Here is a 66411-nt window from a genome sequence, read left to right as displayed (position 1 = left end):
TATCAAAATCTGACAAGATCATTTATAGTCTTTATTAATTCCACTTACCATACATGTTTGCAGTGGAAATTTTTTTTTTTTTTTGAGGAAGATTAGCCCTGAACTAACTGCTGCCAATCCTCCTGTTTTTGCTGAGGAAGACTGGCCCTGAGCTAACATCCGTGCCCATCTTCCTCTACTTTATATGTGGGACGCCCACCACAGCATGGCTTGCCAAACAGTGCCATGTGCGCACCCGGGATCCGAACCGGTGAACTCCGGGCCACCAAGAATCGGAACGTGCACACTTAACCGTTGCACCACCAGGCCAGCCCCTGCAGTGGAAATGTTAATGTGTTTGATTATGGGGTGCTGCCTTAGATCCTATTAGGGTGTTTCATAATATCTGGAACATACACTGAATTGCCTTTAGATGTACATGCACACATATGTGTAAAATCTGAATCCTAAAAGAAGTCTGATCCCAGTGGTTTGGCTAAGAGACTGGACCTGGAAAAGCAAAGGTTCAGAAGCAATCTCAATGTCCATTAGTTGGGGTTGATTAGCAGAGCACGGTTGCACTTGTGATGGGGATCCCCCCATAGAGAACTGTGAGGCTCTGCGGTGAAGAAGGTGGCCCTTCATATACACTTGTGGATGGGTCTCCAAGACTAAGACTAAGTACAAGAGCCGTGTGTGGCATGCGGGCCTGTTTAGATGCGTTCGAGGTCTCCGGTGGCTCTGGGGAGGAGAGCCGGGGGACGGGAGACCTTGCTGTAGTGAACTTGCCTGTCTTTTGCATTTTGGACTCTGGGTTCACTAGGTGGGAATCTTTCACCTAGGCAATATAAACAATTTCTGTCCCCGGGCAGGCTCCTGGCCCTGCGTGGAATCAGAGGGAAAAGGGTCAAGGTTCCAAAGTCCTGCTCTCCTTCCGAGAAGACCCGTGGGACGCAGCTCTGACATCCTGGAACCTGTGTTCTCCTGTTCCCCACCATGGCCTCCCTGGGACCCGCTTTCCTCTGACGAGGATGCCAGGGGGCTCTAGTGCCTGATTCACCAGGCTTCAGTGGGGCCCCCACATGCTTTCACCCTCCTCCTTGTTTGAAAATGTCAAAGGCAAGTCGTATTTGTAACAAAAAGGCAAATGCTAAAAGCATTTGTAAAAGTAAAAGATGAAAGCCGCCCATGCACAAATCTGACCATTTAGAGGTGACCCCTGGGAACGGCTTGGTGTGTACCATTTCTGGCCGCCTTCTTCTTTTTTTTTTTTTTTCCTGCCTTTTCTCCCCAAATCCTGCCAGTACATAGTTGTATATATTAGTTGTGGGTCCTTCTAGTTGTGGCATGTGGGACGCCACCTCAGCGTGGCCTGATGAGTGGTGCCATGTTGGCGCCCAGGATCCGAACCGGCAAAACCCTGGGCCGCCAAGGCGGAGCTGAGAACTTAAGCGCTCAGCCATGGGGCCGGCCCCGGCCTTCTTCTTTATGTTTATAATAATAGCACTCTCTCTATATATATATATTTCTTATAAACAGAGGAGCTTATCATTATCTACTATTCTGAAACGTGATTTTTATGCCCAACAAATGTGTCTTAAAACACAGACCTTCCTCGTTTTTATTATATTCATAGAATTGTGCAACCATCACCATGATCAATTTTAGTACCTTCTCATCACCCCAAAAAGAAACTCCATACCCATGAGCAGTCGCTCCCACTTACCCACCCCCTCCCGCCCCAGGCAATCACTAATCTACTTTCTGTTTCTAGACAGATTTGCCTATTTTGGACATTTCCTGTGATTGGAATCATATGATCTGTGGCTCTTTGTGACTGCTTTCTTTCACTTAGCATGTTTTCCAGGTTCATCCATTTTGTAATATTTATCAGTATTTCATTCCTTTTTATGGCTGAATAGTAATCCACTGTGTGCAAAGGCCAGATTTTGTTTATCTATTCATCAGTTGATGGACTTTGGTTTGTTGCTGCTTTTTGGCTATTATGAATAATGCTGTTATGAACATCTTTACAAGTGTTTGTGTGGACATATGCTTTGATTTCTCTTGGGTATATACCTAGAAGTGGAATTGCTGGGTCATGTGGTAACTCTATGTTTAACATTTTGAGATATTACCAAACTTTTCCACAGTGGCTACACCGTTTTACATTCCCACCAGTAATGTATGAGCATCCTCACGTTCTTTTTTTTTTTTAAGATTTTTTATTTTTCCTTTTTCTCCCCAAAGTCCCCCGGTACAAAGCTGTATATTCTTAGCTGTGGGTCCTTCTAGTTGTGGCATGTGGGATGCCACCTCAGCATGGCTTGATGAGCGGTGTCATGTCTGTGCCGAGGATCCAAACCGGCGACACTCTGGGCCACTGAAGCAGAGTGCACGAACTTAACCACTTGGCCATGAGGCTGGCCCCTCACGTTCTTTTTAATGGCGACTTAGTCCATGGCATGAGTGTTCCATAATCTATTTAACCACCTCCACACTGATACCCACCATTACCAGCACCATCATCACTCAAATCACAGATAGCCTCCTCCCAAACTAGGCTCTGATGACATAATGATTAACAAGAGAGACAAGATTCCTGCTCTCAGGGAACTTAGACATCTTCGTCATGACTACCACCACCACCATTATGACTATTATCATCATCACCATTATCACACTCCCACTGTGACCACTCCCACTACCACCATCACCACCCTTATCACTGTCATCACCACCACCATCATCACCATCTCTATCACCATCCTCACCATTACTACCACCATCAGTATCATCTACCACATAATCCTCATCACTACCACTGCTGTCATAACCACATCACTATTACCTCAATCTCTAGCCCCATACCCCTCATCCCTCCAATTACCCCAATTCCCATCACTTTTACCATCAGTTTTCCCACCTCCATCATTATTACACTATCGCAACACCATACTTACCACTGCAGTTGATTCTGTCATTACCAGCATCATCAATGTAGGAAATGATTTCATGGGTTGTAGCAATGGCTAATGGTCAGTGAAGCCCCAACTAAGATGGGGAGGTCACTCAATGCAGAGAGGGGCAAAAGAGTAAGAAGTCCTAGGGGCTGGCCCCGTGGCCGAGTGGTTAAGTTCGCGCGCTCCGCTGCAGGCGGCCCAGTGTTTCGTTGGTTCGAATCCTGGGCGAGGACATGGCACTGCTCATCAGACCACGCTGAGGCACCGTCCCACATGCCACAACTAGAAGGACCCACAACAAAGAATATACAACTATGTACCGGGGGGCTTTGGGGAGAAAAAGGGAAAAAATAAAATCTTAAAAAAAAAAAAAAAAAGAGTAAGAAGTCCTAAAGTGTGAGAAGTCCTAAATTGTGAGAAGTCCCCATTGCAAGGGAGTTATTTATCCTAGGAACTTATTCTTCCCCAAATCCTCCAATATGTCTAGCAATAATTTCAACTAAGGAGTTGTTAGTTCTCCAGTGCACAAGACTCCTTCCCGTCTAGTCTTGTATAAATGAAGGTCTCTTCCATCTTGGCCTCTGAGCTCAGGTTTGGATTCCCAGGTTGGAAGGGGATGGGGATGGTTAAAAATTCAATCAAAACCAGCTCTTAACTGGGATTCAGAGCTGATCTGCCCTCTGGTTAGACTCTTGGCATTTCATACCTTCCCTGTCCAGCTCCATCATCTGCCTCCAAACATCATGGTCATTATTGCCACCACTCCTTGATGACATCAAAGAGGAGAGCCGCCATATGGGGTGGAGCCAGGGAATAAGATGAAGCTAGGGGTACAGTCAAGGCCAAATTACTCTCTGTAGAAAGAGGCTGCAGATTTAGATCTGAGTTTCCTAGGAGCCAATGCAAAGAGGGAGAGGTGACCACTATATGACTGTCAGCTATTTCTCATGTTAAGGCAGGACAAAAATTCGCATTATGAAAACAAAGGTACTACAAGCCGATGCCAGGGGTTGGCCTCATTGGGTGTTCTTTCTGGCTGTAGAAAAACCTCAGAGTCTTTCCCCGTGGAGCTGCTGGATGGACCATGGAGATGAGATGGCTGCAAAGGGTTATGGTATTTTATATTTTTATGTACTAATATGATTACATAGTACTAAATGAGGGAGGAACCAACAGCGTGGGGGTGACACGTGGGTGAGGGCAAGGGGGACAGGAGTTGTCTCACCCTTAAGCTGATCTCCAGGGCAGCTTGGGCATCCACCAGGTGAATAAGAGGGAGCTTAGTGCTGCCCCAGGGACTGCACGGACATATGAGGTGTCAACAGGCTGGTGTGTTTAGGGAACTGAGGGAAGGGGGCATGGTGAGATGGGGCTGGGGTCAGGCTGTGGGAGAGGAGCCAAGCTAGGGAGCTGGACTTCCACCCTCTAGCGGTGGTCACTGGTAAAGGGTTTTCGACAGAGACATTACCCTGTCAGATTTGAGTTTTAAAATGCTCACTGTGGTGGTGTGTGGAGAGTGGGTGACAGCGGAGAGAAGGAAGGCAGGAAGGTTTTGTGTGACTTGTTCTTACCGTCCTGTTAGACTGTACGCTCACTGCGGGCAGGGACTTTGTACCCTACAGAATGCTTAGGTTGCACTAGAGATTCAACGAATATCTCTTATATTATCACCTCCTGTCACCACCAGCAAATCACTGCCCTCACTCTCACGCCTATTAGCACCACCATTAACACACACCATGTCCCTGATTCAGCTCCTTGTCCAGAGCTTTCTCAGGGAGCCCAGCCTCATGCAGACTGGAACATCTCCAGCTCTGCAGCTTGGGTCAAAGCCCTGGGCTGTTAAGTCAGGGGTCCTGGGCCTGTCTTCAGCTCGCTCCTGAGTCCCTGGGTGCCCCAGCTAGACATGCCCTTCCTTCCACCACTTCCTTCTCTGTTCAAAACAAAAGCTAGATTAAATTAGTTGTTTTTAAAACTATTTTTTTAGTCTGGGCCCTTTAGATGCCTATTTGCTTAGAAATCGGGAGCCCTTGGAACACAATTTGGCAACCTCCCAGCTCCGCCACCCGAGCGTTTGCAGAATCAGATCAGAATAAACTTGACATTGCTGGCTTCCACTGTGCTTTGGCTGCACGGGCCATGAATGAGAATGGAGTGGGGAAGGTCAAACAAATCCTGAGTCTTAGGCATTGTAGGTACCTAAAGCAGGAATTGGCAAACCCCTTCCTTCCCCAGTCCCCACCAGGGGTAATCTGTGAAGCTCCTGAAAACAGGGGCAGGGTGCAGGCAGGAGGGACTTTGCGAATGGGAAGGTCCCTGAGTGCACAAGTGGGAGGGTGATGGGTCTGGGATCCCTCGATTGGCCAGGCTGCCCAGTGCGGATCCAGGTGTGTCTCAGGCCAGGAAATAAGCTCCAGGTGGGGGCCTAGGGTTACAGGGAGGCCTCGTGGCTCAGTAGAAAGAACCCTTCACCTGGTGAGGGCCTGGCCCTCAGTCTTGAATTCTGGGCTGCCGGCCAGGCTGTGGCTGCAAATAGGCTGACCTAGGACTTCACAGGACAAAGGGCATCCAAGGGGAGCTGGCACCAGGCCCTGGGTATTCCACCTCTTAGGAACCCTTGGAGGTCTGCTGATCAAAAGGCTAGGACTCACCTCCTTCACACCCAGCTACCCCACATGGCAGCCTGAGGCTACCCGACTTGGTCCCTGAGCACATGATGTAAGTCCCAGAATGACAGAGTCAGTGACCTTTGAATGGATGGCAGCCCCTCCCCCCAGGTACTGGGCCAGACAGACAGGGATCTCTGGAGACCTGGGTAGCTGGGGATGGCCCAGTCCTGGGCCAGCCCCTGAGGGCTGGATTCTGGCTGTAGGCTCTCCACTCATCAGTCTATCCACTCCCACCTCCAGAGTCCAAGGGTCCAAGCGGTGGGTGGGCTGAGCTGTGCTGGGCACTACAGAGGGAGTCCGTGCTGGGGACCTTTGGTGGGTGGGCAGCATGGGATTCGAGGAGCTGCTAGAAGAGGTGGGCGGCTTTGGGCCCTTCCAGCTGCGGAATGTGGCACTGCTGGCCCTACCCCGCATGCTGCTGCCCCTGCACTTCCTCCTGCCCATCTTCCTGGCTGCTGTGCCTGCCCACCGCTGTGCCCTGCCTGGCGCCCCTGCCAACTTCAGCCACCAGGACTTGTGGCTGGAGGCTCACCTGCCCCGGGAACCTGATGGCACACTCAGCTCCTGCCTCCGCTTCACCCACCCCCAGGCCCTCCCCAACACCACGTTGGAGGGAGAGGGGCAGAGCGCTGGGGAGCTGGAGGGTGAGCCCTCCACAGTGCCCTGCCCTCAGGGCTGGGAGTACGACCGCTCAGAGTTCTCCTCCACCATTGCAACAGAGGTACCCTGGGAGGTTGGGGGACACGTAAGTGGGACAGGCCTGCCACTGCCTTGGGTGGTTACTATGTGGGCACTAGACATGTTACTTTAACTCTTAGAGTCTCGGTTTACCCATCTGTAGATGGAGTCTATGAATTTAGAGCACTGAGCTTAGCTCCTGGCTTTAAGTAAGGATTCCATTCAGGGAGCTGCCACCATCAATTGGGAGGTGATTACGGCGGGGGAGGGCTAAGGTGGCTCCAGGGATTTGGGGCAGAGAGAAAAGAAGGGTATTTCTGCAGTAAGAGGTGGAGAAACGATAAAGGCCTCCTTCTCTTCCTCCTTCTTTTCGGCTGAGATCGGGGATTTCCATAATCCATCTGGAGGTGAGTGCAGGTGGGGGCAGAGTATCTGGGGAGGATCAGGACCCCTGTTGTCACAGTCAACATCTTCTATGGGAAGAAGCTGAGGCTGCAGCTTGACGAGGGGCAAAGTCCCCCCCGCCCCAGGCTGGGGTGAATAGTTGGGGGTTTATTGTCTGACATAGAAGTACCAGGATGGCACAGTTGACCTCAGGAGGCCCCAGGGCCTGGAGAGGAGGGGTTGCTGCCAGCTGGAGAGGGGCCTGTGCCCATGGGAGGCCCCTCCCTGCCTGTCCTTGCAGTGGGACCTGGTGTGTGAGCAGAAAGGCCTGAACAGAGCCGCTTCCACCTTCTTCTTCGCTGGTGTGCTGGTGGGGGCCGTGGCCTTCGGATACCTGTCCGACAGGTGGGGTGAGGTGGGGGGCCAATAAGGGAGTGAGGTGGGGAATCCTCTCCAACTAGCTGGGGTATGGGCCTAGTCTACCTGTCTTGGGATCTCCCCTCTACAGGGAGCTGACCTTGCATGACCCCTCTGCAGGTTTGGGAGGCGCCGTCTGCTGCTGGTGGCCTATGTGAGTGTCCTGGTGCTGGGCCTGGCATCTGCAGCCTCGGTCAGCTACATCATGTTTGCCATCACCCGCACCCTCACTGGTGTAGCCTTGGCTGGCTTCACTATCATCGTGATGCCACTTGGTGAGGCAGGCGGATGGGCGGAGCCTAGAGGATGGAGGGAGGCTGTTGTCAAGGGTGAGGCTAAACCCATCTGGCCCTTGCTAACTGTCTTCCTCTCTCTGGCCTCTGCCCTGGGCCCAGAGTTGGAGTGGCTGGACGTCAGACACCGCACTGTGGCAGGTGTCCTGAGCAGCACCTTCTGGACAGGGGGCATGATGCTGCTAGCACTGGTCGGGTACCTGATACGGGACTGGCGATGGCTTCTGCTGGCTGTCACCCTGCCTTGTGCCCTAGGCATCATCAGCCTCTGGTGAGGCCCGTGGGCAGCTGCGGAGTGGGAGATACAGCAAGCCAGAGACAGAATTAATCAGAGGCTGAGATTTAAAGACAGAGAGACTGAGAGACAAAGAGAAAGAGAAACAGTCAATGACCAAGAGATGGCAAGAGACAGAGAGAGAAAGATAGAGACAGAGATCAATACAAAAAAGATGGCGCTGGACACGAGAAGTAGAGAAACAGAGAACAAAATACAGAGAGACAGAGATGGAGAGACAGAGCCAAGCACAAACTGAGGCCTACACCCTGGAGGGGTGGGGACAGGGGCAGGGCCCCACGGGGTAGGAGTCCAAGCAGAGAATGGGAGGCCAGGCAGGGTGGGCATTTCACTGCTTCCCCAAAATGAACTGGCTTTGGATCATCCCTCTGGGTATGTCTGTATGTCTGTCCCTCCTCATCCTATGCCTTCCTGTCACCTGTGGGGGAAGTGGGGGACTGGTGCTGGGGACTGAAGTCTTACAGGTGAGACCAATTCAGCTGAGCAGAGAAGGGACTCCTAGGCTGTGGGAGCCTAGGCCTGGGCAAGGAAGTGTGGGAAGAGGTGGCTTTTAAATTGGGCCTTAAAAGATGAATGAAAGTTCATCAGGTGAGGAGGGCTTAGGAAGGAGAAGACATTCTAGGCTGAGGGGACTGCAAGAGCAAGAGCCTGGAGGTTGACAGCCTGTGCTGTGCCCAGGAAGGAGATGTGGCTTAGGGTGCTGACTCTGACTGAAGGACCTCCTGCTGTCCCCCAGGTGGGTGCCTGAGTCTGCACGCTGGCTTCTGACCCAAGGCCGTGTGGCGGAGGCCCACGTGTACCTGGTCCGATGTGCCAGGCTCAATGGGCGGCCCCTGAGTGAGGACGGCCTGAGCCAGGAGGTGAGGGTGAATGTGTGCATGTGTGCATGTGTGTGTGTGGCCTGTGTCAAGTGTCCCCTTCCTGGGCCCACTGTGTGTGCAGGAAAAGCTCCCGGCCCCCAGTGGAGGGTTCCAAACTCTTCAGGATGTCCTACTTGGCTCTGGTGGGGTGCACCTTTGACTCAGGGCCCACCCTACTCAAGCTCCCATGTGCATCCCCACCCCCGCTACTGCAGAAGGGAGGAATAAAGACCCAGAGAAAGCAATGTGCCTTTGCTAAGGCCTCACAGGCAACACCAATGTCACAAACTCTCTTCCTCCTTGACCAGGCCCTGAGCAAAGTGGCCGCTGGGGAGCGGGGGGTCCGAAGACCCTCGTACCTAGACCTGTTCCGGACACCACGGCTCCGATACATCTCACTGTGCTGCATGGTGATGTGGTGAGGAGGGGGTTGGCCTGGGCCTGGCCGGGTGAGGGTGGGCAGAGGGAGGGGCAGACTCCAGGACCATGCTGCGTGTGAGAGGATGAGGGACAGTGACTGTAACTGTGGAGGGCCAAGGATCAGCCTCTGGGGAGATGGGGCTCTGGAAGGTCAGCGGATGGAGCAGGCATCAGAGACGCGTGGGTTAGAATTCAGGCTCTGCCACTTCCTTAGTGTGAGACGTTGGCCAGGGCACTTAACACTGAGCCTCAGTGCCCCTTCTGTAAAGCGGAACGCTGCTAGTTCCTCTCTCACAGGGTTGCTGTGAAGATTAGGTAAAGGCGTTCTGGCCACTGGCACGAGCTGCACATGCGCAGGGGACGATGGGGACAGGGAAGGTCGTGGGCAGCGGGCTCTGAAGCGGGGGGAGGTGGTCCGTCTAAAAGGCCAAGGCTCCCTGAGAAGAGAGGACGAGGAGGGGTGGGAAGGAGAGCCCCTGAGTGGCATCGTGATCCCCCTCAGGTTTGGAGTGAACTTCTCCTATTACGGCCTGAGCCTGGATGTGTCCGGGCTGGGGCTGAACGTGTACCACACGCAGTTGCTGTTCGGAGTCGTGGAGCTGCCCGCCAAGCTGCTAGTCTACGTGTTGGTGCGCCACGTGGGACGCCGCCTCACGCAGGCCGGGATGCTGCTGGGCTCCGCGCTCGCCTTGGGCCTCGGACTGCTCGTGTCCTCGGGTGAGCCCCGGAGGCCCCGCCCACTCCACGAGGCCCCGCCTCCTGGCCAAGAGCCCCGCCCTCTCCCGGAAGCCCCTACTCGGGGGCCAGCTAAGTTCTGCCCTCTCCGGAGGCTCCACCTTCTATCCCGGGAGCCCGCCCTCTCCTCCGGGGCTGCTGACTGCTTCAACCCCTTTTTCTCCAGAGGTGGGGTCCTGGGGCGTCGCCCTGGCGGTGATGGGGAAAGGTTTTTCTGAAGGTGCCTTCACCACTGCCTACCTGTTCACGTCGGAGTTGTACCCTACTGTGCTCAGGTGAGGGGAGCCTGGGTCTCAGGCAACCCACCTTGGGGGAGCGCTTGTTAGTCACATCTCTCACCAACACCCCCACATACACAGGCTGCACCCGAGTCCCTCTCACCCGTTCCTTGCGCCGCACCCGGAATACAGAGCTAATCAGCTGTCTGTGTTTACCTAAGTCTGGGAGAAGGCGGGGCATTTTATATTTGCTTACTAAGTGACCCTGAACGAGGTCAGACAACCTTTCTGGGCCTCCTGTAAAAGAAAACAGTCACAAAAAGCCACATCTGCCCATCTCATCCCATTCGCCACCGCCCAGGCAGAGCTGCCCTTTGGGGTCGTCTCTGAAAATAAGGCCCGGGACCCTTTCAGCTAGCTGTTGGCAGGTGGGGAGGAGACTTTTAGGCAGCTGGGTATGTTAGAAAGCCTTGAGCCTCCTCTAAAAACACGCTAGGGGCTGTATGAGCTGCTGACCCTCTTCCTTCCACACTGCTCTGTCCCCTTTCTGGTGACTTTTCTTTTCCTTCAGTGGTAGTTAACTGGTACTCTATCAGATTGGGGGTCCCATCCTCTGGTGGGTGCTGGCTCGGGGGCCCCTGGCCTGCAGTGGATGGGAAACCCCATGAAAGAAGTCCCAGCTTTCTTGGCCATCTGGGGAGAAGGGGGTACCAGAGTCGGCCAGCCCAGGAGGGGAACCCTGTGAGGCAGGACCCCAGGTAGTTGTGAGCACCAACCCTCTCCCCCATCCTCTCTCTCTGAACAGACAGACAGGGTTGGGGCTGACTGCACTGGTGGGCCGGCTGGGGGGCTCTCTGGCCCCACTGGCAGCCTTGCTGGACGAAGTATGGCTGCCACTGCCCAAGCTTGCTTATGGGGGCATCGCCCTGCTGGCTGCCTGCACTGCCCTCTTGCTGCCAGAGACAAGGCAGGCACAGCTGCCAGAGACCATCCAGGACGTGGAGAGGAAGAGGTGTGTGCACAGGACTGTGTCTGTGTCAGTATGAGCACATGCATGTGGGTATGGGTGCTCAGATACCTGACACATTAGGTAGGATTCAGAGAGGAAGAAATGTCTGTGTGTGTATCTGGTCCATGTAAGCAAGTGTGCATGACCAGAGGTATGTAAACTGCATGTATAAAAGTGTACATGAGCCCGTGAGTGTGTGCGTGTACACAGGTGCCCAAGACTGTCCAGGAGAAGGTGGACGTATGCACACTCAGGTATGCTTCCACATCAGGGATGTGCACAGGCATGCATGGGAGTCACTTGTGGGAGTGCACATGTTTGCATACCAGGAGTTGGGGAGACCTCTAGGCCAGCCCTGATATGGCAGGCTGGGGTGGTAGGCTCAGGGGCTAAAGCCCACCATTGCTCATGACTCCTTCCTCCCCAGTGCCGTCCAGCCTTCAGGAGGAAGAGATGTCCAGGAAACAGGTCCAGGACTGAGTGCTCTCAGGGGCAGGCCCTCCACAGAAGTTCTGCAGCAGGGGCTGGGAGAGCAGAAGGGCAGGCCTGCCCAGAGCTGGAGTTGCCACCAGTGCCGCCTCTCTGTGCTCATCCAGCCTTGACTATTTGGCCTCTAGCAAGAGGGTGACTTCCCAGGATGCAGTGGGCTGCTGGAGAATTCTGGCACCCCTCTCATGGCTGGGGGCATTCTGTAAATAAAGGTGCCCCTTGGGTTGGGGCAGCAGTGAGGAGCTGTGGGATGAGCCCTTGATGGGAAGCCACTGAGTTTGGTCCTGGGTTCTGATCCTAGCTTTCCCACTGATTTGCTGTGTAACCTTGGGCATGTGGCTTTCCCTTTCTGGGTCTCAGTCTGTTCATCTCTCAAATGGATAACGAAGCCTCTTAGCAGACCTCACCACACGATCTATCTGTTGTTATGCTCAAATGAGATGCTAAATAAGGTGCTTCTTCTAGACATGGTGCTAAAGAAGAGACTCTTCTCTGATGACTTCTGGTACCAACAGGGCTGGTGGGCATGCTGTCTACTGTGTGGTGCTGGGGGCTGGCCAGGGCCAGGGGACCAGGAGAACAGAGCTCTTTGTTCCATGGCTGGCCCTCCTACCTCCCAGGCACTTTGCAGGATAATGCATTCCCCACCCCCACACTCCCCACCCCCAACATACTGTTTAGGCCTCATGCCCAAAGAAGAGTTGAAGGCATGGAAGCCAACATTTTATTGAAGAAGCCAGAATAAACACAAGTTTTATGAGTACCTTGAAGTTAGAGAATTTGCTGGGGAAAGGGACTGGGAAGGCCAGGAGGCCACCCTTCAAAATGGGGTCGGCTATGTCCCCTGACCAGATAGAAATGGGAAAGGGAGGAGTCGAGAAAGTCTAGACTCCCTGCTCTACGATGGAACCCAGGCCCAGGCCACCAGAACCCCACCTTCCCCCACCCCCATGGGACCGGAGAATTCTGTAGCTCTCATTGGACCATGGAGGGGAGGGTGGGAGGCCTGAGTTGGGGGACATCTCCTGTGAGCATCTCATTTGGATTTTATCTCCACGGGATCATAGATGTAGCAGCCCACATCACCAATGTTCACACCTGGGGGAGAGAACCCTGTCACCAAGGGCCTGGCGGCTGGGGGGTGCTGGGATGAGGGCTGGAGGGAATTGGGAGGGGCCTGGGCTGTGTCTGACCACAGGGGAAGTTGTCCACACATCCCCACAGACCCACACGCCGTACTTTAGGCCCAGTGTCTGGGGTGGGGCTGCCCACCTTTGGGGCCAAACAGGTAGCCGTAGCAGGGGATGTGGCAGTAGGGGACGCCATCATGCTGGGACACAGAGAGAAAGAGAACTGTCTCAGCTCGGCTCTCTTCCCATCTCCAGCCTCCCTCCTCCCAACATAACCACCCATGCCTGCCACAGCTCACCTCTGCATGACTCCCAGCAGTCAGGGTCTTCCGGCAGCGCTGGCACCTCAGACAGGGTCGGTGCCAATTTCTGCCCAAAGACATCACCTTCTCGGCTGGTGGTGGAGAAAGGTGGTAGTTCTGGGGGCAGGGCAGGGAGACCCCCCTGCCTTATACCACCTCCCTGCCTGATGCCCATCCTGTGCCCCCCCCCACTCCAGGCTTTCTGTTGTCACTTACCAAAATAGACAGGTTCCTCACAGCCAGGGCACAGTGAGGTCTCCCCAGTGAAGGTCTTCATGTGGGGAGGGCCTTTAAGGGGAAGAGGCCCTGGCTAGGGCTGAAGTGTGGACCAGGCCTAAGCAGAGCCCACCGGCACCGGCCTGCATAGGGCACTGTCCTCTTCCAAAAGCCATGTTCATCCCCATCCCAAAGCCTCTCACTCAGGTGGCCTTGAGTCTGCCTTCCTGGGGCAGAGCTCAGTCCCCTCTGACCCTACCTCCTGCTCTATCTGTAGGAGGGACCACCCGCTTCCTTGCCCACCAGCCCGACCCCGTCAGCAACTCAATCCTCAGGAAACCTGAGCTGATATAGGAGCTGGCTGGGGCAGGGGTATCAGGTGTTGGGGAGCATGGTGTCATTGCCCACTCCAGGGGATGGGAGGGAGGAACAGGGAGTGGGGGGAAGTGGAGGAATGTGAGGGACTGGCCCCATCTCAATGACCCCTCACTTGTAGGTCATTCCTTCCATGGCCCTGGCCTGGTAGAGGCCTGAGTTCTAGGCTAGCTTTGCCTCTGACTAGCTGCATGACAGCACAAAGTCACTTGCCCTAGCTGGGCCTCAGTTTCCACACCTGTAAAATGGGGGTGATAATACCATCAGCAGCTGACATGAGGGAACATAAAAAAAGGAGCCAAGGATGAGAGAAAACTTTGCCATGAACAAAATTGTATGAATGTGAAGCGGAAGACTGGGTGGGAGACTACCACCTGGTCCCACCCGCTGTTCCATCTGGGAAAGGGTCAGGAGGAGGAGTAGCTGGGGCCCAGCCACACTTACTTTTCTTGCCCTGGGGGAGGCCAGTCCTGGGCCTCGGGGGGCTGAAGCTGCTGGGGCTGAGAGGAGTGGTGCTGGCAGGGGTGGGTGTGGGGGAGTTGTAGAGGTAGGAGCCCACACCGCCAATGTTCACCCCTGCAGAGAGAAGAGGGGAGGTCAGGCTTGAGCCTTCCTCTCCCAGCCACAGAGAGGGTTCTCCTGCCCCTTTGTCCCTCCCAGGCTGGTACTTACCCCTGGGTCCGAAGAGAGTCCCATAACATGGCTTGTGGCAATACGGCCTCCCATTGTGCTAGGCACAAGCAAAGGGAAGGGGGTTGCCCAGGGCCAAGGAGGGCCTCTCCTGTGTCCCACAGGCCTTTCCCCAAGATGGGCTGCTGGGTGTGTCCGTCCGCTGTCCTGTGCTGGTTGGGCTGGGAGAGGTGGAGGGGTGGGCTAGCATGCTGGAATTGCCAGTGTGGGCAGGGAGAAAGGGCAAGAGCAGGTGGGGGAGCAGTGCTGCTGTCCTCCCTGCCCCCCCAAAAGGCATGGGGTCCACTGGCACAACTCAGGCTCAGTGGTCTTGGAAGTTGGCTGCTGAGGTTGCCTTTGGTGGGCATCCAGGGCTGAAACTGGGGGCTGGTGCCTGGGGGACAGTGACAGACACAGGGCTGTGTGCCCTGGCCAGGCCTCACCTCTGCGTGCCCTCCTGGGGACAGGACGCTGTGGCAGCGCTCACATTTCAGGCAGAAGCGGTGCCAGTTCTTGCCCAGGGAGCTCACTTTCTCTGCTGTGGGGGACAGGAGGAACCGGGCTGCGGGGAGCCACGCGCAGCAGCGGGCGCCCTCCTTTTCCCCCTCAGCCCCTCCCGCCCTGCTTCCTAGAGACGATGGGGAGTGTCTCCGGGAGGCCAGCTCCATCCCGCTCGAGTGCCAAGCGCCCCACAGGTGGAAAACGGTCTGGGACCACACCGTCGCCAGTTCCTGCGTCCTCACGGAACCCGGCGGTTCACACTCGCCCCATCTTCTCCCCCTCCTCAGCCGGGGCCTCACCGAAGAACACGGGCTGCTGGCAACGCGGGCAGGTCCAGCTCATGGCTCCGCTCAGGGCCACCGGCGCCGCACACAGGAGGCACAGCTGGCACAGCTGCCGGGGCACCGTTCCCGCCCCTCCGCTGGCTCCGCCCACGGCTCAGCTTCCAGTCTCACCGGGCTGAAGCCGCTGCTCCTCGGCGCCCATTGGCCGCCAGAAATTTAGAACCAATCCACCCGGGGGACGCAGGGGACTTCGCAGTTACTTCCAAACACTAAAAGCCTCTGACCGTTGGGGAGGAGAGAGGGTCCTGAAACCGCATTGGGAGGGGAAGGGAGCGTTGAAGACGCCTGGAAGGGTGGTACTAGTTTCTGGCTTGGTACGGCGAGGAAAAATGTCCAGAGTGTCGACGCCATGAAAACTATTATTTCCCCAAAGCGAGGAGTTAGGCATTCTTTGAAATCATTTAATTCCACTTTAGCAGTTAAGACAACGGAATCTGGAGCCCACCTCGGCTACTTTTTGGCTTTAGGCAAATTACTTAACCTCCCCCTGCCTCCGTTTTTCATCTGTACACTGAGTATGATGATGATAAGTCTCCACCTCATAGAATTATTGTGAGAATTAGATGATACATGCAAATTGCCCAAACAGTGCTCGGCACATAAATGCTGTAAAAGCGATAGCTATCATTATGATGAATCTCACAATGAACTCAAGACTCTTAGTTTGAAGCCTCAAAATGTGGTCTGCATACAATGGTTTCCTCATAAAATTATAATACTTATTAAATTTAAAAGTATAATTTAGACGCCATTTACATATTCCTAATTTAGTTTAAGATGTTTTAATATTTGTTAAAAGTAGCTTAGCAGTGCTTCAAAGGACACTTCAAGAAATTTAAACCCACAGACTAGGAGAAAATATTTGCAAACATTTATCTGATAAGGGTCTAGTAACCAGAATATATAAAGGACTCTTACAACTCAACAATAAAAAGACAACCCAATTAAAAAATGGGCAAAGAATTTGAATAGACATTTTTCCAAAGAAGAGAGAGAAACGGCCATCAAGCATGAAACATTACTCATTAGGGAAATGAAAATCAGGACCATGATGAGATGCCATTTTACTGTAATACTGCCATTTTACTGGCGGTAATAAAAAAGATGAGTAACAACAAGTGTCAGTGAGGATGTGGCAAAATTGGATCCCTCATACAAAACTGGATCTCGTTGATGAGAATGTATAGTACAGCCCTTTGAAAAGCAATCTGGAAATTCTTCAAAGGTTAAACCTTTGACCCAGAGTTACCATATGACCCAGCCATTGCACTCCTCAGTACATACCAAAGAGAAATGAAATCATATGTCCACACAAAACCTTGAATACATGAAGGTTCATAGTACTGCTATTCACAATAGCCAAAAGGTGGAATCAACCCAAAGTCAATCAACTGATAAAAGGATAAACAAAATGTGGTATATCTATGACAGAATATTATTCAACCTATCATAAAAAGGAATGAAGTACTGATGCATAATACAACATGGATAAACCATGAAAACATTAAGTGAAAGAAGCCAGACACAAAATACCACATATTGTATGATTCCATTTATATGAAATGTGCAGAATAGGGAAATCCATAAAGACGGAAAGTAGATTAGTGGTTACCAGGAGTTTGGGGGAGGAGCAATTGGGAGTATCTGCTAATGGGTACAAGGTCTCTTTATGGGGAGATGAAAGTGATTTGGAATCAGTGGTGATGGTTGCACAACCTTATGAACATACTAAAAATCAATGAACTGTACATCCTAAAATGGTGAATTTTATGGTATATGAATAATGTCTCAATAATAGTACTGCCTGAAGGGAACTACTTTTTTTTAAAAAGGTAGCTCAGCAAGTGAGGGGGAGGAGACATTGCTGATTGCCTCGTGCCAGTGCCCCAGCAGAGGAGACAATCCCCCGATGAAGTATTGTGGTGAAATGAAGAGTTTTCTGGAGTAAGTTCCTCTGTTTTGTCAAGTCAGTTCAGAAAGGGCTGGAGTGGGTCTGTGTGCTGAACATCACTGGGCTGCAGTGCTGTGCTCTGCTGAGTGAAAGGAGTCCTATTTGTGTCTTGGGAGTTCAAGACCCTCTCTGGACTTCAGTCCCCTCAACAGGGTGATGGGGATGGGACTGGTGTCTATGAACTTCCACTCAACACTCCTGTTTCCTCACTTGTCTCCATCAATACTTTTTGCTTACCAACACTTGTTTTATCTTCCTTGTTGACTTCTTAAGATGGAAGGCTTGCACACTGTGAAACAAACTTTTCTACACTTTCTCACTTTTTTTTTTTCCTGAGGAAGATTCACCCTAAGCTAACATCTGTTGCCAATCTTCCTCATTTTTTTGCTTGAGGACGATTAGCCCTGAGATAACATCCATGCCAATCTTCCTCTGTTTTGTATGTGGATTGCTGTCACGGCATGGCTGACGAGTGGTGTAGGTCCACGCCTGGGATCCAAACCTGTGAACTTGGGCTGCCAAAGTGGCGAACACAGAACTTTAACCAATATTCTTTGGGGCCAGTCCCTCATCATTTGTTCCCGTTTTGGGGAATATTTCAAGATCCGTAGTTTTATAACTGTTTCTTGAAGGGCTTCTTTAACAAACTTGAAAAATATTAATTTTAGTCTCCACTGATATTTAACTCTTGTGTTCCTGCCTCTCTCATTTGTTTCTTCTTGAAGAAGGCAGCTCCAGGTTCACTGCCTTCTCCTCTCTTATGACTCTCATGGAGAAGGTCCCACTTCAGGAGGCTGCAAGGACTTCATTGTTGTTATTCTTGGACATGCTGCCTCCTTTAGGAAGGCTGGCTTCATCTGCCCAAGGATCTCTCCTCAGAATTCCCAGGGCACATCAAATAGTCCTTTTCCAAGGCTTCCTAGCGCTTTCTCCATTGGATCACATTGTACTCCTCAACTCAGCCTCTTAGATGGGTCATCTTTACCTTAGCATCCAGCACAGGGCCCACCATGAAGAAACAAGCATCAAAGTGTGAGTAGCACGCTGCTTTCACACAACTTGCAATGATTCAGTGGGGCAAACGCTTTACTGTCCCGTCTTCTGTGGCCTTCCTGTATTGTATGGCCATGACAAAGACAGTATGCCTCATCTCTTCTATTTCAGTGCTTAGGAAAGACTAGCTGAGGCTCCTCCTTTCCCAATATTTGCCATCCATTTGCAGGTACAGCAAATTACATATTCCACTCTTCTTCCTTGCTTGGTTTCCATTATTCTGACTCTAAAAGGGGCTTTGCAAAGAATGCTAAGAGGGAAAATTAACATTTCTTGTAGGAATTCATCTGCAGTTGCTGACAGTGGCTGTTTTAAATACTTTGTGTGACTAAAGTCCCTAAAATGATATTTTAACAAATACCACCAATGGATAAGTCCAGTTGAGTGTAGGTATTATCAATTGTCAGGGTGCAGTTTGTGTCATCTCTTATGAGGCAAACCTTTCTTTCATAAAGATGACAATTCTCTTGGTGCCCTCCCCACCCCGCCTGCTTTTTCCTGCACAGACCTCTGTCACAGTATCTGTAATGCTGTGTTACACTTCACTTGTGTGACTTTCTTCAATTGACAGGATTGATTGAAACTGACTTATCTGTGTATCTACAGCACCAAGTATAGTGTGGGTGCTCACTAAATGTTACTAATATTATTATTAAAATCTCCTACTAACACATTTTTTTTTAAGGATTGGCACCTGAGTTAATATCTGTTGCCAATTGTCTTTTTCTTCTTCTTCTTCTCCCCAAAGACCCCCAGTACATAGTTGTATTTTCTAGTTGTAGGTCTTTCTGGTTGTGCTATGTGGGACGCCGTCTCAGCGTGGCCTGATGAGTGGTGCCACGTCCACGCCCAGGATCCAAACCTGCGAAACCGTGGTCCACCAAAGTGGAGCACATGAACTTAACCACTTGGCCATGGGGCCGGCCCCCCACTAACACTTTTTACTTCATGTTTTTAAGCTCAATTGTTAGGTACATATAGGCTTTAGGATTGTGTTTTCTTGATGAAGTGACCTCTTATTGTTGTTGTTAGGCTGAAGAAACAAGGTTTTCAACTCTAGATGAGTGGTGGTATAGATCATGACCTCAAACACCTGGAGGAATGTCACATGGAAGAGGCATCGGGACACTACTGAGACCCCTGGATAGAGGTCACAGGGAAGCATATTTGATTCAGTCCAAGGGAAGAACCTTCTAACAGAGCCCGAACATGGAGTGGCTGCTTCAGACAGTACTGAGCTTCCTCTCTCTGGATGTTATGAGTAACTCTGGATAACAAACCAACTGATCATCAGTGTTGCAGAAGGGACTCAAGCCTCACATACAGACAGACCTTTAAGATTTCTCTACAATTTGATGATATATGATTCTGTGATTCCATTCCCAAAGAGGAGTTTGAAATCTGTGTCAGTAACAGAGTATTGCTAACATAGTGACAGTGACCACCTATGGAGTGCCAGTCATAGGCACTGTACTTGTTATTTCTGACCCTACAACAACCTGTTGAGGAGTGTAAATGTTACATTATCAACTGTACAGAAAAGAAAGTGGTGTGGAGAGGTTGAGAAACGTGTTCAAAATAATATAGACCCAAGCATTCTGCCGCTCAAGCTCATGCTCTTTCCAATTCTATGGTCGTAAGCATGGTTTCTGCTCAGCTGCCTGTGTGTTTCAGTCTGAAAGGTTATTACACAGCACCTCTGTACCTGAAGACAAGAGGGTCTATCCAGGAAAATAATGGATTGAGATGCAAGAGGCAGGGAAATGTCATTAAATCTTTTCCATAGCTTCTCAGTGCCCTAAAGATAAAATTTTTAACTTGGCTCTAGGACCTTCCATCTTTCCAGTCTTCTAGCTGTTTCTCCTGTTGCATCAACCCCTCCAACCAAACTAATGAGCTTGTTAAACCTGACAAACTCTTTCCTGCCTCAGGGCCTTTGCAAATGCTCTCTCTTTTCTTTTCTTTTTTTTTTTTTTAACTTTTTTTATTTTTTGAGGAAGACTGGCCCTGAGCTAACATCCATGCCCATCTTCCTCTACTTTATACGTGGGATGCCTACCACTGCATGGCTTTTGCCAAGCGGTGCCATGTCTGCACCCGAGATCCGAGCCAGCAAACCCTGGGCTGCCGAGAAGCAGAACGTGCGAACTTAACCGCTGCGCCACTGGGCCAGCCCCACTCTCTCTTTTCTGGGAACTTGCTTCCCTAATATCTTCACCTCACTAATCCATGCCTAACCTCAGCTCCCTCTCACCTCCTCAATGCCAGGCTATTGATCCCAGGTACTCTCTCCTATCACATCCTGTGCTGGAGGATAGAGGGGGTACAATCCATGACAGCTGTGTTTTCCTTGTCTGGGTGCTCAACCAAATGAGGGAAAACAGGCAAACAGAGACCCACCATAAAGGTTAGATTTGTAGCTTAGTAGGAGAGTAAAATAGGTCTGCCCACTCCCCCACCCTAATGTAGGCTTTGTCTACCTCATTAGTCGGTGAGCTCCTTGAGGGCAGGCACCAGGACTGCTCTGCCAAGCACCGTGTATGCTTCCAATGCCTTGTTCAATCTCTGGCACAGAGTGCTCAATAAATATTTGTTGGTGAGTGAATGTTAAATGTTATATACAAGTCTCCCTCAAGTGTGAGTAGATGAGTGCTAGTGGGAGAGATGTAGGATTAGGAGGGGACTGGAAGGGGGTGACAGTTTTGTTACAACAAAAGCCCTGGAGCAAGGGAAGCTCAGCTGTCCAGAAATAAGGACTCAGGAATTTGTTTCTTAATATACAAGAGAATAAGTGTGTAATGTGCAAAACAGAATATGACTTAAACTGATCCTGATTATAAATACTAAGTAACTGATAAAGTAAAAAAGAACTGAAAATCTGCTTTGGCAGCAAACCAATCCCACTAATTATAGTCATTCACAAGAACTTGCTAATTAAGCTTAATTAGCATGTAGCACAATTACAGTATGTCTATCATTAAATATATGGCAAATGAGAGAATGTGGGAAAGTGTTATGTAAACTGTAAAGCACCTTACAAATATGGCTGCTGTTATATGTCAGGTTAACACTACAGTGAGTTTTGATTACAACTATAAACTCCACTCATTTTCTATCTTTGCAGACTTGTTCAAGTGCATGGCCATATGCTTGTGACTTTTAAGGCACTATCAAAAACTGTTCCTAGATGAGTCTTTGGAAAGGTTTCACTCAGTTCTGGTATGTTAATGAAAAATCAGTCTTACCTCTTTATCATTGTTTCTTAACCTTTATTAGCCATAACCCTTGTGTTTTCTCAAGCTTTACTTTTTGTGGTTTATATTACTAAAAAACCCCCAAAAGTAAAAATAGAACATACACACAAAATAAAAACAGACTGAAATGCATTCTTAAAAACACACTAATCTTCTCACCTGTAGAGAACTGCTGCTGTGTAATCACACATTATTTATGGCTCTTGCAAGAGTCTATTTGGTTTTTTCCCTTGTTTTCCAGCATCAACTCGCCATCACATGAACCTGGTGAGAGCACTCTGTATATGGCTGCTTGGGGCTATTGAGTGGGCTACCATTTTGTGATTCAGTGGTATCGGCTGGACTAATTCAGAGTCAAGACTGCCGGAGGAGACCCCCTGACCCTTCGCCATGGCTGCCTTCAACCTATGAGAAATCAACAACAGCTTTAAATGATGGTTTTCCTTGCAAAGATGGATTTGACTTCTCCAGTATCACTTGGAAATGCGTATTTCATCTTAAAATATATAAAAGTAACTACCTCAAGATAATCTGCAGCATGAAAAATGTATCCATAAGCTGGAAATTGAGAAGAAAAAGAGAGGAGTGAAACTTGGTGGGCAGCTTGCTTGTAAATCTGATAGCTGGTGACAATGTTCCCTGGTGAAAACTACCAGTAACTTCCTCATCTTCTTACTAAGGTCTGGGGGGTAATTTTTTACAATATATGAGAATAGTCCTTCCAGGTCATAAGACTATGTTAATGAGACTAAAACAGCTTAATCTTATGAATTCAGATAAATGCAAATACTTACCTTCCTATAGAAGAGTCTTTCAGTTCCTCTATGAAGCTCAAGGTCACAGAATCAGGAGTCAAGTTCCAGCCTCTTTCCAACTCCAAAATGACTGGCCTTTCTCTCTTCTTCCTCCAAGCTTTTGGAACAGACAGAGCTATAAAATCTTTATTTCTAATCTCTTACTAGCCCCCTACCACCAAAAAAGGGGCAGGAAAAAAAGCAGTATCTTAGTAGGGACAAGAACTTGAGCATCCATTTCTTGATAAAAAACCACAAAGAAAGCCTAAAAATAAAACAGGCACTGAACCTTTGCAGCTCTATAGGGGACATTTTATTTTCTACTTAGAAGCATTTCCTTTGGAGAACCTCATCTCCCCCCATTCCATATTAATTCAACTTAGTCCTGATTGTTCATTATGGTCGTATGACCAGGGCCTGGTCTGAGTACCTCATCTACCTGGCAACAGTAATTGTTCAGGGATATAAATGTGGCCCAAGTCACACTAATCAACATCCTCCCTGAGACTTTTTGGTGTTATAAGGAAAGATACACTCTCATTTTCTAGATAGAAGCCTATAAGGACCACGGCAGCTTGCGGCTGCAGGGGCTATGTTGCCCCTGAGTGGAGAGAAAATAAGGCCAAGTAGAGCCGAGGGAATGGGTAAGACAGAGTCCTAATGACATCTTTACTTCCTGGATCTAACTCTGCCCCAGTTTCCCAGTTATCAAGCTATAAGTTACCCGCCCCCATTCATTTTTTCTTAAGCTTGTTTGAGTTAGGTTTCTGTGTTACTTACAACCAAGAGAGTCCTGATTAATACAAAATGCACCTTTATACAGGTAGAAGAGCATCTTCTTGTATTTAAGAATTACATCATGTTGTGTAAAGTTCTGACACTGCAGATAGCTTTATATACATATTATCTTTTTTTTAAAGTTTGGCACCTGAGCTAACATCTGTTGCCAATCTTCTTTTTTTTTCCTTCTTCTTCTTCTCCCCAGAGCCCCCCAGTACATAGTTATATATTCTAGTTGTGAGTGCCTCTGATTGTGCTATGTAGGACGCCGCCTCAGCATGACTTGATGAGTAGTGCCATGTCCGTGCCCAGGATCTGAACTGGTGAAACCCTGGGCCTACAAAGTGGAACACGTGAACTTAACCACTTGGCCAGGGGGCTGGCCCCTATACATATTTTCTTAATGCATGATTTTCAGGATAACCTTGTAAGAAAAAAGGTTAGAAAATAATATATAAGAAATGGATCTTAGACAAGTAATCCAAATAAAAAATGGGCAAAGGATTTGGATAGTTTTCCACAGAAGATATGCAAACAGCCAATAAGCACATGAAAAGATGCTCAACATCATTAGTCATTAAAAAGAAATGCAAATCAAAATCATAAGGAGATATCACTTCACACTTACTAGGATAGCTATAATAAAAAAATGAAAAACAGAGGGTAAGTGTTGGAAAATATGTGGAGAAAATGAAACCCTCACACTTCTGTAGGAATGTAAAGTGGTGCAGCTTCTGTGGAAAACAGTTTGATAGTTTCTCAAAAAGTTAAACACAGAGTGATGTCACAGAAATGTCAGAGCAGAGAGCTCCAAAAATGAGACCCTCCACTGAAGCTATCATTAAGCTGGTGAAAACTGATAGACTCAACTTTTTCAGAACTCTGGAATCTAATAAAAAACTTACAGTGGAGTCCAACCAGTGGTGTGTCTAATGAAAAAAGAAGCTGCTAAATTTCAGTAACAAAGAGTTGTGGTTTTTTCCCCCATTCCCCAGCTTGGTGGTGGCCATGGGGACAGTCGCCCATATTCCTGGTGTGGCTTGATAGTGCCAGGGGAAGGCAATATGCACACTGTTCTCAAAAGATTGTGGCTGTGAATTTTTCCCTATCTGGTAGTTCCCTGAGGGACCCATGCTGAGGCTGACTTTTGTTTTGCCCCCCTCAGGCTGGAGCAGTTTTCCACGTAGCATCTATTGAAAGCATTTAAAGACATGGACTGCCAGAGGCTGCTTGGAAGGCAGTGGGGACAGCGAATGGAATAAGCAGTAGACAGATCAAAAAGCCTGGAAAGGAAGAGACTGAGGAGGAAGCTACATGGGGAAATAAGGACTCTGAAGGGCTAACATATGATAGGGAGATCCAGTCTTCCATGTTCATGCCCAGGAAAAGAGGCATGTTCAGAAAAGACCTGAGAGGACCCTATGCTAGCATTTTTGGCTGGTCTTTGGGCTCCACGCCACCAGGAGGTGAAGGCTAAGGCAGAGTTTTAGACAAATCGGCTTAGTACTGAAGTAGTGCCCAAGCTCAGGGCCAATCTGCCAAGACCAGGAGAGGTATTTGTTTGTTTGTCTGTTTTCCACTCTACGCATTTAAGGAAATCTCTGTCACATAACTGACTGACTGCTGAGATTATGGAACAGAGATTTCAGTGACCACACACAAGAAATACAGTCTTAGCAAAAATAGTTTGGAAGAGCAATAAACAAATGGATGACTATAGCCTTCAATAATCAACAACAACAAACCCTGGGAGGATGATCTGATTCCCAGATTGATACATTATAATATTCAAAATGTCCAGTTTCAAACAACAAAAAAAAATCACAAGGTGTAAAAAGAATAAATAAAGTATGGTTCATTCATAGAAAAAATAAGTTTATAGAAGCCATCACCAAGGAAGCCCAGATACTGGACTTACTAGACAAATATTACAAATCAACTGTCTTAAAATATGCTCAAGGAGCTAAACAAAACAATGCACAAAAAACTAGTGGAAACCAGGAAAATGAACAAATAAAGAATATCAATAAAGAGATATAAATTATAAAAAGAACCAAATAAAAAATTCTAGAGCTGAAGGTTACAGTAGCTGAATGAAAAACTTACTATAGGGGTTCAATAGGAGATTCAGGCTAGCAGAAGAAACAATGAGTAAACTTGAAGATAGAACTATTGAAATTATTCTGTTTGAGTATCAGAAAGAAAAAAGAATGAAGAAAAATGAACAGAGCCTAAGGGACCCATACAACACCACCAAGCAGACCAACATATGCATTATGGAAGTTCCAGAAGCAGGAAAGAGAAAGAGGCAGAAAGAATATTTGAAGAAATAAATAATGGCTAAAAACTCCCCAAATTCAATGAAATACATAGATCTACACATACAAGAAGTACAACAAACTGCAAGCAGGCCAAACTCAAAGAGATCCACATCAAGACACATTATAATCATACTGTCAAAAGACAAAGACAGAGAGAGAATCTTGAAAGCAGCACAAGAGAAGCAACTCATCATGTACAAAGGATTATTATTCAATAATATTCTTCAATAAGAATAGCAGCTGATTTCTCATCAAAAGCCATGGAGGCCAGAAGGCAATGGGGTGGCAATTTAAAGTGCTAAAAGAGAAAACTCAATCAAGAATTCTATATCCAACAAAATTATTCTTCAAAACAAAGGGGGAAATTAAGACCTTCCCAGAGAAACAAAGGCTGAGGAAGTTCATTGCTAGTAGACCTCCCCTACAAGAAATGGTAAGGAGAGTCCTTTAGGCTGAAATGAAAGGACACTAGACAAGAACTCAAAGCTATACAAAGAAATAAAGAAATCTGGTAAAGGTAACCACACAGGTAAATATAAAAGCCAGTATTATGTATATTTGGTTTGTAACTCCTCTTTTTGTTTCCTATATGATTTAAAAGACAAATGCATAAAACAATAAATATACGTTAATTAGCACACAATGTATAAAGATGTAATTTGTGACAAAAACGACATAAGGAGGGGGATGAAGCTATATAAGAGCAGAATTTTTGTATACCATCAAAGCTAAGTTGGTATCAATTCAAACTAGATTGTTATAAATTTAGAATGTTAATTATAATCCATATAGTAACCACTAAGGAAATAAATAAAAATATAGAGAGAAAAGGAAATGAGGACAGAATCAAAATGGTACATTGGAAAAAATTTAACCAAACAAAAGAAGACAATATTGGAGGAGCTGAGGAACAAAAAAGAAATAAGACAAGACATAAGAAAGCAAATAACAAAATGCCAGAAGCCCTTTCTTACCAGTAATCACTTTAAATGTAAATTGATTAAACTCCCCACTAAAAGAATCTGGCAGAATACATTTTTAAAAAAGACATGATCCAACTATATGTTGTCTACAAGAAACTCATTTTAGATCCAGACACACATAAGTTGAAAGTGAAAGGATGGAAAAAGATATTCCAAGCGAATAGTAACCAAAAGAGAGTTGAGGGGGCTATGCTAACATCAGACAAAATAGACTTTAAATAAAAAATTGTTACAAGGGACAAAGAACTCATTATATACTGATAAAAGGGTCAACTCATTAAGAAGATATACCAACTATAAACATATACATACCAAACAGAAGCTCAAAATATATGAAGCAAACACTGACGGAACTGAAGGGAAAAATAGACAGTTCTACAATAATAGTTGGAGATTCCAATACACCACTTCAATAATGAACAGAACATCTAGACACAAGTTCAATAAGGAAATAGAAGACTTGAACAACACAAAACTAACCAGACCTAACAGACATTCACAGAATACATCATCCACAAACAGCAGAATACACATTCTTCTCAAGTGCACATAAAACATTTTCCAGGATAGATCATAGGCCACAAAACAAATCTCAATACATTTAAAAAGAGTGAAATCATACAAAGTATCTTCCCCAACCACAATGGAATGAAGCTAAATTAATAACACAAGGAAAACTGGAAAATTCACAAAATGTGGAAATTAAACAACAGATTCTTAAGTAATCAATGGGTCAAAGAAGAACTCACAATACAAATTATAAAATACTTTGAGATGAATGAAAATAAAAACACAACATATCAAAATTTATGGGACACAGTGAAAACAGTGGCAAGAGGGAAATTATAGCTGTAAACATTTTTAAAAAGAAGATCTCAAACGAACAACCTAAGTTTACATCTCAAGGAACTAGGAAAAACAGAGCCAACTAAATCAAAAGATTGTAGGAGGAAGGAAATAATAAAGTTAGATAAATGAGACAGGGAGTAGAAAAACAATAGAGAATCAATGCAACCAAGAGTTGGTACTTTTAAAAGACTGACAAAACTGGCAAAACTTTAGCTAAATTGGCTCAGAAAAAAAGAGAGAAGATGCAAATAACTAAAATCAGAAATGAAACTGGGACATCACTACTGACCTTACAGGGGAAAAAAGATCATAAGATAATACTACAAATAATTGTATGCCAACAAATTAAATAATCTAGATAAAATGGAAAAATTCCTAGAAACATATAAATTGCCAAAACAGACTCAAGAAGAAATAAAGAATCTGAACAGACCTATAATAAGTAAAGAGATTGAATCAGTAATCAAAAACTTCTCAACAAAGAAAAGTCTAGGACCAGATGGCTTCTCCGGTGAATTCTACCAAATATTTAAATAATTAACACCAGTCTTATTCAAACTCTTCCAAAAGACAGAAGATGAGGGAACACTTCCTAACTCATCTATGCAGCCTGAGACCAAAGCCAGACAAAGACACCACAAGAAAAGAAAACTACGAATCAACATCCCTAATGAATATAGATGCAAGAGTCTTCAACAAAATAGTAGCAGACCAAATCCAACAGCATTTTAAAAGGATGATATACTATGAGTAGGGAGGATTTATCCCATGAATGTAAGGGTGGTAAAACATAAGAAAATCAATTAATGTAATACACAACATTAACAGAATGAAAGAAAAAACCCACACATGATCATCTCAACATAGAAAAAGTATTTGACAAAATCCAACACCCTTTCATGATAAAAACTCTCAGGACACTAGGAATAGAAGGGAACTCCTTCAATATGATTAAGGGCATTTACGAAAATCCTACAGCTAACATCATAATGGTAAAAGACTGAAAGTTTTCTCCCTAAGATCAGGAACAAGACAAGGATGCCACTTTCACCACTGCTTTTCACCAGCGTACTGGAAGTTCTAGCTAGAACAATTAGGCAACAAAAAGAAATAAAAGGTATCCAAATTGGAAAGGAAGAAGTAAATTATCTCTATTCTCAGATGTCGTGATCCTGTGTATTTAAAAATTCCCAAAGAATTCACAAAAAACCATTAGAACAAATTAACAAATTCAACAAAGTTGCAGGGCATAAGATCAACACATAAGTCAGTTGTACTTTGAATAAAGCACCTGCAATGAATAATCCTAAAGAAAATTAAGAAAAAATTCCATTTACAATAGCAAACAAAAGAATAAAATATAAAGAAATAACTTTAAGCAAGGAGGTGAAAGACGTGCAAAAACTACAAAATACTGCTGAAAGATACTAAAGAAGACCCAAATAAAGGGGAAGGCATCCAATGTTCATGACTGGAAGACTTAATATTGTTAAAATGGCAATACTATCCAAAGTATCTACAGATTCAATGCAATCCCTATCAAAACTCCAATGACTCTTTTTGCCAAAATGGAAAGGCCAATCTTCAAATTCATATGAGACTGCAAGGGGGCCCAAATGGCAAAACAATCTTGAAAAAGAAGAACAAAGTTGGAAGACTCACACTTCTCAATTTCAAAACTTATTACAAAGCTACAGTTATCAAAACAGAGTGGTACTGGCATAAGGACAGACATATAAGCCAAAGGAATAGAATTGAGAGTTCAGAAATAAACTCATCCATCTACAGCCAACTGATTTCCAACAAGGGTGCCAAGACCATTCAATGGGGAAAAAAGTCTTGAACAAATGATGCTGGAACAACTGGATATTCACATGCAAAAGAATGCAGTTGGACCCCTACCTCACACTAGATACAAAAAGGAACCAAAAATGGATCAACAACCTAAATCTAAGAGCTAAAACTATAAAACTCTTAGAAGAAAACACAGGGGTAAATCTTCATGACCTTGATTTTGGCAATGGATTCTTAGATATTACACCAAAACCACGAGTAATAAAAGAAAGAAATAGATAAAATGGACTTCATCAAAATTAAAATCTTTTGCGCATCAAAGGACATTATCAAGAAAGTGAAAAGACAACCTACAGAATGGGAGAAAATATTTGTAAACCATACATCTGACAAAGGTCTAGGATCCAGAATATATAAAGAATCTCTACAATTGTATAGCAAAAAGACAACCCAATTAAAAAATGGGCAAACAATCTGACTAGACATTTCTCCAAAGAAGATATATAAATCATCAATGAGCACACAAAATGATGCTCAACATCACTGGTCATCATACCTTACAGGGAAATATAAGTCAAAACCACAATGAACTACTAGGATGGCTATAATATATTTTAAAAAGGAAATTAACATATGTTATGGATATAGAGAAATTGGAGCCATTCACTGTTGGAAGGGATGTAAAATTATTTGGGTACTATGGAAAACAGTTTGGCAGTTCCTCAAAAAGTTGAACATAGAATAACCATATAACCCAGCAATTCCACTTCTAGCTATAAATGTAAAAAAACTGAAAACACGTACTTAAACTAATACTTATGCATGACTGTTCAAAGCAGCATTATTCACAAAAACAGCCAAAAGGTGGAAACAACCCAAATGTCCATCAACGAATGAATGAATAAACAAATTGTGGTACACACACACAATGGAATATTATTCAGCCATAAAAAGTAATGAAATACTGCTACATGCTATAACATGGATGAACCTGAAAACCATTACGCTAAGTGAAAAAAACCAAACAGAAAAGGACACATATTATATGACTCCATTTATATGAAATATCCAGAATACTTAAATCCACAGAGAGGGAAAGCACATGGGTGACTGCCAGGGGCTGTGGGGAGGTAGGAATGAGAACTGACTGCTTAATGGACACAGGGTTTTATTTTGGGGTGATGAAAATTTTTTGGAACTAGACAGAGGTAATGGTTGCACAACATTGTAATGTACTAAATGCTACTGAATTGTTCACTTTAAAGTGGTTAATTTTATGTTATGTGAATTTTACCTCCTTAAAAAAAGACTAAAATCTGAGATAGCAGTCAAAATAGTGGTTACATTTTGGGAAAGTAGTGACTGGAAGAGTACATGAGATGGGTTTCAGGGGTGTCGGTCATGTTTTGATTTGGGTGTTGGTTACCCAGGTGTGTTCACTTTGTGAAAAGTGTTGAGCTTAACATTTGTGATGTGTCCTTTGGTTTTTTTTATATGCACCTTATACTTTAATACAAGATTTTACTTTAAAAAAAGTTAGAATTACCATATGACCTAGTATATACCCAAGAGAATTGAAAAACATCTGTCCACACAAATACTTATACACAAATGTTAACAGAAGTATTATTCACAATAGCTAAAAAGGGGAAAATAACCCAAATGTCCATCAACTAATGGATAAACAAAATGTGTTTATCCATACAATGGAATATTATTCAACTATAAAATACAATGAAGTACTGATACACGGTACAACATAGATGAACCTTGAAAACATTAAGTGAAAGAAGCCAGACACAACAGACCACATATTCTATGACTCCATTTATATGAATTGTCCTGAATAGGTAAATGGAGACAGAAAGCAGACTGGTGACTGCCAATGGCTTTGGGGTAGGGAATAACTGGGAGTGTCTGCTAACGGGTATGTGGTTTTTTAGAGAGATGATGGAAATGTTCTGGAATTAGTTAGTGGTGATGGCTGCATGACCTTGAAGATATTAAAAACCACTGGATTGTACACTTTAAAATGGTGAATGCTATGTGAAATTTAATGTTATATGAATATTTCAATAAAAAAGGAGATCTTAAATATTTTATCATTCATAAAATATGTGAACTCTAGCATATCAAATAAAAGAAGTCCAAAGGGAAAAACTTATTCTAAAAAATCTTCCCTTTCCCCCTGCTCATCCCCCAGATAAGCACATCTCAGAGGTGGACCTCAGACACCACTGAAGAATGGAGGTCTAAGCAGCAAACGGGGGGCTGGTAGGTAGGTGAGTCGCAGTTAGGAATGAAAGTTGTGACCAACACTCTTAATTGTCCCCAAGCAGAGGAATGTGGTAGCTGATGAGAAACAGATCTTGGGCTGCAGCAAGGGAGAGAAAGTGGTGGTGACAAAGTGTTGGCAGCCCTGGCACCAAGCTGCTTTCCACTGCTTCATCAACAGGGTCATGCCTTAGGAATGAGTAGTCCTTAACTGACAGACGCTCAGCAGCAAGAGGCCCTGAGATACTTCTTACCCCTTACTTCTTATTCTATTGGTGCCTTTGGTGGAATATTATGCAGTTCTTTATATTTGTAGTGTTATGAGTAGTCCCAAAAGTTACCCAAACTATAGATTTATTTGGGCAGTAAATTAGACCTCTAGGACTCTAAAAGTGCCTGGATTATAAATCAGGAACAAAACTAGGCTAATAGTTTTAAGGGTAAATCTTGGGCTGGGGTAGCCCTGATTTAAATAAATCTCAGAGTTTAAAGGACTTGTTAAGGCCAGCTAAATTTAATTTGGTTCTGATTCTCATCCTTACTGTGTTTCTGAGCCCACAGGCCCAAAGTATAAAAGGGAGTAAAAGAAGCACCTATTGGCATTTTAGATGGACAGAGAATAAAGTGTTTCCTTGAGATTTTGAAATGATGCTTCCCTGCTTCTGTGTACCAGATGTTTCAGTGTGTGTAAGAGAGGCAGTAAGACTGAATAGAAGCTGGTAGACAGCTATCCTGAAGTCTGAAATCCCAGGATTTTTCAAACACCCCCTTTTGTGATTGTTTCCCCTTCCTTGAGCCTCCTTTGTCTATTCATATCCCTCTCCTCTAAGGACGTACCCAGTTTTTACCTTGATTCTTGTGTGGACCAGTAAGGAAGGCTGAAATCAAGATACGAGATGTTATACTTGTGGATGTTCTACATTTGGGCCCAGGGCCCAGCAAAGAAGAGAAGATCTGAACTTCAGTTTTAACATAAGTATCGTGGCACAAAATGAGAAATGGAACTTAGGAGATAATTTGAGATGAGGAGTAGCAAGCTTAAAATAGATACCTTCTATGCCTATCCTCATCTTGTTCCTCCTCTACTGGTACAAATATACTGATATACCTAACATATTTGCTCACCCAACTCACCATTTCCTGGCAGGTAAAATGACAGGGCCTTCTCTACAACCCATTTCTGCCCCAGCAGCCATACCCACCTTCTGGAACTCAGACCCTAGAGGTGACTGTCTAATGGCCCCTGGCCTCTGTGGCTTCTATCCTGCCTCCCTGGGGCAGAGATGTCTTCTGTAGTTCTTCCTTCTGGAAATCTGAAGACTTCTGAAACCACTCCTGAAAATAAAGGAAGATGGGTGGGTGAGAGTCAGTAATGTCATCATAATCGTCCTTATAAAGGTCAGCTATAGGAGGGCTGGATAGAACTTTAGCAGGGGCAGAGCATCAGAGAGAAGATGAAAGAAGATAATAGCTCAATATGGTTGATTTTCTCTCTTGGCTATCTTTCTCTACATCCTCTACCATTATGTAACTCTGCCTCTATTTTCACCCTGCTCATTCACTTTCCTTAAACATGCTCATTTCCCTTATTTTCTAAAAAATTCCTCTCTTGCCTGATCCTCCACAAATGGAAGGAACAAAAGCCTACAAAGCTTTCAATCAATACATCTAGGTATGAGTTATCTTCTTTTTGCATACAACAAAGACTTTGCGATATCTTTTGTATACCTGCATTACAGTAAGCTTTGTGAAAATAGGTATCTTGACTTATATAACTTAATGTCCAAATGCTTGTACAGCATGAATGGAAATGCATTATCAGCTCAACAGAAGTAGGGCCAAGAGAAAGGGAAGAGGAAGAAAAGAACGGTATTCTTCAAGAATCTCTATTCTCGAAGAATGTATGTTGCCCAGCTTTGAATGGGAGAAGAGGAATTTAGGGAGTCTTGACGGAAAGCCGCAGGAAAAGTATGATTTGTAATGATGGAAACTGATGAGAAGAGTCAAGACAGGGATGCACTGAGTGGGAGAGAGACATCTTTAGAAAAACCACTATTTCTTAATACACAAAAGTATACAGAAGGGAAAAAAACCACCTGGTCTATAACTCTACAGCACCAGATAACCCTTACTAACATAAAAATTAAACACTTTCTATATTTGTGTGTATATATTTTTTATATGTATATAAAATATATTTTATATGTATATAAATATTTATATTTTATATAAAATGCATTTTCATGGTCAGAATGTTAGAACAAAAAAAATACAAAATAAAAAGTGAAAGCATCCCTCCTCCCTCTTTCAAAGGCAACCTTTTTTGGTTAAGTTTTTTGTTTCCTTCCAGGCAGCTTGATTTAGTTTTGATGAGGTGACAAGATGCTGAGCCACGAAGGGTTGAATTACTCCCTTCAGTCAAATTAGAGGAATCTGGGGGTTGACTGACTTGAACATGCCTATGAAATCTGGCTGGAAGGAGAAAGGGAGCCATCTGAAAATCAGTCCCCAAAGCCTTTTATTGCTACCTTTAAGGTCAATTTACCCCCCTTCCCAACCTCAGTTTTTCTCCTAGGAGCTTTGAGGGCAGTGTGGCCCCTCCTGGCCTGGCACCACTATTCCAGAATGCTGTTGAAATAAGTGGCCACTGGCAGCCTTGATATGGACTCACTGCCGTAGATAGCGCTTTGTATACAAAGATCCAGGACAGAAGCAAGAAAACAATGGCTTCTGGAGTGCTAAGCATCCAGCAAATACAATCAGCAATTTACAGCTTTTACCCACTTATAAATTGATAAGTATTAACAATCAGTTAATAAAAAATAGCTACTATTACCACATTGATTCTTTTAACGAATTTTTATTGAGCACTCTAGGTGCCAGGCAACTGTGCACTGTGAATACAATGATGAAAAAACAGTAAGTAAAGACAGACTTCCTGCTTTGGAGAGTTTATAATCTAGTTCTGGGGGAGGGAGGCATATATTAATCAAAGAAACATAAAAATGTAAAATTACAACCACACTAAGTGCTATACAACGAAAATGCACATGATCCTTTGAAAGTGTATAAGGGTTGAGGGCAAATCAGGTTGGTAGTGAATTTTTTTAAGGGTAGAAGATTTTCATTATAAATTCAACTGCATGGCTTACCAATGAATATTGTTATTGTATACATAATTTTTTGTTAAAAATCACATAAACATTATTGAAAAATTAAAGTCTAAAAAAAGAAGAAATGTGCTCACAATCCCAAACTATTTTCACTTGTCCATGTTCTCACAAAACTGTTAATAAATGAAGACCTTGCTTAGGTTTTACTCCTGGGCTTCGCAGGTAAACTTCATTAAGGTGAGACCCAAGGTTTAGGAGTGTGTATTTTTTAGAAAATTCCACCTCATTTACTTCCGTTATAGGCCGTCTCCTCTCAGAATCTGCATCTACCCTTTTTTTGGTAATACACTTAATATCCCTATTGGATGCTTATATACCGTATGTCCAAACCACACCCCCCTCCCCAATTCTTCCTCATTCTCTGGACCTGGCAGTCTGATAAATGGACATATGTTCTGGCATGCTTTGCTACCAAAACATTAGCTAACCTTTGACATTTTGACTTTTCTAGAGAGATGGAGTGGCATAGGGTAAAGTGGGAATACTTAGCAGAAAAGTTATTAAGAATACTGTGCCCTGAAGCTAGCTGTGAACAGGAGAAAGATGACTTATAAAACAATAGGCCTCCATTCACAAAGCCAAGAGGAATTTTTAGGGGGTTATTTACACAACTTAGGTAAAATTAGGTGTTTGCCCAAATTTAAACCTAAATGCTGATCATTTGTTCTTACAGTTGAGGGAGTCCAATAAAAGCTGTTTCTGATGTTGGCAAAAATTTAAAACAGAGTTATGACATGTAAACCATATGTAAAGATTAGGGCCTATTCTTTTCATGTGCCTTTGTCTCCTAGGGTGACAATTTATTCAGTACTATTACAGTACTGAATAAAAAGAAAGAGGCCCTACCTTTAGGTGCTAGCGACTACGTTAGAGTCCTACCCTTCCTTTCACATGGATTTTCTGAATGGTCTTCAAAGCTAGATCCCACTGATCAAAGAGGAAAGCAGCAACACTTCCTGCCCAGACTACATCCTAAAAGCTCTCCCTCGACTGGTTCAAGACAAATATGAAGAATGCTGTTGTTTCAACTCTTAGAAGCGGGCATTGTTCTAGAAAAAGCCTGAGATTGTCAGATGCCTTTGCTATAAAGCCTGAAGTTATCAAGAGAGTACAAGAGGAGCTGCTCCAGCCCCAGCTACATGAATTAGTTCTGCCCTTCCTTGATTGTGCCTCTCATCCCTTTGCTACCATTCTCAAGCAGCCCCCTCCTAACCTAAAGAATAAGATTCTCATTCTCTCTGAGATGGGATGAGGTTAGGAGTGGGATCTGGATAGGATTAGCCCCTCCCAACTCTTTGCTAAACCCACCCATCTCTCCCCAAAGGGAGGTGGAACTAAGTGAACAGGCCTGAAAATCAGTAACAACTGGCATTTTAAACCCTTATGTTCTATGAATTCCTGTAGATAGGCTCCTAGAATGGGGAGGGAAGTCTTCTGGAAAAACAAATATATCTCTGAAGTTCACCTGGGTTTACATTCTTCTAAAGGGCATCTTCTGAGTCAGTCTATGGTTTCCAGGCCAGAAAAGTGCATTGAATTCAGGCTTCAGCTGAAAAAGCAGGCCTAGGAAGACTACTCAGGATGGCTTGACCCTGTATGCATTTGATGCTGCGATGGAGATATTGATCCTCATCTTAAGGAAAAAAAAAATCCCTGTGGCACAGTGAGGTGAAGTAACTTGTCCAAAATCACAAGGCAAATAACTAGGGAACATTCAAGGACCAAACTCTTCCAAATCTATGCCCTTTGCACAACGTGATGGAGAAGAGAGGCCAGGAAACGTCTAAGTAGTCATTAGCCAAGGCTCTAGAAAAACTAAATAGCCTCCCCAAATTCAACATAGGGATTCTGCTGCTTGCACACAAGGAAACAGGCAAAAAGAATTCTTAGGGGAAAAAATCAGCAACTTTGCATTATTTTTGAGGAGTGGGTAGAAGAACAAGACTCTGAAGCCTCTATTGAGGCAGGTTATAAATGGCTGACATCAGCGATGTTGAGAGGAAACTGGAACAGAGATTAGAAAACCTGAGGACCAAGCTCCCTGATCCCTAAGAGCGAACTCGGCAAGCACATGAGTGCTCGTGGGGGAACTCAGTTCCCAGAGGGGCATAGGGAGAGCCAACATAAGGGTAATAAAAAGCTTCACAATAGGGAGATGCCAAAACCAGACCACTGTCTGCCAACTCACTGCCTATCCAGGCAGCACTGGGGCACAGACTATATAACCTAACAATCTGACATGAAAGAAGCCCTGACAAGTGAGGAACAGTTGGGAGGGGGGATAGACAATAGGGCAGTAGGGGTTCACTATTCTAGTTTTCCTGTGGAGTTCAAATGTGTATGGTTTCAAAACAAAAATCCAGAAAGAAACATGAGATTAATGCATTTATTCCAAGTAATTAACACATTAAAAATAAAGTTAAACTTGTCCAAGCCAACTCATTCTTTAATCTTTTGAACAAAATGTACAACCCAAAACATCACACTATAGTGGAAATAACTTGGGAAAGGGAGAGGTAGAGGAAGGAATACATATGGGTTGAGGAACAGAGAATCAGTCCAATCCCAAAACAAGTTTCAGGTCGTCTACCTCTTCTAAACAGAAACAGCTGCTAAACAATTTAACACAAAGTGTTACTGGATCACAATACAATGAACAAAGGCCATTTTGAAAATAAAAGTGACCCAAAAAACATATCTGCTCCTGGCACTGAGCCATGAATAAGCCTTACCGATTTGTCGTCTTCCAAAAGTGAGCCTGCTACATTTTCTTCCATGTTTACTGAGGCCATTTCCAAACAGCTTTGTGGATTAGCAGAACCATCTCAAGCAAAGGCAACAGAATGAGGGAAGTATGGGGATTGACATGCCACGAGGAGGTAAACAGTAAACAAAAGAGCTACTCACGCTGCGTTTCAAACAATGTTAAGGCAGGCCCATCCAAATAGAAGCCTAAGAGACGAACAAGCCTTCCTTCATCAGTAGTTTTCCATTTCAGCAGGTTTTTTGGTGTCTCTCCCAGAGATCCAACAGCTGCCCAGGAAATTAGGTGGGAATACACACAGCAATTGGAGAAGTCAACTCTCCGTTTCCCTCCTCCCCCACATTCCAGAAATGGCAGAGTCAAAGCCAAAATACAATCAAAGCACACTATGTGGTGAGCCAGATAGACATCTGATTTTAATGACAAAGTAGGAGAAAATAAATTCGCAAAAAAAAAAAATTAACAGAAAATACTTTTTTACAGATATGTATAGAAGTTATGATTGATTTGTCTGGTATCTTAAGGAGAAAGAAAAAAAGGAAAGGAGGTAAATTTTTTAGCTTCCATGAACATTTACTGTAAGATGCTGACAGCATCTCTTGGTGTAGGTTCCAGACAAGATAGCCATTAGTCCTGGATCATCTGGGCACCTGATTTCTAGAAGCCAATCTGATTCATCCACAAGTAGCTCTGGATACATACTCAGTCTCGAACACTGGATCCTGTGTGGTCCTGGATAGCATCAACTGCAGCTTCCTGTGCAGATATTTCCTGAGGGACCACATTGCCTCCATTGACCTGCTCCCTTGTAGGGGACCCTGAAGCCAGAGATTTTACCAAATTCAGAGGGTTGTCAGTGTCCTCATCTACTTGAGGAATTACTACCTCTGTGGTGGATGCATTCGGTATTTCCAGCTGTAGTGGTCCCATCTCCAGGGAACTACACCCAGGAGGGTCACCTGGCTCAGGGAGAGGAGAACATAACTTTTCTTTTTGAACTCCTGATGTCCGTGTGACAAAATCAACAAGGTCTGGAAGGGAATGAGATGGCCCAAGGCCTGCAGGGTTAATTGTTTCCGATTCTGATCTGAGTGAATCTTGTTTCTCTAATGAAGTTTCTTCTACTTCCTCAGGCATCATTCCTCCTGCTAACAGGTCAAGGGCCTGGTGTGTTCCCTCTAGGGTCCCTAAACCAAGGTCAACATTTTCTATAGGAAGTCCACTTTTCAAAATGTTAGGAGTGACTCTCCCACTTCTGGGATTAGATGAGTTTTGTTCACCCTCTGCTCCAAAGTTAAGCACCAGGGTTTTGGGAGACTCTAATGGAAACTCAGAAAAGGATGTGACTGGTTCAAAGTCAGTGAGAGTGGAGGAATTACATCCTATAGGTGACAGAGAATTTTCTTCACATACTTTCTGAGACAGAGCAGTTGGGGATCTACGTGCTGGGTCTACCCGAGTATTGGAGAAGTCAATACCCATATCCCCTAGGGTCCCCAGGGCAGCCAGCTCTTCTACTTTTAAGTTGGTGACTTCAAAGTCTTCTAAGGCTTTGCTTTCTATCGTCACTGTTAATTCTGGATGGACATCTCTTGGCTCCAGGGCTTCTGCTTCTGTTTTCTCTGGGGTCTCACAGGTCTCTGGCTTCTTCTCGTTCTCATCCCAAATAGCCAGTTCACAGATCATTTTACCATGAAAGTCTTTTGATCTTTCTCTCTTGAGTTTGAGGCTTCTGTACCTAGAAGTTCTGGAAGCTGATTCTGGAGCTGAATTTTCTAGCCACTCTTCACTACCAGTTGAAACTCCTTGCTCCTGTGTACTATCTTTTAAACACATATCTGATCTGGCTGGGGACTGAAGAAGCAATTCGGAGGCAGAAACTTTCACAGGTGTATCTTGTGGGTTCTGGCATAAAGATGTAACTTCTGCTGGAAGTGAGCCTATTTTTGCCTTTGTGGACGAGAGAGCCGGTGCACTCAATTCGATCACTACTTTACTCTGAGTATCACTTCCTGTCATCAATTTCTTAGACTGTTCAGCCGTTTTGTCCGTCATTTGCAACTTGGGCTGTTCTACTTCTCCCTCCCACATGTATCTGCTCCCATGGTTGAAATTAGAATCCTCTCTGCTACTAGGCCCAACGTTGATACCTGTTCCCTCTCCTATCATCCTCTCAGAGAGCTGTGCTCCCCTTTCTTTTAGTTCAGTGTTTGTCTCTATGTCACTTTCTCCACAATCCTTAGATTGGTGGTACTCTTGGCTTTCTTCAACCTGGTCACCAGTTTCTATAACATGAGTTTCGACCAACTTCTGAGATTCCATGGTATGACAATGTATATCTGACAGCTGTGGGGCTGGCTCTACACCTGGTGGCTCTGGCTCTCTCCCTGGTGGCCCTGGCTCTCCCAGGTCAAGCTCAATTTTTCCTTCTGAAGACATATCCCTATTAGCATCGCTCTGGAAGGAGCTAGAAGTCCATACAGCCAAAGTGTCTGTCTTTGGGGTAACGGCTTCATAAGGCCTGCTTTGGCACAACCTTGTCAGAGGCTGTAGGAAGCCATAGCTGCTGCCTCTGCTTTTTGAGTCTATGTGTTCTACAACTGACCACTTCCCTAGAGACACCAGAGGTTTTGCAATGGGCTTTTCGGGGTTGCTGACTAAAGGAGCAGAGACCAAACTTCTATCTGGAGGCAACTCCTCTTGGGATGCACTGCTGTTCAAAGTAGAAGAGGTATCTGAACTTTCGACTCTAGAGAGGTTGCTATTTTCCCCGTTGGCCAATGGACCACCACTCAGCTTAGTCTCAGGGGCTCCCTTTCCACCACTACTGTAGAATATGTCATACAGGTCCTTAGCATTGGCTGTGGCTAAGCATGAATTTCGCTTTTCCAATTTTTTGGCTTGTTCACTGAACACGCTTGAGAGGGGAGGTGGTGGACGTACTAACACAGAGAAAAGGGTCTGGTCCCGGTCACTCTCACTCACCCCAGGAGCTGTCTCATCAGAAGGAATGGCAGCTGGCTGTGCTGAGGCCATGATGGCTACCGGCAACACTGGGTTCAAAATGTTAGGACCCAGGAAACCAGGGCTGAGAGCATGAGCAACAGTCAGGTTTGATTTCACTGGAGTCAAGATAGCATTTGCTTGACCAGGAGATGGGGCAGCTGGATGAGGAATAACTGGGGGTGGTGGAGGAGGTGGTGGAGGGGGTGGTGGAGGAGGGGGCAGCATTTGTTCAGGTATATGGGATGGCTCATTCTTTTCAGTCAGCACCATTTTTTCCTCTGGAGACCCTTTCAGAATCACCTCTTCCCCTCCAAATGCTTTGGAGATGATGTCGGGAGGCAAGAGGAGATCAGCTGAAGACTCTTTAACCACTGGCAGAGGCTTAGCAGTGGTTCCAGAGGACTTGATAGATAGAAAGGTGTTAAGAGGAGCTGGCTTGCTCACTGTGGCTGAACCTGACTTGCGGAGTACTGTGGATGGGATAGGCAGGTTGGGTCGGATCTTGGTCTGGGTTGAAGTTGTCACAACAGGCATCCATGGGCTAGTATGTGCAACCACAGTTTTCCCAGAGAGCTTGATTTTGATGGGCTTTGCCTTCCCAGCTTCAGCTCTGCCATCCTCTTTGTCCTTACTGCTTTCCACAATCTCTTCCTTGGGAATACTTGGGGCCACTGAACTTTTCTCCTCCTCTTTTTCTGGCTTCTTCCAGCTGAACTTCCCAAAAGAGGAAGATGCTGGTGATTCTTTCTTTACCTCTTCTTTTAATTGGAGCTTGATGCTAGCCTTCCTTTTATTTTCAGCCTTTTCAGGGGAGTTCCCACCCTCAGAGAGTTGGTCCTCTAATTCCTCAGAGGCCCTGTCATCCTCCTTTACTTCTTTCATAATCTTTGTCTTTTTTTCTTTCTTCTCTTCCTTTGGTTTCTCACTAAGTTTGCGCTTCAGCTCGCTCTGCCGTCGCCGTTCTGTCTCTAGGACCACAGCCAAGCCAGCCTGGCGGTCCAGATTCCGCCGCTCCTCATACAATGGGTTTTCAACCACATATTTCTGGGAAGAGAAAAGATAAAGGCTCAACAACTGATCAAAATACTATAAGAGAGAAAATCTTGGCCCTGCCACTGTTAGAATTCATGTAGTAGAAAGTCCTAGAAGAGTCATCTTCCTCAAGGATATATCCTTCCTCAAGGATGTTAGTCAGCATCTCTCACTAGGACTGAGGAGAACTTCCTAGTGATTATATGGAATTTGAAGTATTAATGACTTTTTCTGACTCTGAAGTTGCTCGACAAAGTCAAAAGGATTACTGTAGAAAGTGGGAAATTCCACAGGCTACTACTAAGACCAACCTTGTATTTCTCATTGTGCTGGTGACCCTTCACATGTTGCTCTCCAGAAATTGGATCCCCCAAAAATTCCTCACAGAGCTGGCAGTAATATCCAGTGATGGGAATCAGAAACTCAGAGCCTGGAAGAAGTAGAACAAAGTCAAGAAAGTAAGTCATTTCCACCCAGAATGACAGCAACCAAAGGAAATCCCACTTCCCTTTTGCAGTAAAATGGTTAATGGTTTAGAGGACCTTACCCACTTTCAAGACAGAAGTAACATTTAGATGAATCCCAATGGCGTAATCTTCCCAACTTAAAAGCTTGTACTTAGGACCTCTACGACTTCTACTTCTTGGGAACACTAACTGGTTGATTCAGGAGCTTCCTGTGCCAGACTAATTTTGGTTGCTGATTCTCCTCAAACTCCAACTAGCACTAAGCATCTCAGGAGATTTAAAAATTATACTCCCAAAGAGTTAGCCCAGTACCATTTGTATGAGGATCTCTCATGGTAGTAATTACTTGGGACTCTTATCTTCTACAGACCTAAAGCATGTAGCAGCATTGGCTACTTACAAAGTAAGAAACTGAGAAGGTTAAAAACAAACTTTCTGCTTCTCAACTTACCTCCTAATAACAACTATTCAAAAATATTTTGTAGTTCTGAGTTGAAAGGCAGTTAAATTACTGTACCTCTTTACTGTTTCTTTTTTTACCTGGATTTCAAATAAGTAAGATTTTGGTGCACAAGCCAGTGACAAAGAAAGTTGTATTTTAAAGTGGTATGTATATGTCTAACATCTGTTAGATTTTTGGCCATATGGGTAGAGATCATTCTTGTCTTGCAGATCTCTTTATTTCTTCAGGACCTAGTACACTGCTTTGCACACACAAGGCATTTTTACAGCTTTGTAAATGGGCAGTTATGTCTCACCCTATCCTGCACCTTAGTTCAGGGACACCTCTGTCTTGGCTGAATGTAAGGAAACCACAAAGGAGGCATGGAGGAAACCTACCTTTTGCAGGAACAGTTATCTTGTCAGTGCGCTTTAAAGCCTCTTGCTTGGCTTCACTCTGGGTCTTTGAAGCCCAAGGTCTGTTGTAGGGATCCAGTGTCTATTTGCAAGAGGCAGAGGTGCTCACACAACAGCACTAAAAACTCAATGACCCACTTTTATCTCTTTTTTCCCCCATACCTGGGGAAACCAGAAGCCCCCAGCTACCCACCCCCACCCACTCTGCCAACTGTTTAAAGGGAAATCACCTGTGGAAAAGGTAAACACATGTTAGAACAAGTACTAGCAATGGATAAAGCGAAACAAATAATCAGGTACTCAAGGAATCAAGAGGCAGAAGCCTCACTTACACTTGTCATGGTGTTTAGTTACACGCAGGTCCCCTGGACTGAGCCCTGGGGATGGTGTCTCCTTTGTTGGTATCTCTTGGCTCTTCAGATTGGGGCTCCTGCCCATATGAGAATGTTTCCTTTTCCAGCTTTGTAATGCAGACGTGGGTACAGAAGTTTGAGGGGAAAGAGGGCAAGAGTGAAAATAACAGAGGGCAGGATACCTACCTGTGTGTGTTTCTTATTGTGCATATGGGTGAAGAAGTCAAACATGGTCCCACAGATGGTGTTGCAGTCCTTGCACCAGTGATTGCCAGCATCATAATACTCATAGGCAGCAATGGGCTGATCAGATTGCTTAACAGCTGGCTGGGGGCTCTCGGCAGGCTTGGGGCTTTTAGTACGGGAATTCTCATTGTTTATCTTTGATTCCTAGAGGGGCAAAAACCTGCACTTAGAAGAAATTCAAGGCAGTCTAAATCTGTCTTCTCAGAAAAAGCAAGTAGCCTACTACAATAATAGAAATAGATCCACATGACCATACTTCCAGTGCGTAAAACTGCACAAACTGGGGAAAATCCCACGAGACATCTGTCTGCAAGGCTCAAACAGAACTAATTAGACTCCAGTGTTATTCCATCATGGAGAATAAATCATAATAGCAACATATTTACCCACAGTGTTATCCCATCACGGGGAATAAACCATAATAGCAATATATTTACTTATATATCCTAAGATAGCTAGAAGAATACTTAAGATTATGGAAATACTGGCTGCCTCTGGGGAGGAGAAGGAGAGAACAAGGATGGATAGGAGTCTTTTACTGTATATTGTATACTAATAGCTGTTGAATGTGTTACCTATGCAATTAAATATATTAGTTAAATTTAAAAATCATAATGATGGGGCTGGCCTGGTGGCGCGGCAGTTAAGTTCGCACGTTCTGCTTCAGCGGCCCAGGGTTCACTGGTTCGGATCCCAGGTGCGGACCTAGGCACCGCTTGTTGAGCCATGCTATGGCAGGTGTCTCACGTATGAAGTGGAGGAAGATGCACATGGATGTTAGCTCAGGGCCAGTCTTCCTCAGCAAAAAGAGGAGGATTGGTGGCAGATGTTAGCTCAGGGCTAATCTTCCTCAAAAAAAAAATCATAATGACAACTAGGGAGGAAAGAAAAACCAAAATGGAAAAGATAATTGACAGGTTAAGCAAATGCAGAGAACAGATGATAGCAAACTCACTTATCACAGACCCATCCTGCTATGTGTAAGTGGAGAGCAGAGCTGGTGTTACACAGAGGTGAAGGAGACAATCATCTATGCGGGACGACTTAAAGAAATCTAGGTAAAATATTTCTACCTACCTAAAATACCACCATTAGAATTTAACACCTTCGAGTTGACATGAATCCTTTAAAACATATCAACTCCCCAACATTAAGTTATCAATAATAAATATTTTAATATGAATTCACCTGTCAGCAAGCTGGGAACAAGGTATGCAGGAAATGAGAATTTTGGCTAATGTTGGGGAGTGAGGCACAGAAAAAAGATAATTTTGAAACACAGAGAGGGTAAGTATGAATGAGGTTTTACAGCAGACAAGATCAGGGAACTGGACACCTGGAATATTGGGTGGTGAGGAGAGGAAGATAGGATGGAGAAAGGGAAACAATTAGGACTTCAAAGCTAACCTTTCCCTGCTAGAGTCCTATTCAAGAGTCACTAAAGAGACTATATCCAGCAGTAAGGCATGGGCATGTGCATACACTGCTGGTGAGTATTGACTGGTATTTCTGGAAGATAATCTAAAAACACATATTACATACCTCAAAATTCTTTATAGACTTTGACTCAGCAATTCCACTCCTTGACATTTATCCCAAGGAAATTATCATGTCAAACCACAGGTGATTTGATTGTTTAAATAAATTTTGGTATCCACACAACAACAACAAAATAAGATGTTAAAAATTACATTATAGGGGCTGGCCCCATGGCCAAGTGGTTAAAGTTCTGCATGCTTCACTTTGGCAGCCTGGGGTTGGTGGGTTTGGATCCCGGGCGTGGACCTACTCCACTCATCAGCCATGCTGTGGAGGCATCCCACATACAAAGTGGAGGAAGACTGGTATAGATGTTAGCTCAGGGCTAATCTTCCTCAAGCAAAAAAAAGGAGAGGAAGATTGGCAATGGATGTTAGCTCAGGGCAAATCTTCCCCACCAAAAAAAAAAAAAAATATATATATATATATATATATATATATACACACACACACACTATAAAAGTATATTTATTGACATGGAAAGATGTTCATGATATACTGAGAAAAGTAACAAAATAGATTTGAATAATCAATAAAGATATGTAAATAGGCTTAGAATGTCAAATGTCACCTTATCCAAAAGACTTGCCCTAACCTATATCCCCTACCCTGTTTTCTTTTTTTAGGCACTTGTCATTACATAACCTGCACTTCACTGTCTATCTTCTCCTATTTCATAAGAATAAGGACTTATCTATATAGTTCCCTGCTGTACTTCCTACATTTAGAATGGTGCCTGGCACTTTCTTGGAGATCAATCTTTATTAAATGAATTAATGAACAGAAGAAGAGTATTTGGAATAATATACACCAAAGTATTAAGAATAGTTGTCTCTACGTGTATGGAATTGTGTGTATATTTATTTTTATGAAATGAATAGGAGGAGAAAGAAAACCTCAAACCAACTATGCATTTTAAAGAGAGGCAAAAAAAGAAGAAATACCAAGGACAGGCAGGAAAGAGAGGTTGCAGACACAACATTCCTTACTGCTGAAATGAAAACAGAATTGCAACATATCCATGTTAGCTTCAGAGAACATGAAGACTTGCTGAAATCAAGATGATGGATTATCATGGGGGTGGTGCATAAATGGAATGCCAAACAATATATAAAGTCAACTACAAAGGGCCAGAACCTTCAAGCTCTTCTTGCATCTAAGGCTCTGAACTCAATGACCCTGGTATAATAAAAGAATAGTCCTACCTGGTTGAGAAAGAGAACTCTCCCAGAAAGACATGGAAAAATTAGAGCTTGGTTGATAGAGAATACTATGTACTAGACATACTGGATGCCGTGGGAAAAACAAAGATAAATAAGTTATACTTGTCTATTCTCAAAAAGTTCTCACTTAGTGGAAGAGACGGCATGAGACAGACAATCTTAATCATGTTTTAAATAAGACAGAATGAAATAAATCTTATAAAGAAACAAAGTAACATATTATGGGAGTGCTAAAGAAGGGTTGACTAAATCTGGGTGGAATTCAGGAATTCTTTGTGCAAGAGGTGGTATTCAAGTTGGCCCTTAGTGGATGAGTAGGATTGGGAGAAAGATTATTCCAGGCTAAGAGGATTATTAGTGCAAAATTAGAAAAACAAAATAGCATACTGCATACATGGAACAGTACCAACATTATGAGGTGGTAGGAGTGTAAGCTGTAGTGTAATATTTCTTGAGCACTACTCACTGTGGGCCAGGCACTGAGCTATGTAGTGGGGACTATATTGAAGAATGAGACAGATATGGTCCCTGATCCCTTGAACCTTAAAATCTAGTTAGAGGAACATATGTAATTATATAATTATAACTGTCATAAATGCTAAGAAGGAAAATTATAAGGTATTATCAGAGTGTATATCAGGCAATTTAACGGTTTGGAAATAAGGAAGGAAGTCAGGGAAATAATTTAAGTTGTGATCTGAAGGATGAATATGAGTTAGTTAGAAGAAGGGATAAGGAAAGAATGGGTTTTGCATGATAATGAGAGGAAAGAGAAGATGCAAAGACATTAGAGGGGATGATACATTTGAGGAATGAAAAGGCCAGTAATGAAATTATAATATATAGTATAGAGGCATGAATGGAGGCTGAAGAGGTAGGCAAGGGAGTTTGGGGGATCACTGGCTGTATGTTGAGAAAGGATTAAGAGTGCAGCAGTACAAGTAAGAACTGAAGGTGGCTTGAACTTGAAAGGCATTGGAGATGGTGAGACGGATGGAGCTGAGATTTACTTCAGAGGGAGAAGTGGCAGACTTTGTAACTGATTTGGTATGGAGCAGTCAGGGAGAGGGAAGCACCAAGAATGCTTTTCAGGTTATTGGTGTGAAAACTGTCGGACAGTGGTGTCATTAATTGAGATGGGTAACACTGGAGGAAGAAAATGTTAGAGGGAGGTTGAGCATAATCTTTAGTTTTTAGTTTCGGATATATTGATTTTGAGGTGTCTATGAGACAATGAAGTGGAAATGGTGAGTAGTCTTTGGACACTCAGGTTTGGACCTCAGAAGAATCACCAGAGCTAAAACATAAAACTGGAAGTTGTCAGCATGGAATATCAGCATAGAACTGGATAAAAAGACCTAGGGAGAAAGCAGAATTCTGCAGAACTGGGTGAGGACTGAACTCTGAAGAACTAAAATATTTCAAGATCAGGTACAAGAGAATAGGCAGCAAAGGAGGTGAAGCAGCAGCAACCAGCATTCTAGGAGGAAAGGAAGTGTGAGAGAAGCCAAGGGAAGAAAGCCTTTTTAGGAGACAGTGGTTCCCTCTATCAAATTCTGATCTGAGAACTGAAATGTACTCACTGACTGTACAACATGGTGACTTTGTTGCTAAGTATGAACCCACAATATGGTACATACGAGTTATAAGAAGATTAGAAGCCAGACTGGAGTGGGTTAAGGAGTAAATGCTAGAACAAGAACATGGAGAGCCCTGAATGCTGAAGATCTGGAATTCTACTTTGGGCAATGGGGAACTGCTAAAATTCTGAAGAAGAGTACTATGATCTGATCTATGCTTTACAAAAATAACTCTAACAAGAGTAAGAACAAGTTGGAAAAGGAAGCTAAGAAAATGGTTAAAAAGTTTCTCTAGCAGTCCATGGAAATAGAAGAAATAATAGAAATGGAAAAGTTGAGTTGTTACCTTGCTGTTGGAAGAGGAGTTTGAGGAGGATGACACTTTTTCTGGGCTCTTAGATTTTTCTGCTTTCCCAGGCTTCTCTGTAGCCTCTTTACTGTCATTTGAAGACTTCTGAGATTTATCTAAAACGTTAATTCCCAAGATCTGAGCGACTTTGTCCAGTTCAGATTGCTTCTTTTCTGCTTCTTCTGCTTCTTGTCGAAGTTCTGCCATGTCCTTCACAATGTTATCCTGAAGCCGACTCACCTCCACCAGGAGTGGGTCTTTGTGGCCATCCTTCTCCCTTCGTTTCTTGCGCAGCATTTCCCCTGAGTAGTTAAATGTCAACAGAAAGAAACACAAGGAAAGTAAGTTAAGACAAGCCAATTTTCAGTCACAAGCAGTAATCTCTCAAGACTTTATGGTCACAAAATCTTAATCCCAAAAAACTTTCTAAAAGCAAGTGAAACTCTCCTTCCACCTGGGCTGGTTTAAGTGAAGCTCCTATGGAGGTAAAGGATGAGTGATGACATTATCTCTTATGCAGGGGTTATTAGCTAAGGGTCTACGGACAGGCTTCAGGGGCTCCATGAATCCCCAAAATGGTATATACAAGTTTGTGTACATGTGTCCTCCAAAAAGATTAATAAATGTTGTAACTATGAATTCAGTAGCTGTCTCTTCAGAGAACCAAAGAATTATTCAGAGGGCAAAAAACATTCAATCACATATTTGACTTTATCTGATTTAAGGACCCTTCATCAACGCCTATGCTGAGTTCTAGGTTTTTTACCTCAGTCTCACCTAGTGTTATCTCCTAAGCTGCAGGTCCTCAAGAATTAATCCTCACAGGATTAATAACTAAGTTTCTCATCCCTAAACAGACCAAACCCAAACAGAAGAAATTATATCTTCTCCCACTCTATTCTTCCATGCTATCTCCATGCTGTAGCGTTTAGAAGCCTTGTTATGTTCTTTCCTCAGTGTGTATATGAATAACTAAAAGCACAGATGAACAGATGGAATCAAAAGAGGCATCATGGGGGACAGGCCCAGGGGTGCGGCAGTTAAGTTCACCCATTCCGCTTCTCAGTGGCCCGGGGTTTGCCGGTTCAGATCCCGGGTGTGGACATGGCACTGCTTTGGCAAAAGCCATGCTGTGGTAGGCGTCCCATGTATAAAGTAGAGGAAGATGGGCATGAATGTTAGCTCAGGGCCAGTATTCCTCAGCAAAAAGAGGAGGATTAGCAGTAGTTAGCTCAGGGCTAATCTTCCTCAAAAAATAAATAAATAAATAAAAGGGCCAGGCCTGTGACCGAGTGGTTAAGTTCTTGCGCTCCACTTTGGCGGCCGAGGGTTCGGATCCTGGACGTGGACATGGCACTGCTCATTAGGCGATGTTGAGGCGGTGTCCCACATGCCACAACCAGAAGGACCCACAACTAAAATATACAAATATGTACTGGGGGGATTGGGGGAGAAAAAAAAGGCATGGAAAAAAAAGAGGCATCACGGAACATCTTTTTGTACCGAAAAGTAAGGAAGTACTCAAAAAATGATGGGGATATATCAAAAGGACACAGGAGTCTACTTAAAGGGGCTCCCACTGGCCAAATCTGGGGCACTGAGCATGAAAATAAACAATGATAGTAAAACATCCATGAGTTCACACTAATAAAAATGGATAAATACATGGAGAAGGAGAGGTGGGTGGGAAGCTCTTCCTTACTAGAAAGTCAACTAATAAAGTTAGAAGCAATGATGAAATTAGAAAACCTCTATTTAAAAACCACCATAATAACTGATGCAGGCAAGAATAATCAATGAATACTAAAACTAGTGTGAAAGTTTGAGGAATCACTGAATATTTACATAGTCTCAAGGTATTTCCCCTATAAGATACTTATTAATTAAAAAGGGTAAAATAGAAACTTTACAGTGGAAAAACCCAGCAGACACCACCTTAACCAAATGATCAAAGTTGACATCACCAGTAATGGGACAAATCAACACCTGATATGAACTCAGCATCACTTCTGTGATGTTCCTGCCAAAAATGCATAACCTGAATTTAATCATAAGGAAACATCATACAAATCAAAATGAAAGAATATACTACAAAATATGTGACTTCTCTTCTAAAATGTCAATGTGATGAAATACATTCAGAAACTGTTACAGATTAAAAGAGACTAAAAGAACAGGACAACTCGGTGCAATGCATAATCTTGCATTTTCTTTTGCTTTAGGACATTGGGACAACTGGTAAAACACGAATAAGACTGGTAGACTAGTATTACATTACTGTCAATTTCCTAATTTTGATAAATCTACTATGGTTATGCAAGTGAATTCTTTGTTGTTAGAAGATACACACTGAAGTACCTAGCAGTAAAGGAGCATCATATCTACAACTTACTCTCAGAGAGTTCAGGAAAAATTATACACATACACAGGAATTGAGATAGGAAAAAAGGATAGAGTAAATATACTGAAATGCTAATACTTGTGGAAAATATCTGAGAATTCTTTACACTATTACTATAATTCTTCTGTAAGTCTGTCAAAAAAACTTAAAAAGTGAGGTTTCAGGTCACTGAACTGGTGTGCGAGTCCCCAGAGCTGTCCATTTGGGTCTCCTACTCAAGTTACTACAAAAGGCAGTCACGCAAAGGAGTGTCTGATACCTTGTTGTTTATGAAGCCGCTCCAACTCGGTCCTGAGATAGTACATCTTCTTCTGGCGAGCTTCTCGGTCACTCTTTAGTTTTTCCATCTCTTCAATAACCTACAAAGTACAAAATGGTAAGAGAGTCCCTCAGCCTCCAGCATCCTCCCTTTTCTATTGCCCTCATGCTAGATAATATCTGCATGCAAGGATTCAAATGCCTGCACACAGAGGCTTTGACTTTATAGTGAAGGTGATATTTCATTCCAATCCAAGTTTCAGAACAGAATTATCTTTTTCAGAGCTACATTGCCCAGAAAGCATTATTTTTATGCAGGAAGCATTATACTATTAACGTTAACCTAAAACTACTGACATCAACTATTAGGTAGTGGTTCTGAGCCCAAAGGGAACCACCAAGAAGGGAACTAACACATGTTATGGGTGAGGTACTGTGTTAGTTACATTACATATATCATCTTTAATCCTCATGACATTATATGTTTTACAGTAAGAAAACTGAGGCTGTGAAAGATAAAGTAAAGTATTCAAGGTCATACAGTATGAGGATTTAAAACCCTGGTATGTATGCCCTAAAGCTCATGATCTTTCAACTGCATTACTACAACCTAATGGAAAACACAAATATGGCCTGTCTATAATGGGCTAGTGTGAAAAACCTGTGTATTATCAGCCCTGACTTAAGTGCTAGGTTCTTAAAAGGAAAGGGAAAGTTATTAGCTTTTAACCCCCATAATCACTACAGGAAAAGGATCCAAAACTCACTGGGATGAAACACAGATTTAGTGATTCTCTTCACCCAACCCAATTTTGGTTCCTCACTCTCTGATGAGGTCATATCGAAGACTTCAAGGCTTCCAGCTCCTATCTATAGTGGTCTAAGGCCAATAATTGAGATAGAGAAATAAACTTAGAAAAGAAGTCTAACAATCACAGTGGGACCTAGGGCCAGATTTTAGTTTAGTCCTAAGGAGAAAACATGAGAAAAACAGAGGGGGCTATACATTACTTAGGATGATGAAAGCAGCCTCCAAAGAACTTAAAGTAAAGGGGCCTTACAAATTTTCAGCTCCCTCTACAAGACAAATACAAATTTATGTTAAAACAGAAGTTTCGGGCACAGGATGCCCAAAGCTAATATTCACCTTCTGCTTCTGGGAAGCACGGTTCTTCTCATCAGAGATCTTCTCCGGATTATACCTTATAAGTGACGGGATGGACACCTGGACAGGCACTTGGGCAGTAGGAATTGAGCCTAGCACTGATTCATCCTGCTTGGGCTCATCAGGAGTCACAGTGGGGATCACACGTAGATTGGGACGGCTACGAGTAGCTTGTTTGCTAACTGGCATTACTCTGTGTGGTTCAGGCAGAGGGTGGTTTGCTGGTTGAGAGGTGGGGTACATGGGCCACCTTGAGGCTGCATATGCCATGTAGTGCCTATAGGCATCAAAGGAAGCAGAGGGTATGGCAGATCCCTGGTAATTTGGAGGTATCCGAGCTGCAGCAAACTGAGAGGTCCTTGGCATATGAAACTGAGATAAAGAAGCAGGGTGTGGAAGTCTAATTGGGGCAGATGGGGCTGATGGCAACATGCACCTGACTGCAACAGATGACTGAAACCCACTGCCAACCACCTCTGGTCCTGCAATATGACCCACTGGATGGTCAGATTTTAGGAATGGGGGGCTATTTTTTGTGAGCAGGTAAGGATCCACAGGGGAGACTGGGTGTGGATGGGACACCTCTGGGGAGTGGGTATTGCTATGGTGTGCCTCCCTGCTCTCCAGTCTATGAGGATCTGAGGAGCGCCGATCAGCTGAGAAACGGCGTTCAACTGAGGAAGAGCGGTCTGCTGAAAAGTGCCGGTCAACTGAGGAACGGCGGTCAGCAGAGGAACGTGATGGTTTCTTGCCATGAAGTCGTTCCTGGGTGCGAGCAGCCAGTTTACTAATCTCTGCCACACCAATATCCAGCCCTATGGTCTTGAGCAAGTCATGAATCTTGGCATATTCCGGATTGGTCTCTTCTATTGATTCTAGCTTTACGGCTGGGGCTGAAGAGGGCAGGGAGCTTGCCTTCTGCCTCATAACTTCATTCTCAGAGCCCCCAAGAGGCTTTGGTGGAGAGTCTGCCTTTAAATCCTCTTCTTCGTCCCCATAGAGAAATTTCTCCTCATCCTCAATGTCAGGGAAGCTACGTCGCCTTTTCTCCTGTGTACTGGTAGAATCTGCCAACATGCTCAGAATGCGGGAAAAACCACTGCCATCCTGGCTAGCTCTCTCATGGGGCAGCAAGAAGTCTGTGTGTCGCTCAGGTCCTTCAGCCTTCATATCTAATTTCTCCTTGTGGGACAGAAAACTTCCAAACTTCTCTCTGAGAGGACTGTTGTCTTTGGGTATCCCAGGGAGGGGACCCCATTGGTAGAGGTTGCCCTGAGGTTCCTTCAGGGTAGTCTCTACCATAGTCCCCTTGTTGTTTTCAATCTCTGAGGCAAAAGCAGCAATAGCACCACTTAGTGGAAGAGATGGGTGTCCAGAGTAGAGAGAGTGATCCTGGCTGGAGCCGGTACTGCCAGAAAAACTTTCAAGCTGCAAAGACAAACACAACTGATTTAGTCTCCATGCAGAATCTCAGAAAATTAATAATTGAGATAAATACTTAAATATTTTGTTCTCCTTGAATTAACAAGAGAAAGATAAGTACAGATCAAAGGGAGATACAGTATCCTTAGCCAGGTTGAAGATTTGAGTCCCCATCTCTCCAGATGTTCTGCTATAGCAAGGGGAAATAGGAAATAGGTAGACTGGATTGAATCCTCACTTTTGCCCACTTGTTGTAGTCCTTATCAAGGAATTTGAATTCAAAGGGACTTTAGAGATGCCCTAGCTTACTTGTTTCCTTTTCTATGGATCCCCAAGAGAAAAAAACATAGAAGTGGAGCTGCTTTGGTTGAAGTAGGGTCAGGGAACTCTGAAACCCTAATTGACCAGCCTCCCCTTGATTCCCTAAGTGCTCTTAGGCACTTCTCCAAAAACCTTTAGCTCTTAAGAGGATAACTAAACACTAGTGCTGATGTCTAACCATCTTTTCATAAGTGAGGCAAAAATATTAAGGCCCAGAACGGTGAAGTGACTTGTCTAAATTAAAAGTCACACAGCGAGTTAGTGGCAGTGGTGGGTCCAGAATCAGAATCACCTGATTTCTGGTCTAGTGTCCTACCATTCCTACATTTTGTCCTCTCTCTAAGGAGAGATAAGGAAAATTCAGATCATCTCCTCCCTTTGCCCTTCAAGTTTCATTTCCAAGAAAGCTATATTCAAAGATTCCTACAATGCTATCCAATTTAGAGGAAAAACTTACAATAGATACTCTCCAAAATGTCTGTTTAGAAAGCCTACTGTATGACAACAGAAGCCTTCTACTACTGATGCATTATGAGGCCTACAGTTTCCTTTGGAGAGTCCTGGAAGGTGCAGTTCATGGGCATAATAACGTTGGTCCAGCATACATTACAAAGATACCATTAGGGACACAGCCCCCAGGAAGGTAACCGGGCTTGAAGATGTTAGAGAGACTAGCAAGAGACCCTAGAAGAAACGCAACGGACCTGCATGGAAGGCTCCATGTCTACCTCAATCCGCTTCTTCAGAATTGACTTCTTGGGCATCACAGATACTTCCTCAGGCCGATGTAAGGAATATCCTGGCTCCGATGCTGTTAGGACACCTGACAATCCGGGGATGGGACAGCTAGTGCCACCACCATCAACTCCCACTAGCTCCTGACTCATACTCCTACTTCGCTCCTCTTCTTCCTCTCGTTTTCGCCTGGCAAGGTCCAGTTCTCGAAACTCAGGGTCTAGAAACCTAGGGCTTGGGCTCCGTCTACGCTGTCGATAGTTTCGGGTACCTGATGTAAAACTTGGGTGATCACCTCCCATGCTGTGTATCTTCTCTGTGTCATCATAACGGGGCCGTTTGGCCTCCCGACTCCTTTCCTCAGGTCGTAAAGAGTAGGAGCCTTTCAGTTTGTCTCTATTCCGTTCTGTTCCCCGCAAGAGTTCATCATGACAACTGATATGGGGACTATAATCAGAACGATGCACGAAAGTTTCTCTTGCTCGGTAGTCCTCATCGAGTTGTCCCAAGAAGGGACTGAGAGGGCCCTCCTCCCGGGAAATATATCGTTCAAGACCTCGAGAGCATTGGGAGCTTCGAGTGAAGACAGAATCATCAGTCAAGTCATCCCTGAGAAAAGAGACAAGCATCACTGAATACAATGAACTTGGAAAGAACAGGACAAGACAAGACTAACAGAATGACATCTGGCAAGGGAACTATAGAATGCTTAGGACAAAAGACAGTAATCATGAAGTCCAACAACAGATCTATGTATGTACATAGAACATTTCCTCTCCCTCTGCCTAGGGCCACAAGCAGCTCCAGCCTCTAACCAAAGGTAGATATTATTGATCTATTTAGATGGAGCTCTTAGGTTAATCTCTTTGACTAGACTTTGGGGATACATAGTATCATGCCAGGGTTTGGAAGACATGAAAATACCACTACTAGACTACAAAGAAACCTGGGTTATACAACTCCAACTAACTAAATTCTAGCTCTTTGCTACTAAAAGAGTGGTCTGAATCATCAGCATCAGTATTATCCAGTAACTTTTTGGAAATGCAGACTCTCAGGCTCCACCCAGGCCTACTGAATCAGAATCTGCATTTCAACAAGATCTCTAGGTGAGTTGCATGCACTTTAAAATTTAAGAACCACCGGTCCTTGGGCTGGCCCCGTGGCCGAGTGGTTAAGTTCGCGCGCTCCACTGCAGGCAGCCGAGTGTTTCGTTGGTTCGAATCCTGGGCGCAGACATGGCACTGCTCATCAAACCACGCTGAGGCAGCGTCCCACATGCCACAACTAGAAGGACTCACAACGAAGGATAGACAACTATGTACCAGGGGGCCTTGGGGAGAAACAGGAAAAAAAAATCTTACAAAAAAAAAAGAAATGAATGCTCACGGAATTTATTAAAAAAAAAAAAAAAAAAAAAACCACCAGTCCAGATCAATGATTTTCAAGCTGTGTTCCACAGAGATTCTGAAGAGTACTTAGGAGGCACCTAAAGGAAGGAGGTGCTAGGAGAGCAAAGCCCATGGCTTTGGGCCTTCCATCTCATTAAAATAGTACTAACCTCAACTTTATTCGCTTATATAGTAAAGTTCTGTATAATATTTCATCTGGAAAAAAAGGGTTTCCCTGGGGGGAAAAATTTTTTTAACTACTGATCTATCTAACTGGCATGATTTTCTTATAAGTTTTAGAAGCTTCTCCAAGGCTGTTTTGCTGGTTCACATATTAAAAACCATAAAACTTCCCCACAGCCAGTTTTGTTATCCTTTTCTGCCTTGCCTCCAATATCCACAAGCACTCTGCTAATTTCGGATGTAAGAAAGAGTTACGTGATGGTTCGGCTCACTATATATTCTTATTTCACAGAAATAAAAAGGTCTTGGACCTTTGTGGCATGAAGGTAAAAATACAGGATGGGACATACGTCCTTTCAGCTCAGAGCTCCATACCACAGACAATAATCCTAACCTTTAGAGGCACTATGGTCACAGAGCTTCTACTGCCCAAAAATAAAGTTTCTGATTTAAATCACAAATAGAAATAAAGATCCTCTAGCACTTTAAGCATACAACTTTTAAATAATCTGAATGAAAAATTTACATGTCTCTCACATTTCAGAGTAAATTACCATCTAGAGGATGGTAATTACTGGTGTCTTCTACAGTTTCTAGTGGCTACTTTTGTTTTTTGTGATTTCTAGAAATGACTTTTGGGTTTTTTTATAGCTGCTTTCGTATCTCTGGAAGTTAACAGAACATCAAAGAGTTGCCTTTTCAGGGCCAGCCCGGTGGCACAGCAGTTAAATGTGCATGTTCTGCTTTGGTGGTCCAGGGTTCACTGGTTCAGATCCCTGGTGCAGACACGGCACCGCTTGGCAAGACATGCTGTGGTAGACGTCCCACATAGAAAGTAGAGAAAGATGGGGCACAAATGTTAGCTCAGGGCCAGTTTTCCTCAGCAAAAAAGAGGAGGATCGGCAGCAGATGTTAGCTCAGGGCTAATCTTCCTCAAAAAAAAAAAAAGCACTGCCTTTTCTTACTGACCAGCCCAGCCTTTGTTCAAAGTTTTAGACCTGGGTAACAGCTATAAATAACTTTATAAAAGACTATCAAGGATAAACTTTATCACCTCCTCTAAAGGAACACCACCTGTGGGAACCACGTTCTTGTTACTCACCTCCTCCCGAAGAATCTGTGGAATTTTGAGGTCTCAATATAGCATGAAATAGGAAAGAATGGGAATGAACCGAGGACGGTCTCTGAAATCAATCATAACTAGGGTAAAATATTTTACACTATAGGTTTGTCAGCCATGAACACACCTGTTTCCAGGGAGGATTGTCCATGAATTGAGTCACTCTATTGTTAAAACACCATCTACCATACAAAGTCTCTGATCGTATTAGTAGGGGGAAAAACACAGGCTCCATGAGTAGGGGCAAGTTTATCCATGCTCCCATGTTCAGCTCCCCACTAGAACTATTGCATGTCACTACCAAATGACATACTAGACCAAAATCTAATCCAGCACAAATATCAAGCAGCTAAAAATAATGAGATGGCTCTCAGAAAGTCTCAGTGCAGACTTGCAATCTCCAGCAAAAAGAGGAGAAAAAACAACAAAACAACCCATAGAAATAGTTAAAAGAATGAGTTATCACATAAATACAGGTAGAAATCAGGTTGCATATTAGAAGTTCTTGTCCTCCTTCCCTAAGTTTCCCAAAGGATAAGAGAGAGAACTGGCTGCAGTAAAAATGAGCCCTAAAAAGCACCCTGATCCCCTGTAGCTCAGAACAGACCCAGAGAGACTCTCTCTGAAAGCTCTAGTTAAGTCTAATTCTTTTCTAAAATAAGGTCTATCTATTTACAAAACTGATTGTTGGATGTGGGTGATGGGTACATGGGAGCTTACTGTACTATTTATTCTCTCTACTTTTCTTGTTTACCAATTCCATTAAACAAGTTAAAAAGCACATAAACATGTCCACATAAAAGTTTGTACAGCAATGTTCACAGCAGCATTATTTATAATAGCCAAAAAGTAGAAACAACTCAAATGTTATCCATCCATTTGTCAATGATGAATGGATAAACAAAATACATACAATGAAGTATTATTAGCAATAAAAAGGAATGAAGTACTGTTATACGCTACAACATGAATGAATCTTGAAAACATTATGTTAAGTTAAAGAAACCAGTCACAAAGGACCATACGCTGTATGATTTTATTTATGGGAAATGTCCACAACAGGCAAATCTGTAGGAACAGAAAGTGTTTAGTGATAGCCTAGGGCAGGGGGTGAGGGGGACGAACAGCTAAGGGTGCGGGTAATAAAAATGTTCTAAAATTGATCACAGTGGTGGGTGCACAACTCTGTGAATATACTAAAAGTCACTGAACTGTACACTGTAAGTGTCTTCACACAACCTGTTCACGCTCCCTTTTCAGAATAAATTACAGTCCTACACACAGAGCTACCAAGGTGAGAACACTGACAACCTTGTCAATTTGGCTTGTAAGCCAAACCTGATACACAATTTAACAGATTCAATAAGGGAAGAGAAAGAACACCAGGGTCTCAGGAAAAAATAAACAAACACCCACATATAAAGGATGAAAATGGCCTGTTTCATTAGCTAAAGACCAGACTCCCTGTTAGGAGACATCCTGAGAATGCCAACAGTCCTATGGCTTGATTTTAGTGGACAGTAATTATCCATACAACCCATACTGAGCAAGAGTAGAGGTGGCAAAAAGTCTAAAGAATGGCCTGGTACCTCCTTTTAGAACCTTAATCTCACTTTCTCTAAAATACACTTGTCTCTCTGAAACACATCATTCTGGAAAGAAGATTACTGTCCCAAACTCCCTAAGAGGAAAATTTTAATTTTTATAACTTAAAAACAATCAGCTATCTGAAGCACACATGCATAATGAAGCTTATGGAAAGGGGAGGTGACACCCTAGGCCTAACAAGAGGAAATGCTAAAGTTACTTCAAAACCTCAGCAAGGAAGGAAGAGAATCACACCATGCAGCACCTACTCGGACCGCCTACTCAATCACCTCCCAAAATAGCAGCAGCCAGAAGGGCAAGGGCTGTGGCCTCACTTAAGTGATACACTCACATACCTTGAAGCCCTATCTTCAGAAGCTTCAGTTTTATGTGACACAGGAGTGTCCTGCCTTGCTTCACTGCGTTCAATAGCCAATGGAGCTCTGAAGTAAACATTACCACCAAAGGGCAGCACTGGTCCTCAGACTTCCTGCCCAGCTGTCCCCCACCTGCCTGCCCATGCTATGTGCACCACTGCATGGACAGTCTCAGTTTGAAAGAACATTACATTGATTTATTGCTACTGTTAATCATCTGTGAAAACTCCCAATGTGCTGGGCAGAGACCCTAACAGGTACTGTTCTCAGCTCTCAGGAAGAGTGCTTTTCCTGTACTCCCCTGCTTTTTCACTTTTGTCAGGTGAAAACACCTAACGTGGTTATCTACTTCGCATATATAGTTAAGTTCCTAGTACCTGAGATCTGTATTTAATACTCTGTGGAGTATATTTGGCCCTCCTCAGCACTCAATAGTTGTAAAAGTAATAAATGAAATTAAAAATTTTTAAAGAACTCTAACTTTCTATTAATGCTTATATATTTAACAGAGATACATATATTAGACATGAATTTACCTAAACCCTTTCTAAATCTGTATTTCAGCCTGGACAAGGTGAAAAATAACACCATTAAAAAAAGATTTCCTGGGGCTGGCCCCGTGGCCAAGTGGTTAAGTTTGCGTGCTCTGCTTTGGTGGCCCAGGGTTCCATCAGTTTGGATCCTGGGTGCAGACACGGCACCACTCATCAGGCCATGCTGAGGCGGTGTCCCACATAGCATAACCAGAGGCACTCACAACTAGAATATACAGCTATGTACTTGGTTGGGGGGGGGCTTTGGAGAGAAGAAGAAAAAGGGAAAAAAAGATTGGCAACAGCGCAGGTGACAATCTTTAAAACAAAAAAGAAAAGATTTCCTATTTTGTCCAGAACTTTCCTTTGCAGAGGGGACCCTAGTTCCGGCAGAGAAGAAGAAAAAGGGAAAAAAAAGATTGACAACAGTTAGCTCAGGTGACAATCTTCAAAAAAAAAAGAAAAGATTTCCTATTTTGTCCAGAACCTTCCTTTGTAGAGGGGACCCTAGTTCTAGTTCCGGTAGAGAAGAAGAAAAAGGGAAAAAAAGATTGGCAAGAGTTAGCTCAGGGGACAATCTTTAAAAAAAAAAAAAAAAAAAGAATAGATTTCCTATTTTGTCCAGAACTTTCCTTTGTAGAGGGGACCCTAGTTCTAGTTCCGGTAGAGAAGAAGAAAAAGGGAAAAAAAGATTGGCAAGAGTTAGCTCAGGGGACAATCTTTAAAAAAAAAAAAAAAAAAAAAGAATAGATTTCCTATTTTGTCCAGAACTTTCCTTTGCAGAGCGGACCCTAGTTCTGGTCTTTGAGAATCTGTATCATTGCAACTGTTTTTAGTTACAGTTTATGTCCCCTCAGCTATCTCCTTTCCAGTAGTCGAGGATGACCTTTTAAAGTATTTTTTTCTACATAATTCTTTCAGCAACAGAGTCTACCATTAATACACTTTCCCGATTCAAAAAGCCTTTCCCAATGTTATACTTTGTGTTGGACATAGGGCATAACTTCAGTGATAGCACCATTCTTTCAAATACATCATTCAGAAAACAGTAACATTTCTGCCTTCAAGCACATTTATAGCGCACGTTGCCTCAGATGAAGCCTACCTGTCCACGTCCTCCAAATTATCCACTGGTGACCCCAGTCGATCACTAAGGCGCCTCCGTTCTGGTAGGCCAACACAGAAGTGGTCATTGCCAACAGTGATCCTTAAGCTCTGTTCCAAAGAAGAGTCAGAATGCAGACCAGGAGAGCGTCTCTACAAAAGTAAAAGAATATAACTGTCAATAGGGTCAAGATATCCCCACACCCAAAAATGCTCTCTTCCCTTGTCACCAAGTTGTGGTCCAAAAGGTGAGAATGGCTGCGGTAAGATACTACTCCAAAGATAAAGCACTTTAAAAAAATTTATCATTTTCTTAGATGAAAGCCCACACTTTCAACCCTCCCAATCAGTGACCTCTCATTCTTCCATTTACTGATACTGGGCATGGGACTAGAGGAGTGAATTAAGTCAGCTCTCAGCACCTACATATTTCTAGTGAAGGAGGTATGCCAAAACAATTTTTTAAAGTCCTTCTGAGAGTGATAAATGGTATGAAGTCATTAAAACATGAAACAAATTGGGGAAAAGGAGCCACTTCAGATAGGATGGTTAGAGAAGGCTTTTCTGAGGGGATACCATTTAACCTGAGGCCTGAATGATGAGATGTCAACCTTGCAAAGAACAGATGGAAAGATGTTTCAGGCAAATAGAACAAGTGCTGTAATGAGCTCAGTGTGCTTTGGGTAACAGAAATGCAGCCAGTGAGACTGCAGCAAAGTGACAGAAGAGAACATAGGCAGAAGCCACAGTTAGGAAATTTGGATTTTATTCTTAGTGTAATAAGAAGCCACCGAAAGGTTTCAAGCAGGGGAGTTACTGGTGAACTGAGAATCTGACTACATTCTTCCTCTAGATGCTCACGTTGCTCATCCACTCATTTCCTTCAGGTCTTTATTAAAAAGTCACCTTCCCAGGAGGCCTTCCCCAGCTACCCTATCAAAAACTATAACTCCCTTCTCTGTTTTCTCTCTTTCTTAGCACTTAGTCACATTTAACATGCTAAAACATTTTCCTTCTCTTATTTATTATCCAACTCCCGCTGCTAGAATATAAACTCTAGGAGGGCGGGGGATTTTGACTGGTTTGTTCACTGTTGCATCCCCAGTGCCCAGAACAGCATCTAATACATGGTAGATGTTCAATGAATACTTTTCAAGAGTATAAAATTAAGGTTTTAAAAATCATTTTGATTGCTGGGTAGAGAATAAACTGGACGGCAACAAGAGTGGGATGTAAAGGGGCTTAATGCAATAATCTACGCAAGAGGTAATATGGTTTAGACTAGAGTGAGGGCAGGAGGAGAGTTTGGGGGATGTATTTTGGAAGTAGAGCTGCCAGGTTAGACAGATGAAGTTAATGTGACAGATCAGACTTGGCGAGAAGGGAGATGCTCACTGTTTCTGGCTGAAAAACGGTTGATGTTATTTACTGAGACAGAAAAGACTGGAGCAAATAGGTTGTGCACTGGAGAAGAAAAGAAAGGTTATGGAAACAAGTATTCTGTTTTCCTTGCTTGCTCTGTAGTGACTAACACTCAGACTACAGCTGCTCAGCTATGAAAATCTTAACATCCATGACAAGTCAACTCGCCTATGACCAGAGTACCCACAGAACTTGAAAACTGTGAGACAGCCACTCAGGAAAACAGAAACATTGTCACAGGGGTTTTAAAAAAGATTGGTGAACTGATAACAACAACAAATTCCAAAACACCAGACCCTGCTGAAAAGTGGTGGCTATGGTGAGAGGTCATCATTACGTCTAAACTTCTTAACCTCATGCCCTGTCCCTCTGGTAGGGAAACATAACAGTTAAAATCATAGACTGGGAACCAGGCAGGTAAGAATTCAATCACAGCTCCACCACTTCTTAGCTGCGCTACCTTGATTAAGTTTCTTAAACCTCGCTGTGTTCCTCAGCTGTTCGGTAAGGAATAATCTTAACTGCCCCACCTCAAAGGGTTGTGAGTGTTCAAAGAGAAAGCGTCAAGTGAAGGGCCGAGCATAATTCCTGCCCTCTACTCAGTACGCGGTGGTGCTATCACAAGGGCTGTGGGTATGCACACTTCATTTCGGAGAAGCAGCTCCAATTTAGATATCTATCCGTTTACATTCTAGGTGTCCACCTGGGTCCGGTTTAAGCAACCCTAACTCGCCACAAAGACACTGCAGCTTCTTTTCTAAGATTCAGGGGGCAGCGCAGATCTAAGGGGATGCAAAACCATGGAACTCCGGGGAAACAACCTTAGAAAAAGTCCCAGGCACACAGTTTGGAGGAAATTCCCCTCGCCCTGGCAAACTTTTCCAGGCAGAGGGAGAAAAACAGCCTATTCCCAGGAAACGGAGCACTGCCTCCGGACCAGGCGCCCGTGCGCGTCCCGGGTCCCGTTAGGTGCAAAGGGAGCGCCTGGGGCTGACAGGGAACCCCAAGGTTCGGGCGTCGCCAAGGGGGGCCGTGGGGAGTAGAGGGTCCTCGATTCTGGGGACCCTGGCCTGGAGGCCTCGGGGCGCCTGGACCGCGCGCGGGCGTTTCTGGAAGCGAGAACCCCGGGCGAGGGCGCTCGGGAATGGAGGGAGTCCCGGTCGAGGGGTGGGATTACCCGGCTGCCGCTGTCGCCTGGATGGTCTCCGCGGCCGTCCCGGGTGAAGTCGGCGCGGGACTCCCCCCGGCTGCTGCCTCGGAAACCGGCCGGGCCCGGCGGGAAGAGTCGTCGGCCTCGCGGCGGCGACGGGGAGCCGCGACGGGCCCGCGGCGGGGACGGGGAGACGCGACGGGGTCGCGGCGGGGACGGGGAGGCCCGGCGGCCGCGCGGAGGGGACGGGGAGCCGCGGCGACCCCGCGGCGGGGACGGCGAGGCCCGGCGGCCGCGGTGCCCTGAGGGCGAGCGGGGCCGGCGAGCCGGGGTCCGCGACGAGGAGGAGCCGGAGGGCGGCGGCGAGGCGCGGCGAGCGGGGCCCGAGGAGGAGCCGGAGCTGCGGCTGGTGCGCGGGCCGCCCCCGCCGCTCTCTTTAGGCCGGTGCGAGGAGACGGAGGCGCGGGCGCCGCTGCGGTACATGGCTCCGGCAGCAGCGGCCACGGCGGCAGCTCCGACCCCGGGGCGCCCGGGCCGCGGGCCCCCAGCGCGCCGCCGCAGCTGCAGCCTCGGCCGCCTCGGCCGCCACGGCTGCCGCGCCCCGCCCCCGCAGCCAGCGCGGCCCCCTCCCCTCGGCCTGCACCGCCCCCGGGCCGGGCCGAGCGCGCCCCCGCGGCCGCAGCTGGCGGTTGGAGGGCGCGAGCACGCGTCCGACACACCCCCGCCCTCCGGGACTCCCCGCTCCTCCACTCAGGGAGCAGCCACAGGAGCCCGAAGAGGGGAGGAGCGCGGAAGCCGGCGCGGGGCCGCACGAGCGCAGGGGAAGTGAAGCGTGCGACCTGCACTCCGCACGCTCCGCCTCCGAGCCCGCAAGATGGCGGCCGTCGAGCCGCCCGACGCACCGCCCCCTGCGATCACGTGACCCCTGGGCCTCCGCCCGGGGGGGTGGGGCGGGGCCCGGCGGAAGAGAAGGGATTCGCGGGAGCCGAGCAGGCGCTTCCCGGGATGCTCCAGGCTTCCGGACGCAGCGGGCTCGGAGGCCGTGGGAGAGCGTCCGCCTTCTCCTCTTCCCCCCGCCCCGTTAATTTACGTGGGGACAATAAACGGTTATACAAGATGGGAATATAAGTAATCCCCAAAACCTTAAGTATGTGGGAGGTTGCGCACCTCGGCAAGAGCGACCGCCGAAGTCCCGGCCCCCGGAGAAGCCGCGCGACAATCGTCAGTTTACTTTGCAGTTTGCCTGATTTCTAGAGGTTGAAATTGAAGATGGGAGTGTGGGGTGGAAGACAGAGTCAAACCCAAAGACGACATCAGAGTAAATTGTCGTCCTCTAAACCACAACACTTAGGGTCACGGGGAAGATCACTCACCGCCCGGTCCACTTCAGGAAGGGAGGCCCGGAGAGCTTTTGTGAGCGCTGCACACCCCCCGGTCTATGACGAGAATTTTCCTGGACGCCTGGCTGTAGGAGTCGTCCCCGGTCTCAGGGTCTTGCATACGAATTACGAAGGCGAGAAAAAGACAACACAGAGGAGAAGAAAAACAATGGTCAAAATATGAAAAAAATGTTGACCCTAACCAAACTTTTCAAAATGAAACAATGGCTTAACAGTTTTCGTCTATCAACTAGAAACGCAAAACGAAATTGAGATGAAAATCAGGTTTCTCATTCCAAAGCATAGGCAGAACAAAGAAAAATTTAATTATAAAAGATTTCCATTGTCTAATTTATATGTTTCCATGTTAAATTTAAAATATATCCAATTTCACATGTTTTTGTATAATGGCATCTGCTTACATCATAGTTTAGTAAAAATAGAGTAAAATTTTACCAATTGAGTTTTCTTCCCCTCAGTTTACTTCACCCCTTAGCTTTATCTGCCTGCTCTCTTTAGGCATGTGAATTTCTGATTTCTGACTTCTGGGTTTTGTGGCTTAAAGGGGCCTTCAACGTGTCAAGGTTATTAATATATTCTTCTATCTGTATTTTAAGACTTTAATGATTTTGTTTTCCATATTTAGTTTACCTGGAATTTTATGTATGAGTCCTCACATAATCTGTTAAGTTAAAATCTAAAATTATTTTTTACAGATGGATAGACAATTTTGTTTGAAACATGAATTGGGATTATCTGTATACTGGGAAGTCATAGTGAGGGAATGAGTTATCCTAATGAATGAACTCTGCCAAATGCTAATTAGCTACATCTCAATCCAATTCTGTTCTCTTTTGGTTGGGTTACTTACAGTAAAGAGATTTTTTTTTAATGTTATTTCTTTGTGAAAAAAACCCTAAATACCAGGATTGATAATGGAAGTAAAAGAAAGTAAAGTAATCTGGGAAAGTAATGGATCTTAACCAGAAAATATAAGTTATATGCAAGGTTTCTGAGCAGTCTAGAACATATTTCATAATGTATCCTGTACAATAGAAACTTGCACTCAGAGTTTCGGATACACCAGCTCAGTAGCATAAAAGGCCTGTCAGAGAAGGGCGACATTCTATGTAAGTGAGTCTAGAGAAGTTGATTTTCAGTCATCTCTGGCTTCTGGGCTTAGGCGATCTAAGAGATGTTACCAGGGCTCATCGATTCCTGGGTCTCCTCTCATTCTGGGCATGAGGAAATGATGCCCTTCCTTCCCCCTTTCAGAAAGGGGGGCCATGGGACTATTTCTAGCCACTGTGGGCTGTGAATGGAAGCACCTTGTGTCATTTCCAGGCCCGATCAGGAAAGAGTAGTTATAAGATTTCCATGCTCTCCCTTCCCATGCTGTGGCAACTGAGGAAGCCACTTGTTCCAGATGGTACAGCCTGTCAACCTGGGTCCTGGAGTGACTGTGTGGATCAGAGCACCACTCCCACCCTGAGCTGAACGTGCACCATGAGCATGAAATAAAACTTTGTTGTGTTAAGCACTGAGATTTGAGTGAGAATTTGCTATCACAGTATAACCATGGCTAATATAACTATTATGGAGGTGTTTTTTCATTGTTTTGTTTTGCTTTGCTATCTCATCTGTATTTTCTGACTTTTAGGAGATATATATATATAATTTATATAAAATTTAAAACCCATAAAAGTTATTCTACTGAAAAAATAATAAAAAATCTTTCAGAGGTGTATGCCCTGTCTTTATTAGCCTATATATGAATTTTGCTTACCTGTGCTTTTGGTGAGATCTAAGTAAATGTGAAGAAAATGTGGCTAGGTGTTTATAGATATTTACAATCAATACATTTTAGATCAGGGTTAGTTGTACTCTGCATCAGCTTTTCCTCTTCAATCCTTCTCTAATATTGAATAACTATTTTTATCAAAGGAGCTGGCCTCCATGGTATATAACTGGAAAACTCTCCTGCTCTCCTTTCACACCTGCATGAAATCTCTTGCATATCCCTACACTTGTCAAGTATTTTTCAGTCACACGAGTAGTCTTATTGCAGTAGTGAAAATATCTTGTCCAGGGTAACAATTACAACTCTACATTCAACCTAAAGGTTCTCCCCTGCCCAGCTTTTGCCTGCTTCAGACGTGAAGCTTGCTGTGATGAAGGGAGGTGTGCCAGGCTTCTCCAGATCCCTGCCTTTACTCCTCATAGTTTGCACCCGCTGGTTAGCTGCTATTTCTGAACCCCTCTCCCCCAGAGTTT

At 44.6% G+C, this 66411-nt stretch overlaps 3 protein-coding genes across 17 annotated transcripts; 1 reads left to right on the top strand and 2 right to left on the bottom strand.

The window, feature by feature from the left end:
- Positions 1-5836: 5836 nt before the first annotated feature.
- Positions 5837-12171, top strand: SLC22A7 (solute carrier family 22 member 7). Of its 3 annotated transcripts, none has more exons than XM_014837411.3 (10): positions 5838-6332; positions 6975-7078; positions 7211-7365; positions 7486-7654; positions 8415-8538; positions 8847-8956; positions 9461-9675; positions 9860-9968; positions 10717-10923; positions 11348-12171. In XM_014837411.3, exons 1-10 carry the CDS (start codon positions 5940-5942, stop codon positions 11520-11522), a joined length of 1761 nt encoding a protein of 586 aa, XP_014692897.3. In that variant the 5' UTR covers positions 5838-5939; the 3' UTR covers positions 11523-12171. The 3 variants fall into 3 exon arrangements, with proteins under 3 accessions (XP_070371013.1, XP_014692897.3, XP_070371012.1); XM_070514911.1 differs by having other exon boundaries at positions 5838-6356; XM_070514912.1 differs by lacking the exon at positions 10717-10923 and having other exon boundaries at positions 5837-6356; positions 11348-11667.
- Positions 12106-21500, bottom strand: CRIP3 (cysteine rich protein 3). Of its 9 annotated transcripts, none has more exons than XM_014837414.3 (8): positions 14902-15046; positions 14545-14639; positions 14105-14162; positions 13877-14008; positions 13058-13129; positions 12839-12933; positions 12682-12739; positions 12106-12507 (listed from the first exon to the last, which is right to left on the bottom strand). In XM_014837414.3, the coding sequence occupies exons 1-8, from the start codon at positions 14942-14944 to the stop codon at positions 12446-12448; spliced, it is 615 nt and encodes a 204-aa protein (XP_014692900.1). In that variant the 5' UTR covers positions 14945-15046; the 3' UTR covers positions 12106-12445. The 9 variants fall into 9 exon arrangements, with proteins under 9 accessions (XP_014692900.1, XP_070371017.1, XP_070371015.1 ...); XM_070514914.1 differs by lacking the exon at positions 14902-15046 and adding an exon at positions 21364-21500 and having other exon boundaries at positions 12108-12507; XM_014837413.3 differs by having other exon boundaries at positions 12108-12507; positions 14545-14913.
- Positions 21472-64230, bottom strand: ZNF318 (zinc finger protein 318). 5 transcript variants are annotated; one of them, XR_011504965.1, is made up of 11 exons: positions 62786-63381; positions 60188-60339; positions 53861-54500; positions 51396-52841; positions 50250-50349; positions 47587-47891; positions 42839-43042; positions 32202-32334; positions 21999-22116; positions 21725-21762; positions 21472-21609 (listed from the first exon to the last, which is right to left on the bottom strand). XR_011504965.1 is itself a non-coding variant. In XM_070514909.1 (10 exons), exons 3-10 carry the CDS (start codon positions 54191-54193, stop codon positions 37639-37641), a joined length of 5955 nt encoding a protein of 1984 aa, XP_070371010.1. In that variant the 5' UTR covers positions 54194-54500; positions 60188-60339; positions 64132-64230; the 3' UTR covers positions 36545-37638. The 5 variants fall into 5 exon arrangements, 3 of the variants coding, with proteins under 3 accessions (XP_070371011.1, XP_070371010.1, XP_044632648.2); XR_011504966.1 differs by lacking the exon at positions 21725-21762 and having other exon boundaries at positions 21475-21609; XM_070514909.1 differs by lacking the exons at positions 21472-21609; positions 21725-21762; positions 21999-22116; positions 32202-32334; positions 62786-63381 and adding exons at positions 36545-40986; positions 41286-41404; positions 42282-42381; positions 64132-64230.
- Between the last annotated feature and the right edge of the window lie 2181 nt (positions 64231-66411).

The sequence above is a fragment of the Equus asinus genome, chromosome 8 (assembly GCF_041296235.1).
Source record: "Equus asinus isolate D_3611 breed Donkey chromosome 8, EquAss-T2T_v2, whole genome shotgun sequence".
NCBI lineage: Eukaryota > Metazoa > Chordata > Mammalia > Perissodactyla > Equidae > Equus > Equus asinus.
The sequence above is the reverse complement of the archived record's forward strand: the minus strand, read 5'-3'. Positions and strand labels throughout refer to the sequence as shown.

Excerpts from the sequence above, each read along its gene's own strand:
- CRIP3 (XM_014837413.3), bottom strand. The coding sequence starts at position 14,769 with ATGGAGCTGGCCTCCCGGAGACACTCCCCATCGTCTCTAGGAAGCAGG. Across the intron at positions 12,740-12,838 it reads CTGCTGGGAGTCATGCAGAG|CATGATGGCGTCCCCTACTG; the intron begins GTGAGCTGTGGC and ends TCTGTGTCCCAG. Across the intron at positions 12,508-12,681 it reads CTACCTGTTTGGCCCCAAAG|GTGTGAACATTGGTGATGTG; the intron begins GTGGGCAGCCCC and ends TCTCTCCCCCAG.
- ZNF318 (XM_044776713.2), bottom strand. The coding sequence starts at position 63,241 with ATGTACCGCAGCGGCGCCCGCGCCTCCGTCTCCTCGCACCGGCCTAAA. Across the intron at positions 43,043-47,586 it reads ACTCCTCTTCCAACAGCAAG|GAATCAAAGATAAACAATGA; the intron begins GTAACAACTCAA and ends TTGCCCCTCTAG. Across the intron at positions 40,987-41,285 it reads AGCACAATGAGAAATACAAG|AAATATGTGGTTGAAAACCC; the intron begins GTTGGTCTTAGT and ends TTCTCTTCCCAG.
- SLC22A7 (XM_070514911.1), top strand. The coding sequence starts at position 5,940 with ATGGGATTCGAGGAGCTGCTAGAAGAGGTGGGCGGCTTTGGGCCCTTC. Across the intron at positions 6,357-6,974 it reads CCTGGGAGGTTGGGGGACAC|TGGGACCTGGTGTGTGAGCA; the intron begins GTAAGTGGGACA and ends CTGTCCTTGCAG. Across the intron at positions 8,539-8,846 it reads AGGACGGCCTGAGCCAGGAG|GCCCTGAGCAAAGTGGCCGC; the intron begins GTGAGGGTGAAT and ends CTCCTTGACCAG.